At 32.2% G+C, this 72089-nt stretch overlaps 1 protein-coding gene and 2 long non-coding RNA genes across 4 annotated transcripts; all 3 read right to left on the bottom strand.

The window, feature by feature from the left end:
- Window positions 1–1053: 1053 nt before the first annotated feature.
- On the bottom strand, window positions 1054–2303 carry LOC127710954 (uncharacterized). Its single transcript, XR_007986418.1, has 2 exons — window positions 2230–2303; window positions 1054–1626 (listed from the first exon to the last, which is right to left on the bottom strand). It is a non-coding gene; the product is annotated as an uncharacterized LOC127710954 (long non-coding RNA).
- Window positions 2304–25854: 23551 nt separating this feature from the next.
- On the bottom strand, window positions 25855–31939 carry LOC127710956 (uncharacterized). The gene is made up of 6 exons (XR_007986420.1): window positions 31817–31939; window positions 31181–31251; window positions 30329–30478; window positions 29289–29394; window positions 27936–28046; window positions 25855–26606 (listed from the first exon to the last, which is right to left on the bottom strand). It is a non-coding gene; the product is annotated as an uncharacterized LOC127710956 (long non-coding RNA).
- Window positions 31940–33941: 2002 nt separating this feature from the next.
- Window positions 33942–42749, bottom strand: LOC127710939 (protein draper-like). Of its 2 annotated transcripts, XM_052216895.1 has the most exons (6): window positions 42618–42749; window positions 40650–40735; window positions 37992–38141; window positions 37294–37422; window positions 36523–36648; window positions 33942–35052 (listed from the first exon to the last, which is right to left on the bottom strand). In XM_052216895.1, exons 1-6 carry the CDS (start codon window positions 42737–42739, stop codon window positions 33983–33985), a joined length of 1683 nt encoding a protein of 560 aa, XP_052072855.1. In that variant the 5' UTR covers window positions 42740–42749; the 3' UTR covers window positions 33942–33982. The 2 variants fall into 2 exon arrangements, with proteins under 2 accessions (XP_052072855.1, XP_052072856.1); XM_052216896.1 differs by lacking the exon at window positions 33942–35052 and having other exon boundaries at window positions 35059–36648.
- Window positions 42750–72089: the final 29340 nt, after the last annotated feature.

Below are 72089 nucleotides of genomic sequence, written 5' to 3' on the forward strand. Positions count from 1 at the left end.
GCTTATTAAATAAAACCAAAAGCAAATCAACAAAGCCTTTTTTCTCTCGTATGAATTTAATAAATTGATATATAACTTTAAGTGTATGTTCATTGTTGTTCAGACGTTTGACAAACAACCCGAATTCTGACATGAACTGCAACGGCAAATCAACTTATTGGATGAACCTTTCCGGAAATTATTAACCAACAGTTATAATATTAAAGACAAGAAAGGAATTCACAAGTGAAAGCGAATAGTCAGACCAAATAGTAGGTAAGGGACAATTTTGTCCCTTCCCCTCAAGAATCCTTTAACGTCTTTGTTTTTTTTTATGGCAAAATACGAATAGCTGAAGGAACTAAAAATATGTTAATAGTTTGTTTTAAACCTGAAGCAATACAAATTATAGGTATATCATAAATATATACATGTATATAATAACAGAACATTTTAAATACAATCGGAGGCAAGACTACAAAGTATAAATCATTCAAAGGATTGTCCTGACAATTTTACATCTGTTGCGTATTTTAAATATTTTCTTATAGTAGACAATTCCTTTACATTCTTTAATGTAAATCAAAGAATTTAGCACTACAAGTATTTAGTTTAAGCTCACAAACTGACTGATGCTCACAGAGAATAAAAGAATCTAACCTAATATTAGTTTTGCTCCAATAAAGACAACCTTGGCGACATGATATGGGTAGCTTGTTAGGCATACATGTTTCTGCATGATTGTATAAGGATCGTCGGCCTATTAACCCTAGAACACCTACTGCTTGTACTAACTATTTGTTGAATAGTTTAAAGGTAACGTTCGGTCCCACCCAAAAAAAGAACGGAAGAAAACTAAATGAACTATTTGGAGTTCAACGAATTTGACTTAAAACGCAATCATCCAAAGAAACAAGCAATGTAAAAGCAATTTTTGAATTTTATTCCAAAACGACTTGCTTTTCTCTCTTTTAATGGTATATGTATTTGCCATTGAACGTAAAGCGAACATCATTCAATGAATCAAGTGTTTTTTTTATACTCAAAAGGCGCATTAAATTTAACTACCATAAGTAGGTTCTACGATGTGTATATAATTTATACTACAAAGTGATTCTTTCAGATCAAGACACACGTGATATCATACAATGACATGTTGTTACTTCATTAGTATATCATCCGCCAAGACCTTATGTGTTCACACTAAATTGATTAGAAACAACATGAAATGTTAAATAGTTTGTGAACAATGAATACTTAAAAAAAATAATGTTCTCTTTATGTGTTTGTTACTTGTAGATTAGCTGGCTAAATCAAGTTTCCTTTACAGTTTGCTCCATAACTTGTCACACTCTCTATAATTTCAGATGGGAGTATTCCTGTTGAAATATTCATTATTGCAAGTTAGAGTTGAAAAAAAACCAGACACATTTCAAGTCATTAAATTTATACAGAAAGAAGTATTTTATGACGTAATGTATCCTGTGAATGTGTGTCATATAGTTGGCTTCTTCCTAGACGAGTCATTATTCCTAAGGCGTCGTACTATTATCTTCAGTATTTTACCATATATAGAAAGTACTGTAAATACCAAAGTTCCAACTGACGCCGCCACGATAAATATAATATATCCAATGTGCATTCCACCTGTAATAGAGTAGGCAATATATATCAGAATAACTATTTCAAAATGATGGAAAAGTTAATGAAATCTTCATTTCAGGTCATGTATACTTCCATGTGTAGAATTTCGTCGGGTCAACTTTTTTGTTTTATTTTAGGCATGAAAGTACCGTTTCATTAACAAATTGAGAAAACAAAGTAAATGTAGATAAAGGCATAGCACATATTTTCAGTTGATTTCAGTGTTTCCATTTATTTAAAGTTTAACAATCAATATGAGTCGGTCCTATAACATATTTCGGGTAACATGTTATTATGATATTTAAGCAATAATTATAATCGTTTGATTACTAACCACAAGCTAAAACAATAGAGTCCCTGTAGCCTGTGACTGTTGTAGCTGCACTGAGATTGATTTATCTGTGTGTGTTTTCTACCATGTTAAAAACAAGGTAGTTGGATGGATATTATTTCATTTTCAATTTTCATGGATCAGTAAAAGGTCTTCAGGCAAAAACAAATAGTAATACCGATTTTTAAGATAAACAAAGCAGTTCGCAAATTTGCTAAATTTAAAATAGACAATACTTTATAGTCCATCCATAAAATATTCTGCTTTAAACTAACCTGATGTCTCACTCTCTCCATCATGTAACATACTGTTACTGTTATTGCTGCCACCACAGTTATTCAAATTTTTATTCGAAGTTGTGCCTAAATAAATATTAAAAAAATGTGAATATATAAAGGGTTTTTACTAAGATAACCTTAAATATTTCATTTCTAGGAATTACACAGTATAAAAATAAAATAAAAAATAAAATCCGACACTGGTTTATAGTTCTAATATTGAATGAATGAATGAATGAATATTTTATTGCATTTTGAAGGACTATTAATGACTCACTTTTTAGATTCATTCTTTCATATGATATAATTGTTTTTGAAGGAGAAAAAACAACAACAAAAATAAATATAGATGATTTATCGTTATTTGATTAAAACCAATTGACAAATATGTCATGCTTATTCAGGGCGAGAGCAAATTAAATAACAAAACTATGTTGTGTAGGGGCAGAATTATTACCTTGCAATAGATCCAGTACAGACTCTAATGAGCTATTTTTAAAAAAGGCAAACAAACAGAGTGGTATAGTCTTGCAAATGACATATCAGCCTTAACGTTTTTTCCAGCCAGCTCTATAGCATACGTTCCTCTGTGGGCAAGAAGAAAAGTCCACATGCCTTTGTTTTAAAGAACTAAAACAAAACAGTTGTTACACTAAATTTGTATTTTGCATTTATAACAGAAGATTCGAATTAAAAATTAGCCAAAACAATCGTACATAGTCTACCGTAAACTCACCAGGTGGACATATAGTTGAGGTATTGGAGGAATAAGAGGTACAGTTTCCTGTGACTGGACCACATTTATCCAGAGTTTGACACGTGCATTTGTTTTTACATCCTGGTCCATAATATCCATGTTTACATGCTAAATGAAATAAAATATTTGAATATAATGCTATTCAAATATCAACTAGGTTTGAAATTGTCATGTCAATAAGAAAATCGATTTAAGAATATAAATAGAATTATTTTTAAAAAAGGACACAAACGAATTACATTTGCATAAAATATTGTTTTTACAAATTGTGATATGTTTAAGTGTTCTTTGGACTGTTGTGTGGCTGTTTTTATACGTTTTTCTAACACTACAGGACGCACATGGATTAAAACTAATCTTGACAATCAAGTTCAGTGCTATATACTTCGATCAAAGTTATAAGTTTGTTTGTAAGGTCAAGAAATGTCATAACTACTATTCATTGACTCTAGCTTATGTAAGATTTGTAACGGATGACTGGTGCCATTGATATTGTTATATCAAATGCTATCAAATTGGTTATCGTATTTTGTATTCGGCAGTATTATTGCTTAAAGGTAAACTTTTTTGTTTCTGTCACTAGAAGTTTTATCCTCTTAATCAGCATTAACATGGGTTTTCATTATCAAATTCATTTACAGTAAGGTTTTGTTTTCTGTTAACTAAGTTTTGCAGAAATCTTTGTATTGTTAAAACAAACGTATTTAATCTTACTTTCATTGCAGAAAACTCCATGGAAGCCAGGTTCACAAAGGCAGCAATACAGTCTATCACAATAAGCATTTTGAGGACAATCGCACATCTCTATACAAGTATCACCGCAATAATTCTCAGGACATCTCATATAGGTACAATCTGGACAATCTGTACAGCAAAAGAAATATGACGTAATAGAATCATTTATATTTTGGAAACCTCGGTAGATTTTAAATGATTGTAGGGTAGTTGAATCTTCCGATGGTAACCGATTGTTTACATATGTATGTTGTTAATTCTTACATTTGCGATGCTTTAGTTAGTGCAAATATTGTATTGGGATAGATGTCGTAAACATACAAACTGGTATTTTAAATGTTGGTATCATTATTTGTATACAGCATTTCCTGAATTCGTTATAAATTGATAGCACATGTTTTATAAATACATTTCAAGTCAAATGTTACAAACTTACAATATTATTGCCTTCATATGACTCTTGAATCATGATTTTGCCCACTCGATCAATGCATAACGTCATTAAATACCTACTAGAGCATGGTCATCACCTGTGTAAAATCTAATTTCTTTTGATTTGTTTGTGATCCCTCACTACAGAATCTTAAAAATTAAATGTTTACTTTGAAAACAAAGGAATGGTATATTCCCATGGGTCGCTTATGCGGGCTTAAAAAAAGCCTGGGTTAAGGGTAGATATTGCATTTTAGATATATATATGATATAGACAATTGTAAAGTCAGTGTTCGGTTACTGTTCTGGTACATACGATTATTAGAATGTGTTGACCTTTTCACCAGTTGTTAAGAATTGCAAACATTTGTTTGGCCTGAAACTGATGCCCAATGATGTTGAACACTACAATGTAGCTTCAAACTAGAAACTTGTTTTGAGCAGATGCTACAAATACAACTTTACAGTTTAAAATGGACAGACAGACGAGGAAAACAGTTTATTTTCTTCGATAAAAGGAACAAAAGTACAATTTAACCAATCGTTGAATATTTGATGTGTCTGAATTCGTATTAGTACATATCTCATTTGAGGATGATTTTTTGTACATTATGTGATATATAACGATTCGTCTTGCAAATATTCCTTTTATATTCTGTATATTCTAGGTTGTTTCATTTATGACGACTATGTTAGTGTCATACATAGCCTATGATACACCACTTACCAACACACATGCCATTTTTTTCTGTGTAGCCTTCACAACAAAAAATTGTCTCCTGTTGGCTGCTTCTGTTCCTGTAATCAGTTCATTACTTATTGAATAATTCTACTTTCGATTTAAGTATTGTTCATAATTACATGCTTACATTGTACGAATTAAAAGGAATGTTAATATTGGTTGACTGTTATGGAATATCCGTTTCACAGATGACAGCGGATATGTTCCAATTGACGTAACTACAATCCTGTTCCCTTTTCCCCGAATGTCACCTACTGAATTAGACTTATTACCGGGTTTGTACTAACATGAGCAACACGACGGGTGCCACATCTGGAGCAGGGTCTGCTTTTCTTTCCGGAGTTTCTACGATATCTCCCAGTTTTTGGTGGGGTTCGTGTTGCTCAGTCTTTAGTTTTCTATGTTATATGTTGTGTACTGTTGTTTGTCTGATTGTCTTTTTCTATTTAGCCATGGCGTTGTCAGTTTATTTTTATACTTATGAGTTTGAATGTCCCTTTGGTATCTTTTGCCTCTATTTTAAATATCAGAGTTAAGAGAATTCCAAAAATTTCTGGGAACAAACAAAATACAATAAAAAATTAATAATGCCTTACACTTTTAATGTTGTTTTTTTTTTAAATTATAATTGAAAAGGTATTAAATTTTTTTGTACTTTAAAAATTGTCAATGTCTTTATCATTTGTCATCAGTGCTTATTCGGAAATACTTTGTGATAACACTATTTAGAAATGTATATATCATATTTACTTTAGATTTAAAATTAAAACGTTTTCTGCTTGAACTTTATTGAATCTTGTCCATCCTTTCTCGTTTCTTACATTGACGAACGCGATTTATGATTAACGAGATCTTTGACATAATGTACCATGGGTTTGACGGGTTTCATGTTGCTAAATATGTACTTCTGTGGGCTGTAGTTTGTCTTTTAGAGTTTTTAAACGTTTGTCATGTTGTTGTCTTTCTTTGATATGTGGCACTTTTCTGACATCAACCGTCTAATTTCCTTTACAAAAGTTGAAGTGACTGTATCCTGAATTGGTAATTATTAGCATTTGCCTATCAATGTCATTGTGTTCAAACAGACAATATAAGGACAACATTTGGTCCAAATCTTAAATTAATCATATATGTACCTGGTTACGGATTGAAGCAAAAATGACTTTCAAAGGTAAAACATTGTTATGAAATATATATGAGTAACCAACAAACAATGACACATTGTGGTTCGTTTTATTTATCTGGGTTTCCTATCTTTTTTATTGGTGAAGCAATTTCATATTTAATAATTATGTAAATAGTTGTAAGAAATCTTATCTATGATTAATCTGTTGTTTATTGCATACCTTTGCATGATGTTTCTACTACATAGAAACAGACGGAAATATGCATACAGTCAGATTGGATCATGGATTATTCAGTGAACTACATGTTTGTACATACAATGTCATAGCATCACAAATAATGTTTTACTTGTTTCTTCTTCTTTATTACACGCATTGATTATTTGCCTTATATTATGTGCATCTTAAAATATAGGGAAACAGTTGTACTAAGGGAACAATGACAAGTGTCTGTGAAGTAAGACAAGTTCTTAACTATAAGTAGATGAAAGCCAGACATCATCATTGGAAAAAAGTACGACGAATAGACAGTCCACAAAACACTATACACAAAACTAACAAAATGAGCCACACCAAGCTCATTTACTCAAAACTTCACTGAATAGCGCTAAATACGGACATGAGTGACCCTTCTTTTTTTTGCGCAAGATTGCGATAACACATAGGCTTTCGATTATATGCAAAGCGTAATATGCTTTTTCTCGTATTATTATTTCGTACAGTATAATGACATTTCAAAAAAAAGATTCCCATTACCAAACAGCTATTCTAAAATTATAGGTTCCTCGTAGTGTTTTAATATTGTTTTAAATATTTCAATTTCACCTGTTTGTTTAATTTCAGTTATTGTAACAAACCTCATCATGCATGTCAGTATAATTTTGTTTTTCTTTTTAGTTTAAACCCTTATTCGTATATGTGGCTTTCATTTCGAGCGTCATTGTAAAATCTTTCTTACAAAAACTCGTGATTTGTGAACGTAAAGAGGTTTCACGTTTTGTAACAATATCTTTGAATATAGAAAGGTTATCATACTTACGCTTTGAACATTTGATCTTTTTTGCAAACACCGGGACCATCTGTTAAATGACATACTGCATTTGTAAACAATACGACAGAAACTGCAACAAAACTTATCATTCCAAATCTAGTGATTTTGTTACATTTATGAAAATATCATCATGGTTCTTCATTTTAATACAAAATAGAATATTGATACAAAATTTAAAGTGACATCAAATGACATACAAACTTTAAGAATAGGGAAATTTTTTCCAATTGACAGGAAATAATCATACTAAAATGTATTGTACAATTTCCTTCCTACAAAACGTGTTTATAGAATATCCGTCATCATATACGCTGGAGACAGTTTGGAAAGTAACCGATTAAAAATGCATTCGTTCGAAAGCACAAAAACAAAAGGTCCGAAACGGTACAGCAAAAACAAAAATACGATCATCATTACCTTGCAATCTTAATTAGGTATGTACCCCAAACAGCAACAAATAATTAAGATGTATTGGGTTCACAATTTGTCAACAGAAAGCCAAAACGTAACTCACCTTGATTAAAAACTTACAAACTGCGATCCCGTGAAAAAAGCTCCACAAAAATAGTGTTAGAAGTTTGTACATTTCTGAGAGACGAAATGTAGTGACAAGCAAGTGTAAATTTACAAAAATTGTCTGGTCCAGCTGAAGGAAGCGACGAAGGTATTTTAAAACAAATGTTATGTTTTAAACATTATTGGAGCTTTGGTGCTTACTTTTTTTTTTATATAAAAGACAATTTTACTTTTAAGAATTGAATACTTCTTTTTATGATTTTATTGGGGTATAAAATGGTTTTTGTATGAACGTCATATACAAAATCCGCGCACGATCAACGCTTTAACAATATGTGTTTCAATGCATTATTTTAACATTGTCATGGATAGCACGTGCAGTGGTAGCTGTTGTATTATATATAGAAATAATATATGATATAAAAAGTAAGATAACAAAAATACCGAACTCCAAGGAAAATTCAAAACAAAAAGTCCCTTACCAAATGGAAAATTCAAAAGCTCAAACACATCAAACGAATGGATTATAGCTATATAAGTATTGCATCAATGAAAACAAAAATTATCCACACAAACCAGCTTTTTAAAAGCACTATTAACCAGAAAAGAAGATATGCACTCACATGTATTGTACGCTATGTGAATATGTTTTTTACAACAGAATCATGATGACAATTAAATTGGTTTAGAATAAATGTTTTCAAACAAATGATATAACCATTTAAAAGAAAGAAACATAGCACATTATTCCTATGGTGCTGATGGCGGATAATTGGTTGTCAAATTCGGAAGATACCAAGGGGACAATCAAAACTCAAGATAAAACAAACTGACAACGCCATGGCAAAGATTGAAAGACAAACAAGTCAACAAAATTATATAAAGAAAATTCAACACTGCGCAACACAAAACTAATGATAAAAGAACTGAGGAATAGCAGGCGCTTTAGAAGGGAGAACACATCTTGAACTACCAGTGGCATCCCTCATGTTACTCAATTCAATTTAAGTATAAATTTGATAATGAGTCTAACTCGTTGATATCACAATCGAGAAAAAGATGACGCAGTTGTGGTAACGGCAACTGGAACATGTCATGTTGTCATCTGTTAGTAATTTACTGTCTGTTTTTTTACTTGTGGTGGAAGGTAGTTAAATTCAAGAAATTGTAATATTTTGCACCTGCTTTAAATCATTTCTATATGTGTTTCAGAAACAAACTGCTACACGTGTCATTGAATTGATAATTTACTCTTTCTGTTACTCATAGTGAAGTTACTTGATACAGATTTCAAAGGTCCACAGAAATATAACTTTTAATTTTGAAGAAAAGAATTCATCAAATGAAATTGCTTACCAAAGTTTAACAATATGTCTTTTCACGTTTTCCTTAGATAATTTGCTGCTTACAGTTTGAAATGAACACACCATAGTATTCTAGAACTAATTTCGTTTGTTTTTACGTAGACATTTGCCACATATAATTTTACTTCCTGTAATTGGTCTATTGTTTTTTGAACTTTTTTATTTCTAGCTCTTTAGACCGTCGAAAAAGTATTTAAAAGAGGGACAAAAGATACAAGAGGGACAGTCAAACCCATAGATCGAAAACAAACTGACAACGCCATGGCCAAAAAGACAAACAGATAAATAATAGTACAAATGACACAACATAGAAAACACATAGAAAACTAAAGACTAAGCAACACGAACCCCACAAAAAACTGGGGGTGATCTCAGATGCTCCGGAAGGGTAAGCAGATCCTGCTCCACATGTGGCACCCGTCGTGTTATTACAAATCCGGTAAATAGTCTAATTCGGTAAGTCACATTCGTGAAAAGGGAAGGGTATTGTAGTTACGACATCAGGAACATATCCGACATCATCTGTGAAACGGTTATTCCATAACGGTCAACCAACTCGTGATGGCGTCCGTAAAATTTATGAAGGGATGATTTCAACTTCACCATTTGGAACTCTTGGCTTAAAAGCTTCCTTGTGAGCAGCAATCCTCTATCAAGGAAATCATGATAGGAAACACAAGCCCGGGAATATCGTATCAATTGGGAGATATATACTCCGTATGCAGGCGCTGCTGGAATGTTGCTACATAGAAATGGAAAGTTCACAATTGGGAAGCTGAAATCATCTCTTTTGTCGTAAAGTTTTGTTTTCAACCGACCCTCATTGTCAATTTCTAGATGTAAGTCAAGATATGAGGCAGACTTAACTATATCTGTAGTATCCTTTATCTCTAGTTCGATGGGATAGATTCGTTCAACATAGTCACCAAATTTTGTATTATTTAGTGAGAGAACATCATCTATATAGCGGAACGTAGAGGTAAAGGATATTGCTAACTTCTTAATACTCTTTCTTCCTAAGAAGTTCCTGTACGAAGTCAGCCTCATAATAATAAAGAAACAAGTCGGCAAGAAGAGGGGCACAATTGGTTCCCATTGGAATTCCGACAGTCTGTTGAAAAACACGTCCTTAAAACGTAACAAATATGTTGTCAACCAAGAAATCAAGCATCTTGATTATGTCAGTTTCAGAGAATTTTTTGTTTGAATCAGAGTGATTCTTTACAAAGTAGGATTTATCCCTCCCCAAGACAAGATACTTGTATCAATGAAACAAAGTAATACCAACTCTTTCAATTTGTCTTTTAGTTTGGAATTGGGAATACTTGTGTAAAGTGTAAAAAGTCAAATGTTTTAATACTATTGCAAGATGAGAGAGTCTTAGATTGTATGTACTCTAAAAGATCTTTGGAATTTTTTAGTATCCACATCTGATTCACGCCACCTCTAGAATAGGCAGTTTCACAATAACTTTGGAGCCCGGCTTTGATTGCTGATAAAATAGATGTTAATAATTTAGAAAGAGGTTTTGTGGAGCACTTGGAAGACCCAGCAATATACCGTTGTTTGTAAGGACACTTATGTAGTTTAGATATCCAATACAGTGATGGAATATCCAGTTCTTCATCTTTGGTTGAAATTCCAAAGGAACATAGAATAGACCTATGATTATCCAGGATTTCCTCTTTGGTAAATGTCGTGAAGGTATATGTTGAGTTTCCAAGTGAATTGTCAATACCTAATTCATTTATCAAGCAGTTTATGCAATGATATTTACACACAAAAACGATGTTGTTTGGGGCTTTATCTGCGGAGACAACAACATATTTGTCATGGAGGTAGGACAAGTGTTTTGCAACATTTGGGTCTTTAAGCGTTCTTTATAATTGTGAACCGCCATGACATTTCCAGGCTTATAGTGTTAAACGTCATGATGAGAAAATGTTGACGTAAAGTCACGTTTCGTAATCGGGGGACCTGTTATTGAATGTCTAATTATATCATACAGTAAAATAAAGTTTTATGTTTTCTTGACAAGTAGATTGTTTGCGAATTAGTAATATCCTGTTTAGAATCGCGTATTGATTTCACGCAATTTGTCTTTTCTCCTGCATGGTTTATATGTTTTTGATTGTTTAAATTATATCACCATTGTTAAACTAACAAAAATGGCCTTAATTCAGTTATTTAGCAAAATTTAGCACAATAACTTGTCAGGGTGTTTTTAATCTATGTATACTTCATAAAAATGCAATGTTACTCATTTTGACCCCTGTACCTCCATAAGCTTGAAAATTTCATGGCTAGTCACACATATCCCTTATAAGTGTTGCCTTCAGCGTTTGAAAAGGGACAAGGTAATAACGCACTGCTAGTACGAATGCCTACACTTTAAGGCACCCTTAGCCTGGAACAATACATTTTAAGGCACCTTTAAAAGAAATACAAAGGCATTGTTCTGGATAATGATTTAAACAAATATACCATTATTGTGAAATGTTTAATGTTTAATATTACAAAAGTTAAGAAATATATATCAGATTACTAAATTCGTTTCTGTTTTATAATTAGTTTTTCTAGTCTAAGCTCACATATAGAGTATCCATCCATGACACAAAATCAATACATGCACAGCAAGAAACACACAAACAGCAGCGCTTTTATTCAACAAGTCTTCGTAATCACTTGAGATATTTAAAAAAAGACTAAAGATGCATTTATTCAAAGTTGTTTCTGTGGATCGCTTATAGCATGTATAGTATGGACCTGGATCTGTGTTTGATTGTGTTTGGCTGATGTTGATTTGCTATAATAATATTTTTACTTTTTGATTTGATTTATTGTGTCTCTGTATTTTTGGATTATTTTATTATGAGTCCTTGTCTTTCGGTAACATATTTTATAAATACTAAATATTAGCATTCAGCAATTTCGAAAGATAAGTCTGTTTATATGTTTTAGTTTAGATAATATTTTTTTTTGATTTTTACTAATTCATTGATAATTTTTTTAATCAATTTTGTTATCAAATTTGATCAAGTTTGTGGAGTCTTAAATTTTTATATTTGATTTGATTTTGTATGCTTTTAAATGTACTGTTTAATTTGCAGTTTCATGTTTGTACGTATAGTTGGAGCGGAATTCTTTGCAAAATTAATTTGGATAGACTTTGTTAGATGTAACACCCCCAAATCGGGCCCGGTCAAAAAAGAACATACTGGAAAATAATAGATTTAAAACAAAATAGTTTCTACGCATAGCTGTAAATATAAAACTATGTAGGACATATTTTAGTAATTAAAGTATCAGATGAAAGGTGAAGGACTGGTGATCCTTGTATAACACATATTGACTGATAATTTTAAATAAAACAAAAATGTATGAATGAATCCTATAACTGAGGGCATATATTGCCTGTGATTCAGACTTGAAGTACCTTGTTTGGTGTATCCAAAATTCCGGTAACCAGTACGGTCTGATGTATAAATAACGGTATATTGATTCCGCCCCATACAATGTTAGGAAGTGAAAAATTTAACTTTGATAGAAATAAGGACTAAGAATAGGTGATGTTTGTCTTATTCAAATTTTAGTTAACAAACTGGCCTGAAATTGAGAGAATGATGTGGCACACATAAGGGAAGTTATCTCAAGAATTAATACAACATAACCTTACAAATACAGAAGAGCATACATATCAAGCACGGGGAAACTTTCTACGGCCTTCACACAGCACGAGGGACAAACTCCGTTGATATAATAGAAAAAAACAAAGGATACGGAGTATCCATCCATGACAAAAACATCAGTACATGCACATCAAACAATTCACAAAAAAATAAAGGAACAGCGGTTTTATACTTTTATTTTCTCAGTCACAGTGAGGCCTTCAACATGGAGCAAACAAAACAACTCTCACCTCACTGCAAGTTTATGACGGCCCCTAGCACCTGCTTGAGCGGAATTCTCCAGTTAACTTTGTTTAACCCCATTTAAGTTTTAGTATATGGAAATCAGAGCTACATTTGCCAACATGTATTTTTTATTTTATTGAAACTGTTCATTGTGGTACTATAAACATAATTTGTTAGCGACTAATTCTCTTTCAGGATAGGTGTTCTAGTGTTGCCCTGATTAAGGCATTTTTGTCAGAGAGTAACAATCTGATGGTTGATCATGAGTCGTAAATACAATTAAAACTGTCAGGTGTTCTTTATTTTCGTTATAATTCATATAAGAACAAGAAGAAAGTCGTAATATAACTTCAAAATTTATTTTAATTGATAAAAAGATGATATCGAAAAATGTAGTAATGTGTAAAAGAGAATGTTCTGAAGTGGAGTCCTGCCAAAAAAAACCAAAAATGTTCTGAAGTGGAGTCCTGCCAAAAAACAAAAAAAAAATGCACATAATATTCCATATCTTCTGTTTTACACTCGGTTTATATGACTTAACACTAGAGAAAAGATGGATGGTGTTAAATGTTTGCTGAAGAAATAGATGTATATCAGGATGAGAATATGTTCATATAATGCTAAATTTAAAACAAACCCTGGTTTGTACCCTTATGGTTATACGTACATTAAAAAAAGTGAAAAATAAAAAAAGTAATTGACTTCTTTTGTAATGTTATTTTTTTTTTCAACAATTTGTTTCCTATTGAACATGTTACTAAAACACATTTTTCAATTCATAAATAATGTTATCATATTTGACACATACAATCTTCTAATGCAAGACGAACTTAACGAACCAGAGACTTAACAGATTATTGGACTATCTATCTGACAATAATATGGAGCTCTTCGGGGAAACTTGAAGAATTAATATATTGAACAAAATTCTTCAAATGTTAAAGCATTCTAAGCGTAGGTTTCGATATATTTTATCAAACTACGAATAATGAAATCCCATTTAATCAGATGAGCCCAGTTTTGTTGAAATATAGAAAGTACTTTAAATTGTAGCAACCAATCAACGTATCTTCTACTCGGGTAGCAGACAGCATGCATTCCAAGGAATGAGCATCGAGCAACTCTTTATACCGTCTTCGGTGAGACGGTAATAACTTCGATAGCATTAGACAAAGAAATTATCAGACACACAAATCCATTAAACAAATTTACTCTACTTAATTCTTTTGATTTTTTTTTTTTTTTTTTTGCTATCCTTGATTTGTTTTTTTTTTTTTGCCATCTAAAGTAAATATTATTGCTGATAAATAGATGATTCATGTAAATGCATTTGTAATTAACAAGTAAAGTAAGTAGTTTATTTGTATTACTGGCTAGTCAAACATCTCTTAACTTATACTATTTATTCCTTTATCGGTTGTCTTCAGAAGTGTAGTATATGGATTAAGATAATCACTTCCAATCACTCCTGATCTTAGTAAACTGCAATAAGGATTAAGGTAGTCATTCTCAGTTATAGAGAGGGAAATATGTGTCAATTGATCACAACTTTGAGATTTTAGATTTTTTACAGCGTTATTTCGGGCTTCATGTTTGCTCTTGTTGCTAAGGATTGGCAAGGAAAAATATTTGTGAATTTTACAAGCTCCATCTAGATGTGACATCGTACTTGCATCAGTAAAATTCGTGGCCTTGCTAATAGCATTGCACTGTACTAATTGTGGCCTGTGACTAACATTGTTGGCATTTGATGGTGGTGAAAGGAATGGTTCCTGCAGGCGTTCAAGCTCTTCTTGACTCATTTCATCGTTTGGATTTATTTCCACATAATGACCAACCGTTTCTGTATTTAGCCCATCACGAACGATGTATTGCTCAATCCGATCCCTTGACCAAGATATTTTACATACTATATTTACTATTATGATGATCATCACGCCTCCTATCATTACAGCAATAACGATGAATTTGAAAACTTCAGTCACTTGTGGTTGATTTCCTACAATTGTATTCAATATTTAAGGTTACATTCATATAAGATAATCAAATAGTCTCTTTTCAATTTTCAAAGTATGTGAACAAGTCAAAGTATAAGTTCTCAGGTGAACTTAATTTACATGTGTAAAATGTGATATAATTGCATTTCCTGTGGATGAATAACATTGACATATTTATATATATAACTAACCAAACATATGCAAAAACACATATTTTCTTCGTTTATCAGACCGTTTCTAAAAGCATTGGCCATCGTATGTTCAACTATCATTTTTTACAAAGGGATTAACCATACTTTGTTTAATTAAAAAAAAAAAACAGGTACATCAACATGAACAGATCCGGACAATAGTCCACTTCACAAGTTAGTTCGGCCATATTGAATAGTGGGCAGATTTTTTGGATAGATGTGGAAATAGTATGATAGTACGGGAATCCTATGCATGTTTCCAAGCAACTGTCTTTTTTTAATGATGTTTTCCCGTATTTTGCAAACCATTTTTACTTCCATTATAAAAATCTGCTCCCTATTCAACATGGCTGCACTAACCGTGACGGGTCCTATTTGTCATTCCTTTTCTCCTCTTTCTTTCTTTTTTTTTTCTTTTTTTTTACTTATGACACCTTGTATCCTTTAATGTATTATATTTATTATTCATAACAAAATACCGCTTTAAACAAAATTGAACATTACAAATAATGTATACAGTCAAGATGTTTAAAAACTAATTTCAGAGCTTCCGTGTGTACAGAGGTTAGCCCATATTTTGCCTTTTTCTTCATTGTGCACTATAACAGAGGTTGTGTTATATGAAATTATGATATTTTTTTTTACACTTTTAACGATTGACATATAATTAACATTCATAAGGCAGAGAAAATTAACTCCAACACTAAAGTTCCAGTTGCCAGGTACTGTTTTATTTCTTCAACTGTGAAATAGTGCTTTAAACCAATTTTAAAGTCTAATGCTGGAAACGAACTTTGTGTCTTTTTATTGCATGTTTATCTAATGGTAACTAAACTCATCATGGATACCTGACTTTAATTTTGTTTGTCTTACGCGCGTTTAGTCTACAAAATATTATTCATCAGTGACGCTCGAATCAACGTCAGAGAAAGTGTTTATTAATATATGCCAAAATAGCAACTAATGCTGCTTATATTTAAGGTTAACAAAGCAATATTGAATAGTTTTGATTAAAATAAAGTATTTAAACATTCTATGTACAAATCAGTATGATTTAAACTTGCCTGGTGTATCACCCATTCCATCCAATGACAAATTGATACTTTTGATGCTAACAGCATTATTCAAATTGTTAATCATGTTAATAGAAGTTGTGTCTAAAAGAACAAAAATGTATAAAAACATGTTTCTATACAATATGCATTTACAAGAACTTTAAGTTGAATAATGCATGTCTAGTAGTTTAAAGTAAAAATATGAATTATTTTTTAAAAGTAATCTGGAATTCGTAATGGAATATAGATCAGATAGTGGATGACTTAAGTGATACAAAGGATTGATTTATTCCATATAATGCTAGAACGTGTATGAATGGAAATAAATATTAATGATAATTGGTCGACCAACTTCATTCAGAAAAAAATCAAATATTTTCGGGGCAAGAACAAATTAGATAGCAAACCAATGAGTAAGCTTCTGTAAAGTGGATCGACTGATAAAAAACATATGTTGGAAATTTGCAAAAAAAGGTAAGCATGTAGATAGGGGTAGAACGTCTGCCTTGATTTAGATCCAATATAGACACCCGTATAAAATAATTGCTAATAGTTTCAAGCAAACAGCGGGGCATTATCTTACCACGACTTATTAGTTGTAACAGAGAGGCGAAAGATACCAAAGGGACATTCAAACTCATAAGCGATGGCCACAAACGAATATTCCGTTTTGAAAAAAGAAAGGCGAAAGATACCAAAGCGACATTCAAACTCATAAGTCAAAAATAAACTGACAACGCAATGGCTAAAGGAGAAAAAGACCAACAGTCAAACAACAATAAACAAGATACAACATAGAAAACTAGAGACTGAGCAACACAAACCTTACCAAACACTGGGGTGATCTCAGGTGCTCCGGAAGGGTAAGCAGACCCGGCTCCACATGTGGCACCCGTCGTGTTGCTTATGTGAGTATAAACCCGATGATAACTCTAAGTTGGTTGGTCACATTCGAGGAAAAGTGGACGGGATTGTAATAACGACGATTGAACATATCCATCGTCACCTGTGAACAGATATTTCATAACGGTCAACAAACTCGTGATGGCGTCCGTAACATTTACGAAGGGATGATTTCAACTTCACCGCTTGGAACTCTTGGTTTAATAAGCCTCCTTGTAAGCAGCAACCTTATACCAAGGAAATCATGATTGGAAATGCAAGCCCTTGAATATCGTATCAACTGGGAGATATATACTCCGTAAAGTAATCGAAAGTTCAAAATTGGGAAGCTGAAATCATCTTTTTTGTAACATTCTTATTCCGGTCTGCCATAGCTGCGTGTCATACATCCCGTTCAAACATACGAATATTTATATAGCTATCTTTGTCGAGCAGCAATGGTCCATGTGCCTATACGTATATCCACTCCCTACCCTAAGGTCTAAAAAGGTGTATACACATTATCATAAGTTTATTTTTTTTTAAAGTTTTTTGTTTAAGTAAAAAATATGATTCTTACACAAAATTTCAAATCAGAAATATTAACAGAAAAAGTTTTGATTTTAAGATATCTGGATCAAACACCTTCTTGTACCTAGAACTTCCAAATTTCGTACCCTGACAGTGTTTGTAACGCTATTTCAACCTTCAACGTTTAACCTATTACTAACATTTGTTTTGATTATTGATGTTGTCCGAACGATAATACGACAGGTATCTTGTCTATCGGAAACTTACTAGGTGGACATATAGTTGAAGTTATAGAGGTACAAGTGCCTGTAACTGGGTCACATTTTTCCAACCTTTGACAGTTGCATTTGTTTTTACATCCTGGTCCATAAAATCCATGTGTACATGCTAAAGACAATACAATACGTTACTAATAGTGAAATTGAAACTTCAACTTATGTTCTGTTAGTTTGACCCTGTCTTTCAATAAAATAATAGATAATCAAATACACATACAATCTTAAAAAGAACATGCTACCATTAACTTAATTTTTTTTATACAATAATAGAAAAAAAATTGAAATAAGACTCTGCTTGTTTAAGTGTTTTAAGGATTGTCCTATGTCGGATCTTTTATTTTTTCATTACGTTTTCCTGTAAAAATCACTTCATACCGTAAATAATAGCAAGTATGTCTTCAACGTGATGAACATGGATTAAAACATTATTACAAAAAATCATAATCTTGTTAACCTAGTACAGCACTATACATTTCAAATACAAATCATGTGCGTGTCAGACCAAGAAAGATCCTTGGTAATATTCATTGACTGTAGATTATGTAAGATGCGTGACAAGTGCCTTGATTGTGTTACTCTTTAAATCATTACAGATTCATTATCGTACTCTGGTGTATCAGTTTTGTCAGTTGTCGGCAATTTTATTGCTTTATTGCAATCTTTGATAATTGTCAGTTTGTGTCTTTTAATGTGTATCGAAATTGATGTTTCATTATCAAATTCATTTAAAATCAAGGGTTTGATTTCTGTAAGTTTATTTTGGCAAAGATATTTTCTGTTGTTAAATAAAAAGTTTTAAATCTTACTTTCATTACAAAAATATCCATGTAAGCCAGCTACACAAATGCAACAAAACAGTCTATCACAGTATGCATTTTGAGGACAATCGCACATCTCTATACATGTATCGCCACAATAATTGTCAGGACATGTCAGAGAGGTACACTCTGGACAATCTGTACAGCAAAAGAAATATGAATTCACAGAATCATTCGGCACACCTCGGAAGATACTTGATTGTAGGGTATTGGAATCCTCCGATATTTGTCGATTGTTTACATAATAATACTGTTAATTCAGAAGGTTTGCGATGGTTTTATCATTGCAAATGTTGTGATGAGATAGATGTCATAAAAACTGGTATTCTAAATATCGATAGCATTATTTGTATACAGCATTTCCAGAATTCATAGTAAACTGATTTCGCATGTTAAATACATAATATTCAAATGTTATAAGCATACAATACGTTTACCTCCATTTGACTCTTGGACCAAGCTTTTGATGAATCGATACATACATTACGTATGAAAAGTGATAAAAGGTTCAAAAGTGAAATTAAACCAGATGCTTGAAGATTTGATATGTCTGACTCCCTGTGAGTTAAAACCTAACTGAGGATTATTTGCACATTGTGTGATTTGTAATGGTTCGTCGTTACTCATATTTCTGTTAAATTCCAGGTTGCGTTAGATAGGCCGACTCTGCAGAGTATTGTACATACAGTACTTACCAACACACATACCGTTTACTTCTTTATAGCCTTCACAACAAAATTTTTTCACGTTTTGCCTGTATCTGTTTCTGAAATAAGTAAGTTACTCTTTAAATGCTTTATACTTTTGACTTGAAGTAACTTTCCGTCATTATTATAGGTACCTGTTTACGAATTAAACGATTTCTTTACAATTTTCGTTTATTATTAGAAGAGCAAATCTTTGCTTAAACAAATGTCAATGAACGTCGTTTGCATTTTCGTCGCTTTTCATGAAGTTGTCAAATCCAAAGTATGGAAAAGGCATTTTATTTGTCTTACTCGAAACATGTCATGGTCTTTTTTAATTATCTTCAGTGCATATTTGCAAGTAGTTTTTCATCATCCTATTTAGGAACTGTGCCTGTTCACTGTAGATTCAAGGTTAACATTCGCATGAACATGTATGAAATATTTGCCACTGGACTTTAAGGATGTACACCTCTGAGGGGCCAAAAATTTCTAGAGTTAAACTTTTTTTCTCTACCTGGTTTTTGGGATATTATGACTGTAAGAAAGTAATTGATGCAGAAAAAATCATATGGTGGTGCACTTGTTTTTTTTTTTTATTTTTTATTTTTTGCTGCTGCCATTTGATTTAAAGAATTTCCAATTTTTCATCAATTTTTACCCCTTTTTTGGGCTATTATCATTATCACAATTAAACTTTTTTTCATACTTTCGCTAAAGATTGAGTGGACCAATCTGAATAAATTTAACTTAAAAAAAACTATAGGTTGGTGTTAATATTAGAAAGATTTATAAAAATGTGTTGCTTTTTCGTGTCAAATTGACCATGCTGTCAATTTTTTAAATTTGGGATTTTTCTCTTTTTTTAAACAAGAAGCATATTATTTCTACTTCTTTGCTATAAATGATTGCAAACATACATATCTAAGAATTTTGAAAAGAAATAATTGATATGGGATGTACATATTTTTGGTAAAATCATTTCTTTGTACCCCTCACCCATTTTGTATGACCAAATGATGATTATTGTTGCGAGCAGTTGTTTGTCTCTTAGTTTAGTACTATCTGCATTGGTAATTATCATTAATTGACTATCAATGTTAAAGTTTAAAAGGAGTACAATATTTAGTTCACAACTGAGTGCACATTTAAAATTAACCATACATGTACCTATTAAAGGATTGGAATAAACATGACCTTTAAAGGTCAAAAATTGTTCAGAAATATATATGAGTAACCATTGCAACAAAAATGACTCGTTTAAAATATTCAGGTTTTCTTTGATTTATAAAGTGTGCCACAACCAGGAAACAATTTCATATTTGACAATTATGTGAGTAGCTGTTAGAAATTTAATCCATAATCATGCTTTTGTTTCTTGCATGGCTGTGCATGATTCCCACCACATAAATATAGACGTAAATGTGTATAAATCAGCAAGTTGGATTAGTTCATAAACGAAATGAATATAATGACGTCATAAAATCACAAATAATTTCTTAATCGTTTACATAATTTTCTTTATCATGCATTGTTAATTTTCCTTATATTATGTTTATCTTTAATAGAGGAAAACGATACTTGTTCCAATGATACAATCACAAGCGTCTGCGAAATTAGTCAAACTCTAAACTATAAGTCGAAGAAAACTAGACGCATGTACAAACAGAATAACGTACACATAAACAGTCCACAAAACACTACTCACAAAACTAACCAATTGAGTAACACGAAACTCAAGTGCTCGAAAAGTTCATTTTTCAAATCTAAAAATGGACCTATACTTTTATATTGTAAGATAGAGATAGACGTACTGAGGTTTACGATAATATGCAAATTAATGTTTTTTTCCTGGTATTGTTGTTTCGTTCAGTATAATACATAATTTTGCATATTACCAATCGTCTAAAATATTTTGTTTTGATTTTGATATAAAGTAGTACATTTGTATGAAGTGAAACTAAATTTCAGGTTTATTCCACCATTTTCTTCATAAGGAAACACCTGGACCAAGTCAGTAATATGACAGTTGTTTTCCATTCGTTGGATGTGTTTGAGCTTTTGATTTTGTCATTTCATAAGGGACTTTCCGTTTTGAATTTTCCTTAAGGTTCGGTATTTTTTGTTATTTTACTTTTACATGTAGTCTAAAACTATACCCAACAGCAAAAAAGGCAAATAAAAAAAAAATTCTAGGTTCTTCGTCATGTTCGTAGTATTTAATATGTTTTTTATTAAATTTCACGTTGGTTTACAATATTTTGGGAGATAGAAAAGTTATTACACTTACGTTCTGGCCAATGCCTCCGTTTTGCAAATACCAGGACCATCCTCTAAATAACATACTGCATTTGTAAAGAGTATGACAGAAACTGCAGAAAAAGTTATCATTCCAAATCAAATGTTCTCGTTACCTTTGTTATTTATTTAACCATGGTTCTTAATTTTAATACCGAATACAATAATTATAAACAATGTCAAGTGACGTAAAACAACATACAAAACTTCTAAAACAAGGAAATTTGTTTTCAATTGACAGGAAACAATCATTTAAATGTAGAGTATGATTTCCGTTGTACATCACGTGTTTAAAGAATATCTTACTTTATATGGAGACCAAACTTTAGGAAAGCGAACGATTTAAAATGCGTCCGTTGAAAAGCACAAAAATTTAAGGCCCTACACTGCACAACAACACAGTTCACTATTCTTTGGGAAATGCAACCTTAACCTTAGTTGTTAAACGTTAGATGTAATGTGGCGTTCACACAGTGCCGGTTATGGCTCCCGTTTGAGATCAGACAGCGCTAAGACACGAAAAGTGAAAAAGTCTGATTACTATCCTCAAAGATCTGGAATGTCCTATCATTGTCTGAACGAAGTCGTATACGTCCGTAACAGATTCCTACGGATCGGAAATTGTCGTGACTATGTCTTGACAGATTCTGCTGTATCGGATCAAAATCGTAACAATGTTCTGTGTTCTGTGTTTTCTGGACGGTGTCCTGTTGAACGGGCATGATCTGAAGAAATTTGTCATTGATGTTTTTTTTTGCCGATTGAGTCCAGATTGCATCCAGATCTTGCCGAATGCGAACCATCTTTGCCGAAACTGTTCCGGAACAGTGCCGTTATTAATACGAAATTCGGCAATAATACCAATGTCAGAGTCCCGACAATTACAGAACACGATACGACTGAGTCCAGACAAAACCGTTTGCAATGCGGTACAGCAGACTGTGATAGGATTGCGTTCCGACAGTACCTGATCGTCCCGAATATGGCGACAGTTTTCTAACGGATATCTTCCTTCAGCGTCGGTTCACTGTCTGGTCACTGTATGATCTCTGTCGGACCGCATTCGGCAGAATCGGGAAGCTGTCGGGATAGATTAGGTCGTTTTTTTGCGAAAGATACAAATCGGATTAGAATCGGATTGAGAACGGGATAATCGGGACATATTCGGATGGAAACGGCTAAATTGTGACGCTTCCTGAACAATATCTGATTGTTATTATGATTAAATAAATGTTTTAACAAATTTTAATTAAAGTTTGAATTTTCAGCCACGATTCATATGATCTTGATCAGACTTTTAACAAATTTTAATCGGGAATGGTCTTATCAAGGACAGCAGTAAAAATCGTGAATGTGTGACCCCGGTTTACTGGGGTATGCGATTAAGTGCCATTATCTGGTTCCTGAAAAAAGGTCAATTTATTCGGCCGATATCAATTTGCGACAAAAATGAAATCATTGGCGCCACAACATTTTTGCGCCAATGCTGCTTCTGCGCCTCTTCATTTTGAAAACTATATAACTTCCATTAGCGCCAATAAACCTCTCAAACAATTGTGCAAATTTTATCAATTTGTTTATTTTTCCTTAATATATTAACATCTACTAAATGATTGACAAAAAATGTGCTGAATTAAAATGTTCACTCATATATACAAAGTTAAAACTATAATATGTCTCTGTTCAATATTAAACCAAAGGCAGGTATTTGTAACTTAAAATAGAAACATATTCCTTTCTACTCACTTCTCCTCTCACTAGTTTTTGGTACTTTTATCGAGCAAAATTTTCTTTTTCCGAGTCGTGTCGACTTCTCTCAGCCTCTGAGTCAGCACTTTAGATTTTAATGTATGTCGTGGCCTGACCCTTTGTGAGAGTATCTTCAACACAAACATTGACGGATGTGAAGCATACAATTTTTTTGTTGCAATGAGAGTGGAAAGCGGTACATCTCCATCTAATTTCTCCAATTTTCTTAATACATGCCTGACGGACATGGTGATCTTTTACACAATGATAGGTTTCCCTCTTTTAGACTCTATTTTCTTGAATAATATATCAGACATCTTTACATCTGAAAAACTATTTTATTACTGAATAATTTATCTATTGGTGAGTGTTTTTAATTTTGATGAGTGTTCAGTTTAATCTAGGGTCAATATGTTAATTATAGCACGTGCACGTGTGTCGTGTATAATATAGGTAGAACAATATACAGGTAAATGTGGCGCACTTTTGATACCATTTATTGTCGCAATTAATACCACCAGAAAAATAGAGATTGGCACAATTGATACCTTTACAAATCTTTCAAATCTTTAATTGGCGCAAATCGATTCTGGCCATTTATTCAAGCCTTTCAAAATAATAGCAATTATGTTATTGATAAATGAACAGGTTAATATAATCTTTACATTATATTGCATATAGTTCAATGTTGGTGTCATTGTGATGTCATATACACTCTGAAGTTGACATATTTGACATAAAATGGCAAAGCTACGTGTAGTTTTTAGACAAAATACACATGAACCAATGTCCTTCCCAAACAATATTTTAACACCCTTACATCTTTGCAATCTAGCAGCAAAATATATTTGAGGAGTAAAGCATTGGCCCAATTCTAAACATTAATAATAGAATCTCAAAATGTGGCTACTTTTTTTAAAGGTTTGAACAAAATTCAAGAAGTTTGAATCCTTAATGCAAATTGTTAAGACACAATTCCAAATTTTAAAACGAATTTCTGACAGAGTAATATTTTTGTGAACATCTGAAGGATGGTATTTTTCTCATCATGCTTACTCGTTTGCCAGCAGCAAATCGAATCGCAACTCTTCTGGATGGAAAATACAAAACAAAATTCCAGTGGACATAGGCTTTATCTAAAAGCACGACAAACTAAGTGCTACATCTTTTTTATATTTGTAAAGGACGGATTAAGTGACCAGCAAGTATTCATTTACATATCCCAGTCCCTCTTAAGGCATAGACGAAGGTCATTTAAAATTAGTTTTATGCATAATACATTATTATTTTTTTTTAGTAATTGTAAACTTCACAGTATTTAATTTGTGTTAAACAAAAATAAAAAAAAATAAATATAGCTGTGTTAACGCCAGCAGAAGGGAGGATCTACACTTCATGTTTATCGTATATGTCACTATATATATATCCATATTTGTTTTTCACAGCAATTAAATCAGAATATTTAGGAATAAATTTGTTAATATATCCAAATAAATGGACGAGAAATAGCAGTTTTTATGTGGTGTAGAATGGAGATCTTTGTCGCTATTAAGTTGTTTAATATCTGTCTAGACTTTTAGAGCTTGACTTACTAACAGACAGTGGTGAATTTGTGAATACCCTATTGGTATATTCTCCCTCCTTTTGTCTTCGATTGTGTGTGGAATGCTTCATATTGGCTTTTTCATATTTTCGGGTTTGTTTTTTTTTTTTGTTGCTTCGATGGGTTAAACGTGGTCTGTTTACATACATATACGAAATGAATGGGGGAGGATATCAAAGGGACGTTCAAACTCATAAGTTGGGGACAAACTGGCAATGACATGGCAAAAAAGGACAAAAAGACAAACAACTGTCCAATAAACACAAAATAGAAAACTAAAGACTGCGGAGCACGAACATCACCATTGGTGACTTCAGATGGTCCAGAAGGGTAAACAAAATATGGTTACCTTTACTTAAATATAAATTATCCTTCATGCCTCATTACATCCATTTATTTTTGAGCGAATGATAGTAGTGAAATTTTCGAACAATGAACCGGAACATCCTCTTCAATCAAAAGATATTTTTAAAATCACTGTTGAGTAAGCTGTTAATTAACACCAGAAGTGTCTAGTTATCTCCTTCAATTTATAAAGAAAAACTAGAGGGGAAAGATACCAAAGGGATAATCAAAAGTCCATAACAAACAGACAAGGTCATGGTTAAATACTAAATACGACCAAACGACAAACAACAGTATACAGAACACAATAATAAAAACTAAAATTTGGCAAGGCGAACCCCACCAAAAACCGGTGGTGATCTCAGGTGCTCTGGTGTGATAAACAGATCCTGCTCCACAGGTGACACTAAACTATATATTTTTTGAATAACTGTAAGCTAATCTATCTTCTGACACAATTTTTTTATTATTAAATACAAAATAAACTAATGTGCATCTTTGTTTTAGAAAAATGGAAAGACATTCAATTGTTCGCTGAACAATCGATCTTTAATTTCCCATTCTTAATCGTTTTTTGTAGGCAATATTTTTAAGATTTATAATATGATAGATAGATATTTTTGATGAATTGATGATTTGCTGACTTTCATTTTCGTAAATGCTATAAACAGACTAGGTTATATAATAGCTAGTCTACCGGCTCCTTTTCTTTAATTTTCATAGATATTTCCTTCGTCGGTTGTCGTTAGAAGTGTAGTATATGGATTAAGATAATCACTCCCACTAACTTCTGATCGTAGTAAACTACAATAAGGATTAAGGTAATCACTTTCAGTTATATAGAGAGTTTGCCGTGTTAATTGATCACAACTACTTGTGTTGAACCTTTTCAGCTTGTTATCTTGTTCAAGTGATCTGTGCATGCTGCTAAGGATTGGCAAGGACCTATACTTGTGGATTTTACAACCTCTATCTGGATGAGATCTCGCATGAGCATCAGTGATATTCGTTGTCTCCATTATGCCATTGCGCTCTGTTGATTGTCGCGGGCGCATAACACCGTTAGCATATGATGGCGTGGAATATAACGGTTCTTGCTGTGTTTCAAACTCTTCAAGACTAATTTCATCATGAGGATTTATTTCACCAAAGTAGCCCACTGGTTCTGTTGTTCTGTATTTCTCTTTGCAATTCCTCAAAATAGTTATTACTACTGATATTCATGCTGAAATTATAATCACGATGGCCACTAGTATTACAGTAATTACGATTAATTTGAATACTTCTGTCTTTTGAGGTTGGTTTCCTACAATGTATTAAAGTATTTAAGATCAAATTGATATTACACGATCGAAATAGCCTTCTTGTTTTCTAAAAGGCTTTTTCAATTAGTTAGAAAGTGATTCAGAACTTTTTATAACTATTTCATCAACAGTTTCACAGTTTTTTCATTGTGATCATATTATTTTGCATTTTACAGATTAAGCAAAACATGTTCTACTGACACCATAATTAGATTTAATATAAATCTGAAAATCACCTATTTTTCACAAAGGTGTTTATGATATTCTCAGTATACAATGTTGTTTACTGAAAGTAATAGTCTGTATGTTTAAAACAGTACGAGCAATGGTTCCAAAAATACCTAAATAGTAGTTGTACTTAAACAATCTTCCGTTAGGCAAAAAAAGCTCAACATTTTGTGAACCCAAATTAGATGCTTAGCGAATGTTCTAAGGTGTTGTTTTACAAACCCAATTCCATAGAAAGTTATGAAATCGAAATTTAACATAGTCGAATATGAATATACGTTAACATTCCTGCTCCTCGAGGCAAAATTTCCCTTATTTGGTTAATGTTATTCGTTTAAAGTTCTTTCTGTTCATAAAGCTTCTCCAGTTTTTTTACGTGCTATCCTGACACTGTTGCTTAATTTATAATTACAAAATATATTGAAATCAAAGATTGCTTAAAAATAATTAATAAAGCCATAGTTAGGTATAAAGGTAGTAATAAGCTTTATTTTCAAACGAATTATGTTTCATTTGGAAACAAAAAAATCACAAACGAAAAACGTGTATGTTGCATCAAACACAATTGTTTTGGCAAATTCCAACATATTTTAGGCCATAGACTAGGATATGACTTACATGCAGAAAGAGACGGAAAAAAAAACAGTCGACAATACACTAAACAGATCAGCGCGTACCTAAATAAGATAAATGGTATGCAATGAACGGAGTCGTAATTTCTGCTCCGTCGATGACATCCGTAGCTTATCCCATGTTAAAATCTTGTATTGCTTAGTCGCTGATAAGTCTTTATATAGGGACGGTTTGAAAGATATCCCTTGTCTAATTTCAAGACTTATATTATTTAATATATAACCGAACAGTACATAAACATTATGTAAATGTAAAACATGACCGAATGAGAACTATAAAATATGAAGTGTTGACATGACATGATTATCAATCAGATTTCATTTAGAATATCCAATTTTTACACAAAATAAAATACCAGCAAAACATAATTGCATGGTTTGGCCTCAATGTGACATTACTCAAAAATTTATATTGATAACCATTTATTGTTCAGAAATAATGCATTACAGTCTGGTCAACCAGAGGCTTACCAGGTTTGTACACATTTGAAGTACAGTTGCCTGTGACTTGATCACACTGCTGCTCCCTCTGACACATACATTTGTTGCTACATTCTTGTCCATAATATCCATCTTCACATGCTAAGAAAATGAATAAATGTATTCAACAATAGTATTGTTAAATTTTCAGCAACACATTTATACTTTTAACGAAAATATTTGTTTTTCAAAGTATAATTTTGACGCGTGATTCAAATAATAGGAGTTTAGGAGATCCCTATGTATCTGAATAAATGAAGACTTGGTGTCTACATTAAATGGTCACCGTTTAAGCACCAAATAAAATATAAGGGCAATGGTTTATGAAAAAAAAAGTGTTTTCACCAAATGTCAAACTTGTATTTCCCTATGCATGGAAATGCCGCTAAAAATTTAAAAGTAGAATAAAGGTTGATAACATCAAAATTCACTTTAAAAATAAAAAAAATGAAATTGACTACCTAAATACAAACAGTAACTTGTATTGTGTTAAACTGGTGTTGTGAGTATTCATTACTTCTCATTGTTTACCTTCGTTATTCTATTGTTTAGAGCCACACGTTCAATTAAAGGCATTTTCGATTTCTAATAAATCAACGCAATGATTTTTGATATCAATGACTATTAGTACTACGATGCCTGCGATGTTAAAGCCGACTATACAATAAACAGATTCAATGATAATACTTCAGTATACAATTCTTTAAAAATATGAAATCTTTTACGAGTTTAAGGTAGTTTCTATTTTTCATCTTGACTTGTATCTTCTTAATGGATTTATGAGATTTGAACATCAGTACACTGTTGGTGCCTCTAATTTATGTAACTCTGTAGTGTGTGTACACATGTAAATTATGGAAGTTTTTCTGATTTTATTTTTATTTTGTTCCATGGGGAAAATAGAATGTACAAACAGGGTCCTCTTATTGTGTTTTCCGTGATGGAAAAGAGCTATTATATTTGATAGAAATTACAAAAGTGGCTGAAATAAATACCAAAAGAACAAGATTTACAAAAGCATCTCTCATATTTGTTTCCCTCGTTCAAATTGAAAACTGATAGAGCTTTTACATTTTCTTATTTATTGTGTTTCCTCTATGATATTGTTAAACGCAGATTTATGAACCTAGTATGATTTTTTGTTATATTAACCAATCTGTTGAAAATTGTATAATTGCTGAACAAATGGCAAACACTGTGTTGATATAAACTGGTAAGCGCGTGCAATACAAAACAGAATTATGGTTATGATAAAACTTTTCATTCAACTTAAGTTTCATTGCAAGCAAAAACATTTAGACATTCAAATCCGGGCTACCACAACTTAAACTGATTAGTATTTACCTCTACTGTTCGGGGTACAGCTACCTGTTACCGGGTCACACATCTGCTGGCTTTGGCAGATGCATTTTTTTTCTACATCCAGGACCATAAGATCCAGTAAAACATGCTAAATCAAATACAAAATTAATTCATCAAAGTACTATTTTTCTCTTCAAATACAAGTTATGACTCTAGCAAGTTAATAATGAAGAACAACTGCATTTATAACGGCAGACATCTGTGGTAACCGTTTTAAATAGCTTTTGGTAGTGTCTCTGGTGATCAACTTGCTTTTTAATTCATTTCACATCAGTTTCAATTCCATGGTCTAATGTCAAATTTGTTTACTACCAGTTTGCACATTATATAATTCGGTACTTTTCTATTTGCTTCTATGTAAAATTTTGGAATACTTGATGTACTCGAGGCTATAGATTGTGATCTGGTAATCGCACATGGGATTCAAAGACAGAGTGGTTGTTTAGGCATGATTTAAATAATATTTCTTTCTGAAGAGGTAGGGCCAATTTACCCTGAATTTTCCTCAAACTAGGATTGTTTTAAATTTTTGCTTAAATTCACAGTTGCATAGCCGCATGTGTGTACGTATACCTTGGGAAACAAATATTTTTATGGCTTATTCCTAACAGATAACCAACTTTAAACGCCTGTAAAAGATGGTGGCTAAAAACCGCAATATGTTGGTAAATATTGAGTACTTATTAAAAATGTGTAAGAAGGACATTCTTAACCAAAACCAAACTTATTTTGAAATTGAGCTACATATGGTCTATTGGATACATATTATTTCATTTTGGCTAAAGAAGTCTTTTGGTACAAATTAAACAAAACCATGTTCAATTTGCAATAATGTATCAACATGCTATCAATGGCATCATATAGCACTGGATAAAGTTTCTTTAATGCAGTACGTTTCAATTATATGATAAAAACGCTTTAATATGCAAGTTCCAAAAAGAAAGTAAAAAGAAATCCATTAGATTGAAATAGAATAAGTCTGTAGATAAACATATTTTCAAATTTGTAAAAAAAATACATACTTTTATTACAGAAAAATCCAATGAAACCAGGTTTACAAACACAGCAATAAAGGCTATCACAGTATGCATTTTCGGGACAATCACACATCTCTATACATGTATCACCACAAAAATTCTGCGGGCACCTCATAGATGAACACTCAGGACAATCTGCAGAAAAAAAGACACGTCAAGTAAATTAAGGATAGCACATTGTCAGGCTTAACGATGAGTCAGCATACTATTATAATGTCTCTAACTATGTGACACTTAATGTCCTTATGTTTTCACTTGACAATTGTATTCATGAGTTTCTTTCTTACAAAACAGATTGTTTACCATAAAAAGCAAGACAAATGCTCCATATTGTAATGAAAACAAACGACAATTTTAGATATTTTAAAATGAAGGATATTATCTTTCAGGAAAACTATGTAAAATTCTAATTGATTTCATCACTAGAGTTAAACTTTATGAGTATCCTTCATTTAAGTAACCCCATGCTCCTATTTAGTTTTATTATATTTGCGCACCTTTCGGATGTTTTAGTCTTCAGTGCTGTCAAACTGTGTACTTGACTTTGCTTTCCAGCTAATCAGATTTGACCACCACTGATGTATAGACAAAACACGCGTCTGGTGAATCAATTAAACTCATCATAGATACCAGGATTACCAGAGTCAAGTTTCGTCTACAAAAGACTCATCAGTGATGCTCGAATCAAAAAATGTAAAAAAAAAACAAATAAAGTACGAAGTTGAAGAGCATTGAGGATCCAAAATTCCAAAAGGTTTTGCCACATACAGCTGAGGTAATCTATTGCTGGGGTAGCAATTATAAGCCTGGTATCTTTGGTTAGTTTTTAATACTTACCAACACAGGTGTCATTTACTTCTTTATAACCACCACAGCAGAAAAATGTCTCATTTTGCACTGTATTTGTCCTGAAATCAGTCAGTGACACGTCAAGAATAGTTTATCATCGTCTTTGTTCTGTCTAGTTTTTTAAAACATAGTTAAAAAAGTCGATACGAACCGCCTTTGTGATTAGATTATGTAATTTATGTGTTGACATAGTTAAAACACAATGTCCTACTTAAGAACATAACAGATTTTTTACATTATTTTTACTGTACAAAAATGACCTCTTAGGCGTTTTTATACTGATGCTTCAATATTCGATATGTTGAAATCTTGTTTGAAGTTTCAGCAATGAAACGGCATATACCATACTCATTTGTTGCTTTAATGTATTTAAATTATCATGATTATGTTAACTGTCAATGGAATATATGTGTCACAGTTATCATTGAAAGGTTCACTGTCATAGCCACATTTATGTCCTCTTTTCTTCAATTATGACTTTCAGTGAATGCTATTTTTTAACCTAATGATTACATACAATGAGCAGAAAGTACAAAAAAAATATCCTTATGTTAATTTTGTATTGTTACAGAGGAAAATTTAATATCTAAATTGAAAAATATGATAATACACAATAACACTTACATTTTTGACATTTGTTGTCTGATGCAAACACCTGGACCGTCCAATAATAGACATTCCACACTTAAAGAACTTAAAATTGACGCCACAAACGGTATTATTCCGCATATATGTTTCATATTTTTTAACTGTTGTTTGACATTGATAATTGTATAACTGCATTAAAAACTATTAATAAAGTATGATTCAAACTCTAGGCACAAGGGGAAGTGTATTTCCAATTTTCAGGAAACAATGAATTATGAATGCTTGTCAATATGGTTGTCTTTCTAAGATGTTTTCTATTTTTTAACTTTTGTTAAGAAACCCACTTGATTGTCATAATAAGATATATGCATGAAAATGTGTATGACACGTTGATGAATTGGTGTTTACCATTCGACGGGAGATATGAAAACACCATTTTGAACGTAAACATGACATAGCCGTATGAATATGTACCAATCGTTCAACTAGAAATACACGCTTCGAATGAAATCACATCGTCCATTTTGAACATTATCTAAATCCAAGCTGACAACATTGTTCTTAATTCTATATATCACTTGCCTTGCCGAAAAGCATTTGAAAATTAAAACGTCTTTAGTTTGAATACTTTTCCTGCTTTAAATCTCTTGTTTTGCAACTTTTTTCATTCGACTGTCACTTGCGAGTTTTATGTAGATGAATATAATATCCCTGGAATATAGGCATACATCCCCCAACCGTATTGACCATGCTACTACATTGTATGAGACTTTTGAGACAAGGGGGATCGGAAGAGATTGCACTACAACGGGACGGTCATTTGTTTTAGATTATATTTAAAATTTAGTTATTTTCTGTCGAATATATTATCCCAATGACACTTTATTCAGACCGGTTGCAGCATTAAATAGTGCATTATGTCCATGCTCTTACTATTCACATAGTGGTGATGCATGAATAACCGGAGATGTGTTGTCTATCGATGAAACCAGTCTAAGTCCTTTGGAGTTCATTCTAATCACTATGTTTTTGTTTGTTATCATAATCTGACCTAATATTAGGTTTCTGAGATTTGAACAGCAATTAACTAATGTTGCCTCTATTTAATTGCAATGATCCAGCAACACGACAGGTGCAACAAGTCAAGCAGGATCTGCTTACCCTTCCGTAGCATCTGAGATCACCCCAGTGTTTGGTGGGTTCGTGTTGCAGACTCTTTAGTTTTCTAATCAGTGTTTTGTGGACTGCTGTTTGCCTTTTCGTCGTTTTTTTTTTTTTTATAATAATATTGTGTTTTTTTTCCTACTTATATTTGCTGATTATCTCTTGATTATCGTCTACCTCATTTGTACTGGTTCAGTTTACAAACAGAAAGACTGTAATGTGCAATTTAAAAAACGAGAAGATGTGGTATGATTCCAAATGACAAAGCTAGCCCTAGAGACCAAGGCACGAGGATGTTAGCATATGATTAGAGTTATTTAGGCTAAAACGCCAAAACATGTGATTATAAAGATATAAACAACGGATCATAAAACATATAAATTATATAAAATTAAAGAATTGTTTTCATTTTGAAATAACCGAGCGGTCTGCTTCTTATACTGACTTGCATATCGGGACTGGCACTACCAATTCTTAGAGAAATGTACTATAATAGATTAATGTTATTGTTAACTGAGTGTTAATTCGCAACATCCAACGAGCACCTGCATATGAAATATATGTCTTAAACATATTAAAGTTTCTACGATATGCCGGACTCGTTTTTCCTAAGTGTTAAATAATTCCCTTGAAAGATGTTACGCCTTAACCAGTGAGTTCTTACTGCCATTGGTAATGTTAAAGGCATGTTTTCAGTTTGTTTTCGATCTATGAGTTTGACTGTCCCTCTGGTATCTTTCGACTCACTTTTAAAGCTTTATGTCAATATGTATCACAGTTGACTAAAAACCTGAGCTTTTCGAATTATCATACCACTTATTATACATATGTGCCTTCAATAAGTTTTAAGATTCCTGATGAGAAAGGTTTATTATATATATATATATATATATTACCGAAAATTGCGTACAATTTTTCAGAATGAAATGTCGGTGTCCAAGGACACCGGTTGGGTGTCACAAGAATGCATATACTAGAAAAAATTATCAAAACTGCAACAAATTAATAATATTATTTTATTTGACAATGCCCTGTATGTTAATGACTGACGTTATTGGTTTTATTGTCGTCACTGATTGGTCTTTTGACGGATTCATTCTCGTCATTGACTAGTCTTTTGACTGATTCATTATCGCCACTGACTGGTCTATTAATAGACGTATTTGATTTATTGTCGCCACTTACTAGTCTATTAACAGACGTATTCGATATATTGTAGCCACTGACTGGTCTATAAATAGAGGAAATAGATTTATTTTCTTCACTGATTGGTCTATTAACAGACGTATTTGATTTATTGTCGCCACTTACTAGTCTATTAACAGACGTATTTGATTTATTGTCGCCACTGACTGGTCTATAATTAGACGAAATAGATTTATTTTCGTCACTGATTGATCTATTAACAGACGTATTTGATTTATTTTTGCCACTGACTGGTCGTTCGACGCATGTTTTTGAATCAAAACTTGTTCCTGTGTGTTCTGTTTTCTTTTTAAGTGCAGTATAAGGATGAAGATATCCACTTCCGATGATCCCTGGTCGCAGTAAGCTATTATAGGGATGACGATAGCCACTTCCTGTAGGATAGTGTGAATGCTGTTTCAACTTGTTATAATGTCTCACTTCTTTTAACATGTTCAACTCAATGTATGGAGCCTTCATTATATCCTTGTTGCAAAGGTTTGGTAATGAAAGATATTTGTGCATTTTCGGAGATCCATTCGGATATTTATTCTCAGGTATACTGACAATGTGTGCGTCTCTTATTCTGTTAGGTTTTATGTATGGTAATGAGTGTGTTCGCTTGAGTTTGACGACATCCAATGGTGTTGAATAATAGGGTTCTCGAATGCGTTCAAGTTGTTCAACTTGTTCAAGTTGTTCAAGTTGTTCCTCTGGAATTTCGTCATAAGGATGTATTTCGTCATAATGGCCAGTCGCATCTGTAGTTGTAGCTTCAACTATTCGGAACTTCGTTCTACCATTCCTTGACATAAATATTACTACCGATATAAAAGCTAAGATGATTATCAATAAGCAAGATACGATTGTAGCAATTACGATTAAACTGAAGATTTCCGTTGCATGAGGACGAGTTTCTGTATCTGTAATTAAACAAAGGGCTACATACACATACAAGCTTCAAAGATCAGTTTCTTGAAAAAAAGGTAATATATCGTCTTTTTCTTACACATGTTACAATATATATTGTAATCAGCTAATATGCAAATACTTTTGTCTTTGTAACACGCAGTGACCTAGTTTACTTTGATTGTAATCTATATCTATGTTTATGTAACAAATCAATATCTACGAGGTTGGGGTTCGTGTTGCTTAGTCTTTGGTTTTCTATGTTGTGTCATCTGTACTATTATTTGTCTGTTTGGTTTTTTTTTATTTTTGGCCATGGCGTTGTCAGTTTGTTTTCGATCTATGAGTTTGACAGTCCCTCTGGTATCTTTCGTCCCTCTTTTGCATCACAAATTGTGGTATGTTATGCAATGTTATATATCATAGTTTCTACCACTATACTGCTTGATTCTAATAGGTTTTGCTGATTATAATAAGTTTTATTTCAAAATTTTGTTAGGCGAGTTGTGGATTATAGAATTTGCTATTTTACTATCTCTTCTTGATAAATGAAAATAACACCCACCAATTAACTTCTCGTGTCCAAAGCGCTTTTCTGAATTTACTTTCATCAGAAACACTTTGAAAACCAAGGGTGTATAATACCTAAACATGTGAAGAGCTATTTGACCAAAAGGGACCTTAAAATAGCTAAATTTATCTAAGGTCAACTTTGCGCGCAGGAGTTCGAAACTTAGTTTCTTTAACTACTTTCTTTATTTATTAACAGAAAGTATAATCATACACAGGAATAAGTTTGGGGGGGGTCTGTTTGTATAATGACTGACCGAAAAAACTCTGAGTTGAATATTCCAAATTAGACGGGATATTTAATCATTAGGCGTGTAGTTTATATGAAACGTAACTACGTAATCAGAGCTGGTTAACTTTTCTGATGCGTGAATAAGTCTGAGAGCAATTTATTAAGGTCGAACTGAAAATTTCAATTCTCAGTAATTTTTTAAATTATGTTTATCGTAATATATTCTGAATTTGAATGTCCATAAAATGAACTTGTTTTGTCATGATTGTAACATTAACATATTATTTAAGATAACCATGGCCAAGTATTAATGTGTCATGCTTTACCGTTAAGGCAATAAAAGATTAAAGATCAATAACCGAAAGACAATATCGTAAAAAAAAAACTAAAATACAAGTTATTCTATGTTGATATGAATTTACTGTGCGATTATATCAAATCGGAGAAATTGATTAAGCTGTAGCCTTTTTTCTTAAATACACTGAATTTTATCTTACACTAATAAATATATCCCTATTCATGTCTGGGAATCATCAGTGCATGTTTGCCGATGATTATTGGATAAAGTCTCACGCATTATGAATGCCAGATTTTCTGGAATTGATAAAGATTATGGATACATAATAATGTCAATAATATGTTTATATTCCATTAAAAAGAGGCCGCCTATGTACAGATATACCTGATACTGTTCCAGGCTCTGCTGTTGTTAAGTTGCCTAAATGACATTCACAATCACTTGAATTATTGGAACATCTTGTATCTCGACAATTACAGTTTTGTGAGCATGTAACATTCGAATAACCTTCTGTAAAAAAACAAAATCTACGTGTCAAGTTGCAAATATTGTAATGGTTTTCGATTATTATCGCTAACAAACTTCCAGGTAACGTGAGAAAACACTATGAACATATTTATAAGTAAAACACAATAAAAAAAATGCACATTTAAGTAATCAACAAGATGACCACATACTTGAAAAGAGAAAAAGGAGAAGACATATGTCGTGAGAATGCCGGCTTGCTATTATTGTTTTACCAAGAACGCATTGTCATTGCTGGTGATTGAATAAAAAAAAATCAACAATACAAATATACAACGAAACAAGGAAACAAAATTAAAAAAAGATCTCAGTCAGAGACAACATTCCTTTTATTTTTCATAGGTGTCATAAACTATCGCCATTAATTGAAAACGGTATTAAATAAATATCATTGAGCGTTAAAAAAAATGCATACTTGTGTATCTTGTATTTGCGGAAACTGACCGAAGGTGTTTTATCCGATAGAAATTATTTTTTATGATTTTGCATCGAATAGCGTTTTCAGTTATCTAATTTCAATATTACTATACTCTGTCTTCCATGATCTAAAAAATTCTGAATACCAAAAAGTTGAATCAGCAAATAAAACGAAAAGCCCCCAAGGCATTCAGTCATGAAACTTATAAATACCTTCTGTACACGTATCTCCTGTCCATCCATCAAAACATATACATTTTCCCGTAAACCGGTCACATGTAGAATGCTTTGAGCACAAACAAGTGTGCATACAACCCTCGCCATGAGTTCCACCCACACAAGCTGTAAACAGTCAGAAGCGTACAGAATAGAATAATTATGTTTAAAATAATATTACTATGTTACTAAATATAATTTGTCACTTGTGTCATTGGGTTGTTGCCATATCTACTTTTACCACATGTTTTTTTTTATCTTTAAGAAACGTTTGATTTTCTTTATCGCTATATTCATATTATTTGATAGTTTTAGTCACTTTTTTTCTTCGCCATTTGCAAATTTTCAGTTACATTAATAAATGTATTCATTGCAGGTTTTAGTTTGTAGTAAATAATCCTAATTCCCAAAGATGTTTAATTTGATGAGCGAATTTACATAGAATGCAAATAAAGCCTTAACCACCTCTGGCATTTTTTCTTTTTAATGCTTTTTAACTTGGCATTCGTCTTCCGACTATTTTGATTCGAGCGCCACCTATAAATTTTATGCAGACAAAGCTCGCATCGAGGGTTCTAAAGTACGTGCCTGGTATCGGTAATGCGGAGTTGTTTATTTCAAAATACAGTGAATAAGACAATTACTTGTTCTTAAAAAAATAAAACACTTAAGCAATGCATTGAAAAACAACTAACGTTTGTCACATGATTGTCCATAGAAACCTTTGTTACACACACAACATTGTTCAGGATGACAATGAGCATTTATTGTACATTCACATTGCTTCAAACATCCTTCTCCACAGAATCCTGGTGGACAGTCTATATGAGTACAGTCGCTGCATTCTGCAAAGATATTCGATATAAAGTTAGAAAAATATATGACATTTAACTTCGCTCTTTGAAAAAAATTTCAGGAATTCAGGAATTTGAGGGACGAACTCCAAAAGCTTGGCCCAACTTTAAGTATTTTCCTATAAATGTTATAACGATTTGAGCAATATCCTTTCTCAGCTTGTTACGGGGCAACAAGATATGTAAGGCAGATTCTCATATTTCTCTTCTTCATTAAACACTCTTTTTTTAATTTTTACTGATATTTTTGGCATTGCACCTGATAATTATTTCATGAAAATGAATTCAAACTTAGGTTATAATGATATGCACTAATGCTTCATTTTATTTTCATATTCATTTGACCAAAATTTAACCAGTCTTTCTGAAGGATTGTATAGATTATTTTACCATACTCAAGCTAGCGAACAATAAGCCAGCGAACAATAAGATGCATCAAGCTAGCGAACAACAAGCCAGGGTACAATAAAAAAAACGCGCCAACCTGATCATGCTTAACAACCGAAGACTTGCAATAAGATGAAGCGTCCTTTGAAATTTGATGACAATCATTTCCAGTAGGAAGACGAAATGCAATTCGTTTTCACAAAAGACAAAATTTATTAGTTATCTGTTTATTTAATACAACTTTTTTTTTAAAGCCGGGCATCTAAAATTCCTTCTCTTTTTAGTGTTCTCTGATTAGAGATGGGTTTGGCGTCTTTATAATAATGAAACAATTAATAACAATAGTTCATACTAAACTAGCGTAACGATAAGATTTAATCTTCTAGCTTATATATGCGTTTGAAAAGAAAAGAAAATCATTTGTACCTAGTGTGGACAAAAGCTTTGCCGTAGGGACTTTTTTATGAATTAAAGTTGGGAGGGGGTAGGGTCACCATACCCAAACTTTGGACCTCAGTTGTAGACATTCCGTAACTTTACCCACCTGAGTCTTTGGTTCCAGGCAAACTTAGGCATTTTCCTATCATTTGTTCCAAGTGTGGACAAAAGCTTTGCCGTAGGGACATTTTTATGAATTAAAGTTGGGAAGGGGGTATGGTCACCATACCCCAACTTTGGACATCGGTTGTAGACGATCCGTAACTTTACCCACCTCGGTCTTTAGATCCAGGAAACCTTAGGCATTTGCCTATCATTTGTACCTAGTGTGGACAAAAGCTTTGCCGTAGGGACTTTTTAATGAATTAAAGTTGGGAGGGGGTAGGGTCACCATACCCCACCTTTGAACCGTTCCCCGATTATTGTTCTAAATAAATGTTAAACTGAAATACTTCGTATTGTTGTGATTCCACCCTTTTCTTGTTAATTCGAATCAGTGCAAGGGACTTGCCTTTTTTGAAAAGCTGTAATAATCTTGGATTTGATCATTTTGTCGGTTAAATTAGCTAAAATCTTCATATCAATTCATAGTTCATGCTACTTGGGTCTCACTGTCATATAAAACACATTTCCTATTGAAATGTGATGAATAAATTGCAAGTGTTCAATCGAACCAAAACGAAAACTGTGGATATTTATTAGCTTTTACTTCAACTTATAATTCTGGATGCAAAATTCTGTACTTGACGTTAAAAAAAAACGGTATGTATCATCATGTAGATTTAATTTCATCTTTACACAAGATAAGTATGGTCTACTTGTATTATGTTTTTCATTATTATAAAGACAAGCAGTTTGTAATAAGGGGTAGTCAAAAGGGAGAGGAGTAGCTAAAATAATTTTGAAAATCCTATAAGAGATGCTCGGCTTTTAAGAAAAATTATGTTGTTTTAAATATATATATAAATAAAAAATCAATTTTGTCTTTGTGAAAATGTGTAGCATTTCGTCTTTCTACTGGAAATGATTGTCATCAGATTTCAAATGACGTTTTATGTTAATATAAGTCTTCGGTTTTTAGGCGTGATCAGTTTGTTGCGTATTTCTTATTGTTCGTTGGCTAATTGTTCGCTAGCTTGATACACCTTATTATTCGCTGTCTTGAGTCTGGTGATTATTTTGTAGCTAAACTAGGACTGTTATCATCTTTTCTACTTGTGACTTTATTAGAGAAAACATCTCAACTATAAAAGCCATAAAGAAGTATAATGAAAGATTGATTTCCTGAGTGAATCGATTTATTTTCTGTATTTCCTACATTTTTGCAGTTTATTTTTTTCATTTATAATTAAATTCTATGCGTTCGTAAACACGTTATCATTGCATGAATATATCAAGTATATTCAAATTCAATTTTATGTATTTATTCATTTGATGTATCTATATATTTGATCTATTAATTTATTGATTGATTGATTTTTTTTTTTTAATTTATTAATTTCTTAATTATTTATTATCAAAACATTTCATTTGCATGTATGGCGCATGATCTTTGATGTACTTAACAGCAATCGCTTGACGTTCAAGGAGCTTTATAGATGTCTGTTTTAAAGTAATGTTCTATCTGTATTTGTTTAGTAGACCTCAACAAAAAATAAGATACAAAATGCTTACCAACACATTTGTTATTTGCAGCTTTATATCCAGCACAACAGAAAAACTCTATGATATCTACTTTTCTATTTTTTGCATCTGTTGCCCTGAATTATAATATATATGAGACAAATAATTATACAACATTACAATGTATTACATTATATATCGTATAATCTTATTAGTTGTGCATAGTGTGCTACTGACCTAATACGATATATATGGAATTTACTGACCCCATATATATCGTATTAGGTCACTAGCACACTATGTTACGAATTTATCTTACCGACTATCTTAACATGTGGTATTTAGACTAGAGGCCTATCAAAGTGATCAAGTCTTCAATATCGTTAGTATTAAGAACCTATATTTCCACTGGTCTATACAAAAACAAATGCCAACTATAACAACTTGTTAGCTTTAAATGTGTGTTTATGAATTTATTTCAATAGTTCATCATCAATTTCTTCGTCTGTTGAAACCTTTAAGATTGTTCCTCAACACCGTGTTGTTTTAATAAAGGGACGTAACACCACTACTATAACCGTGTAATGAAATAAGCCCCGCCTACTAACCCAATATGGAATATACACGGTCTCCACGCGGTTGCTTTTAACCAATCATATTCCTAGAAATGTATAGGAGTTAAGATTATATTTCGTATTCGGTTTAGAGCAAACTGATTATATTGGCCTGTCCTAATTTTAAAGTGAGTAATTTTTAAAAATAAAATTTTAGAAATAAATCTTAAAAACAGCAATCCAACAACAACAGAAAATACAACTGGTTTTCATTGCATTACAGAAACTGGTATCTTTTTTTATCAATTATTTGGGTCACTGTGTCTTTTTTTTTTTTTTTTTTTGAGAGAAAGAGAGAGTGGGCTATAGAAGGTTTGATAAATTATATACACCGTAAGTTGAAAAACTTTAAGTTTAGTGTTTATGTGTACATAAAACCTCATCTTATTCATTAGTAGTCTAAGAGGTGAATATCCGGTATTTAAAAACAGACACGTGTCTAATCTATGAAGTATATTTAACAAATGAAAGTGTTATAGAATCTACATGTTATCACACATCTTCTTGACTCATTGGTCTACCGACTTCTTTCGTTTAGGAATCGTATACAAATAAGATGTGGTATGATTGCAATGAGACAACTATCCACCAGAGACCAGATGACGTGGATGTAAGCAGCTTTGTGTCATCGCCGCCCTTCAATAATGAACAAAACCCATACCGTAAAGCAAGATATAACAGGCCTCGACATAAAAAAAAATGGAAAACAATTTAAACTAAAATATCAACGGCCTGGTTTATGTAAAAACGAAAGACAAATATGATAGAAAGCAATGAACAACAACCACGTCAATACAATTTGCTGACTTGGGACAAGTTCTTTGAAAATATGGTGAGTTTCTCACCCTACCCCTAACTTGGGACATCGGTGTAAAAGTACAACAATAGAACAAACTGTAACAATCAGTTGGAAAAGGATTGACTCATCAGATCTGAACGAAGCACATAAAAACAACCACCACTATAAAGATAGAAAGTCAAAATTACCAATTTATGCTCATACAATAATACCAGTGCATCTATGATTTTTCAAATATGCAGGCATGTCCTATATGTTCAAGTAAAGTAATCACAGAACTTCACGTGTTTGAGAATTTAGAAACCCGATAAATAATTGTTCGGATTGGATGGTACGTGACCTAAATTTCGGACACAATCCACTTGTTTTCCGGTGCCTAAGTTATTTACCTTTTTTCTTTTTCAGCCGCACAATGACAGATATATATTGACCACACGGACCAATTCAGAATTATTCCAGTTGTAAAATAATCTATACATATACCATATTAAATAGTTGCTAACTTCTACGTAATTTGTCTCTGGAGGAGAGTTTTCTAATTTCCAATCATACCACATTGTTCTGTTTTTATACATTTGTCGATCAGTGAAATATGAAACCACTTACTCTTTAACTCTTTTACAGACATTTTGTCCTTCGAGACTTCTACAGAACGGGATCCACATCAGAAAGCACAACAAGAGATATACATTGTTAAACGATGTCATCACAGAAGGATAAAACGCCATTTTATTTCTCACGGATTTTTGGTAACCAGGCAATTTTTGAAAAATTCTATTTTCGATATAAATTTAGAACAATAGAGCATAGTGTTTTTTTTTTTTTTTTAATTTCCTTTGTTCAAGTGGATCAATTGAATATTGGATGATTTAATTCAATTGTTTCCGTTTTCACAAGTACTTGTTGTTATTAATGTCATATGTATTATATATTATAAATTTAATTTTGAATTTATATTGACTCAACAATCACTTTGTACTTTATAGGGAGTACAGGCAATGGGTGAGAATATTCCGAGCTTACGCCTGATATTGATAGACCTTGATAGACCAAGTAAAAACAGTGACTTTTGTATGATGAGTGTGATGTCGCTGTTCTATAAACCTTAATTATTACAAAATAGCAATTTTTTATTTAAGTATTTTTAGTTTTTTTATTATTTCAGTGAGTTAAAGCCTGCATAATAAGACTCAATACACTCTAAAATTAAAATTTCTTAAAATAATTCTTGCAAGTATGAAGAATAAGTCTACCATTGCAAACATCACTGTACTCCATTGAAACACGGAAAACGAAAGCATTGGGGGAAATTAACTATGTTTGGATAATACGTCACTTAGACACCTCTCTTGTAAATATCCGGCATTATTTTTACGTAGGCATGCGCCAAAATATTTTGATGAATTCAATATTTACCTTTTAACGAAATTTTCATGGATAAAACGCAAACAAACAATATTATTATAATTACTGTCTTTTGATGAGGTAAATATATATGGTTTTATTGACCTTTGAAAAACTTGTATTCACTGAGGCCAACAGCCAAAGTGAATACCATACAGATTTACCGAAGCAAAAGACAGTAATTGTTTCATTCCGTATTCCGAGAGAAAACATGACGTATGTAATGACAATTATGTACCAGAACCAATTGTACATCAAACAATTTTACCATAATTATACACGTAAATGCACGCGACGTTTTACGGGGTGTATATACTTTTTCAGCAGGTGAATATGTTGTTTAATTCAAAATCTAATTCATATAAAAATTATATACTAAAGTTCTATCAATATGGAAAAACTTCCAATATCACTGAAGTACAGCGACACGAGAATATAAAGATATAACACCAACGAATGCCATTCATTGTTCCGAAATATTTGTCTTTCAAAACGTTTATTTCATATTATTTCAGACATAATTCCTTTGTCAAAATGTAAAAGGTACCGTAATCCCCGACTTTTTCCTCTCGGTAATATTATAGACTTTTCAAATTTGTTTTCCCAGAAAATACTGTTGCTGTAGACGGAGATTCAAATTAATTCTCTCGTGGATGTTTTTTCAATTCAATTTAAGCGTATGCATCTTCAAAATATAAATTGATATAAAGCCATCGAAATAGGCAGTTTTATATATCGTAGCTTCATTCTACAATTTGTGTATAAAAACATAAGTATGAGTTTCACAAAATCTGAAATTAAAGGGACATTAGCTACGATTTAGATTAATATTAAGATATGATATATTTGGTTTCAACCATTTATAAAAGGAGGCCTATTGAAAAAATATTTCGCTTTTAGACTTTTGTAACTATGTTGAACTTATATTATGATTTTATTTAAAACTTACAAATGCAAACTGCAGAAAAATCAAAATGTAGTTTGAATTTCAAACTACAACAACTTTGCAAATATGTAATGAATCAAACATCTTATGTTTTAAATGTATCTAAGAGATCAAGATTCTTTGGCTAAAAGACGTTTAGCAAATGTCAAGTGAACTAAATTTTATCGACGGGTAGAAGAAGGAATTGTAAACCTTATATACAATATTTTAGACCCGGATGATTAAGTCTTTAGAGCTTGACATAATTGTACATGACATTTGTATGGCCTCCTTCTTATCATCAAAAAACGGTATGTTGACCTTTACCTTCTCGTTATTTGTGTCGTTGTGTTGATGTCTCATTGACGTTTATACCATATCTCATTGTATTCATATAAACCAACATCATTATTTTCTTTAGTTTATCCGAACAAAAAGAAACCCACTCCTATTTCAATATTTTTTTAAATGCTTTCTTTATATACGTGAATAAAATGTCGCGATCGATTTAAATTTGTATCTGAAAAGTATATGGAGACAATGAAAACAGCTGATGAAATATTCTACTCGGGAACAGACAACCCCATAACCCCATAACCATGATTATATATTTACACTTCTCTATTTCCTGAATCACGGTGGGTAAGGTTGTCCTGCGAGAGAACGTTCTGTGATTCGGTCCTGACTGGTGCTGGTGATCATTAGAAATATGTAAACAAAGACGAAAATGACGAATTTTGACGTTTTCTCGCATAAAAAATGGAAGGAAACAGTTGAGATGTTTTAATTTTGTTTCTTATGGGTTCATAGGCAAACAATTACAAATGTGACCCTCTAAACTGTTTCAGTAAGCGTAACACAAAAGTGCTCATTTTCAAAAAATCTAGAACTGAAAAAATAAAACAAAAATGCTCCTGGAGTCCGCTTTCTATACCCAAATCCACACGACAAAATTACTTTGTGAGAAACCTGTGCAATTTATTAAAATTGTGCATTTTCTCAGTTTAGACATTTCCTGATTCTGTGCTGGTGGGTACTGTCATTGTGCTGGTGGGTCCTGATACGGTGCTGGTGATTTTGGGTAAACAGTTGGTTATATTTGAAACAAACGTTACAGAATCAATAAAATTGGGCAGATAATTGTATTTAATCGGATTTGTGACTCCTACTTTTACTTTTGTGCATCCATTTGTCTGTTTAATAAGCGTTTTCAAATAATCGTAACTTATATTACATAAAATCGTAACTTATATTACATAAAAGGGTAAAATCTTCCGTCCAATATCAGATGAAAATATATCTAATTAGAATGGTTTTATTTAAGATATTAAATGCCCTTAAAATAAAATTGATGATTCTCTACATAATATGCTAACTAAAACAGTTTTAAAAGGTGCTTAAGGTTAAGCGACATGTATATTATAACGACAATAAACGTTTGACTGGTTTATTTCAGTTAAATATACAAGGATAGATGATCTTGCTACTGGTGCCTCTAATTTCTTCCTTAATATATACACTGTCTCCAATACATTTCGACTGGATAAAAAAAAACGACATAGACTTGCTTTTCATACATGACTGATAAAAACTTACTAGAATGGAACAAGATGTGAACAATTGCAAGTCAAAGTGTGACCTTCAACAACGAGCAAAAACCATAACGAATACTAGCTATAAAAATCACGGTAAACGATTAAAAATGAAGACCTTCGGCCTGATTTAAGATACAACTTTGAACAAAAAACAAACATGACAGATAGCAGGCATCGACAACCAATGGTTTTGGGCACTCGTGACAGGGCTTAACATGTTTGTTTGCGCTCCACACCCCACCCCACCCGTCCTCCTTTCCTCCTTCATTGGCACAGTGGTGTAACAACACAACACTAAGCACACAAAATAATAACATAAAGACACAAATTATTGAACCACGAGTACTCGCAGCTACTGAAAGCTAGTTCAACTAATAGATAAACCATGTTCTCTTAGATTAAAATCTCAATCGGTACACATCAAACAAATTTCACAAAATTTAAGTTTACATTTTTAATTTTTGTGTTTGCAAAACTTTAAAACTGTGCAGTGAATCTTGTGCTCACAACAGTTATTGTCATAAATATGTATACATCAGACATTATAAAAGCATGTGGAAGATACTAAGTAGTATTTTACAGTTCAATTTATTGATCATAAAGGGATGGAGATTGCATGGAGGTTAACATAGAATAAGAAGAAATTGATAGTATTTTTGGCGAAAGACTTAACCTTCTTTGCATTAAATTCTGAACGTTTTCTTGTTGCCGTAAATGGTAAAACCTCAACAAAATCTCAATAATTTGTTGGAATGAATAAAGGTTTAAAATCAAATTTTCATGGACTTTGATCCACTTTTTAGCTCCCACCCTGACGAGCCATGTGAGCTGTCGGTATCCTGTTGCACCTACCGCCCGTAAACTTTCACATTTCTATCTTTTTACCCAATTCATACGTGACAGGATTATTATCTTAGTAACCGGTGTTACCAATGTTTCGATACAATACTATATTCATTTTGTGTGTCTGTTTGTTTATACAAAACTGCAAAAACTTCGAATACAAGAGAATATTTTTTTTAAATGTCATTATTATCTGTCGATTTCTATCTATGCATAGTATTTATTTCAGATGACATGGATTTCACACCCTGGTAACCCTGCTTCCCTTCATATATTCATATTTATCGTCCTTCCCTACGCCTATATCACCCTGCCCAGTCGCTCCGTAATTCTCGTATCACGGCTTTGAGACGAGAGCAGGCATTATCAGCGACGTCACAATGTCTGAGGAGAAGTTATCAGCGACGTCACAATGTGAGAGGAGACGTTATCAAGCTTGCTTTCGTCAAGCGTAAAACTGTCTTAAGGAGGCGGAAAAGATCAGTTATAGAACGGTAAACAGATAATCGGGGTTTCTTCGTATAGATATCGTAAAATATCTGCCGCTCGACACAATGTGAAGCTTTTTCTCTCGTTCGCTGCGCTCACTCGCCAAAAAGGTTCACGTTGTGGCTCGCGGTTGATATTTTACGATATTAATGTGTAGAAAACCCGATAATCTATACACATATATAAATAAACAAACTAAAGGCTGCAACTGGTATTTTTGCATTTAAAATGATGCATTGCATCAAGAATATTTGTATTGAATGGAAACTGTGTGGGTCAAAATCTTGTATTGCTGATAAATTTTGCTGGACCAAGTTTCGGCATCTGATCTGAATTTTCTGAAAAGTGCAAGGTAGATAGACATTGGCCTGTTGAATATTTTTACTCGGTAAGTTTTGCTCTAACCATGCTAACTGCTTGAACTAACCATGCTAACTGCTTGAACTTTTGCGATATAAACTAAAAACACGAACATATTTTAACAAACTGTGGTCATGTTTGTTGATGAATATTGTTTTTCCTAGATTCACTCAGGAAAATTCATTTGGTAACATTTGGTCAAGCAATTTCAGAATAGATTTTTTTTAATTACGGACGCCAAGTCAATAGCTCACACGGCCCCTTGGTACAGGTGAGCTTAGAACGAAACGAGTTGATAACCAGTTGAAAATACAAAATTTGTATATTTGGATTGTTAAAAAACTGTTTTTATGGCTTTTAAAAGTTAAATGTAGATGTATAATTTAAGATTTTTTGCATCTTATATACTTGTTTATACTCAATTGGTAGTATGAAGCTACGAGATATTGTAATTTTTGCACATTTAAAAAAACAGCCGATTTCGGTAGGTGCAAATACTTCTGGGTTTTTAAGATGCATAAGCATAAATTCAACTGAAAAAAAAACATGCACGAAAAGATAAAATATTGATCTTAAAAAGCATTAATTTGCATCTCTGCCCCCGGCAACAGTATTTTCTTTTTTTTTTTTTTTTTTTTGGGGGGGGGGGTCTAAAAATGGGCAATTATCTTATCGTTAAGAGACAGTCGAGTACACATTTTACGTTCAAGGCGTGTTTGCGTTGATTGTTTTTTCCTGAAAACGTATAAAATAATATATATTGATTGAAATATCTGGCTTTAGATTCGATTTTTTTCTTTTTATTAAGGCTACATGTTAATATAATAATACTGAGAATTCACAGAAATGAAATAAATGGATGAAGTGAAATACCTTTTTAACGAGTCATTACTACAGAGAAAGTGTGTTTGAAACATAAAAATTAAAAGCTTCGTGCTATTACAAATATTTAACTAAAAGTGTATTTCTTAGTCTGGTATTATATTTTTTTTCGTTCACTCATTTTTCACTCATTTTCAATTAAAATTTAGGCATATTTTATTTTTATTCAGAAAATATATTTGAAAAAAGAAAATTAGGACACATCGTTCACTTACTCCCCCTTAATTCTTTATCAAAATTCCTTGACAACAGACTTTACTTTTGGATCTTTAAAATGCATAACTTAAACAAATCTTATTTTTGTGTGTGTTATCTAGGTTATCTAGTCTTCATTTTCTGAAAAATTCTAGTCTGCCCTTCCATGAAATATTTAAATATTTTTTTAATGTTTTATTGAACTTTCGAAAATTCCCCCTGACAACCGATCAGACAATGATTTTATGTTGACCAGAGGCTTAAAGGTACAGCAAATGATGCTTAATAGCTAATAGATACATTTTTCTTTTAAAATACAACTTTTAAATCTTACGGGAACCCCCCTTCCCTTCTTGGATTTTTTTTAATGGTAAAATTATCAACTGCAGTAATAAAATCGTTCTTGATCATCTGCATCAAATTATTTTTTATCAACAATTTTAGAATTTCAAAACTATTCCAAGCTTAATAACTTTCACCGTGACCTCCCTCTTCCTTATTCTAAAAAACAAAAACCGCAATATTATTGTCATCCTTTTAATAAACACTAAATTGTTATAAAGAAATCTGATTTTAGCTGCTGAGGACACATGATTCTTACGCGCAGAAACAAGGCTGAGATTCATTTGGTTGAATCAAAAGAAAAGTATCTACAGTATCGTACAAATTTGTCAGAGAAACAATATCCAGGATGCTTAGGCTACACTGAATGTAATATCTAAACTCATCTATGAAATGTTCAGACTCACCTGATAGTTTGCCGTGATCAACTTAGGTTGTGCTTGATTTTCATATGATGAAGACATAATCTTTCATTCAGTTTAATTGAGGTCTGCTGTAGCTGGCATGGGAGTAACTGTTAGTAGTCCCTTGTTAATTTATGTATCATTGTCATTTTGTTTAGTTTCTTTAGTTACCTATTCTGATACGGACTCGGACTTCTTCTAAACTGAGTTTTACTGTGCGTATTGCTGTGTGTTTGTTTATTCTACATTGGCTAGAGGTATAGGGGGGTTGAGATCTCACAAAGCATGTGTAACCCCGCAGCATTTTTGCGCCTGTCCCAAGTCAGGAGCCTCTTGCCTTTGTTAGTCTTGTATGTTTTTTAATTTTAGTTCATTTATATGCTATGGAGTTTAGTGTGACGTCCATTTTCATTGAAGTGGTACACATTTTATTTAGAGACCAGCTGAAGCCCGCCTCCGGGTGCGCGATTTTCTCGCTGTGTTGAAGACCCATTGGTGTCCGTCGGCTGTTTTCTGCTCTTTGGTCGGGTTGTTGTCTCTGACACATTCCCCACTTCCATTCTCAATTTTATTAGAAAAAAAGTCCTTTATACTATATTTATGCTCTCCATTTTTATGCAAAACCTTTTACATTTTGATTTTTCGGGTCATTGTTGAAGGTCGTACGGTGACGTATAGTTGTTTACACCTAGTGCATTTGGTTTCTGATGGAAATGTGTCCATTGGCAAACATACCAGATAATCTTTTTATATAAGTATTGGATATTTCACACCGTATTTTGATGGTCATGGAAAAGGATCGTAATCCCGCAAATCGTATGCATATTTTATTATCTCAAAAGGGGGCAAGAGAGGTTCAATTAACAGGTCAATATTTTTTTATTTTGCTCAAATCAGATAATAGTAAATCTAAAATATTGAAAACCGATAACAGTATTTTAAATCATCTTAAATGAGAAAACAGTGAATTCAAAAATCAAAAAACAGTAAACAGGGGTATTTTTTTTTTCATAATAACAGTTCACAACAATGTCAATTTTAAGAAAACCGATAACAGCTAATTAGTCAATAACAGTTAACAGCACATATATCTTCAAAATAACAGTTAACAAAAGTTTAAAAATGCCAAAACACCTCAACAGAAAGATCTTGCACCCCCTCTCAAAAATCAAATAAAAAAAAAACAGACTTAACTTGGCTCATATGAAATATCCACCAAATATATGCTAGGTATATTTTCTATCAATTATACAAATTTTCTACATCAATGATCTTGATTATTTGCCACTTTTAACTAAAATATAAAGGCACAGAACCAGGACATATGTGCACAGAATCGGGACCATTTGTCTAATCACCAGCACATTGTCAGGACAATTTTGTTTGGCGAATTTGCACGACTTTTTCAATAAAAGATCGTTGTAATATTCCTCGCATGGTACTTAGGAAGTACAGAGAAAAATTTAGCAACAGAACGGTTGTTTTATTGCCGTTCTGGTACAATGTAAACAAACCCACCAGCACAGAATCAAGACCCACCAGCACCAGTCAGGACCGAATCACCAGCACAGAACGTTCTCTCGCAGGACAACCTTACCCACCGTGTGAATCGATGGAGAAGTTTGAATTATATTCTCATGGTAAATTTTGTAATTCGTAAAAAATATCATCAAATATAAAATATAAAAACCGAGGCAATGGAATAAACTCTCATTCTGACAGGAAGTGAATGGGAATTTATACATCCTGTACAGCCAAACGTAAGCTCAAATTTAACTTGAATTTTGCTGTCGGTCGAAAGAAGATCAAGAGATGAATATATTCATATACCCCAGTCAACATTTGGGGTTTATCAATTGATGGCAGCAGGACCATGTGTAGAACAAATGTAAAAGTATGTGCAAGAAAAAGCAAGTAACGGTTTTCATAAGGTACCGACCAATCATCTTTCTACGGAGGATGAGGACACATAAATTTGTCGACTTACGTCAAAAACAAAAAAAAATAACAATTTCTTTTGAACATACAAGAAGAACTTTATTTCAAATGGAAACAAGTTAGTTTTTTACCTCCTCTCTGAAGCATTTTTTCTCAAGGAAGCTACACAATATTTAAAATCCTCCCCCCCCCCCCCCCCCCGCCAAAAAAAATAACACACAAACGTTTGTATGAACCCTCCTTTCACACACACAGAATATTATTTGCGTCTAACTGCTATAGAAGTTGAGAGCGAAATTTTCAATTCAATTATATGTCATGGTTATTATATTACTCCTACATGTAGTTAACCCGGGTGAACAAATCTCATATAGAGGTAATTTAAACCACTGTACATATGAGATTCAGATTCAGATTCAATATTTTATTATAGTTTCACCACATACAATTATATATATGTACACAACAAAATATTCATACATGCATAACAAAAAACTTTAAATTAACATTGTATCTGCCAATCTTTAACGATTTATGATAGACTGTACAATCAATCTTAAAAAACAATTCGATATTGTACATGTTATATATAATATATATTTGCTTAAGAATATCATTAAAATATAGCATAATCAACTATATAAAAAAAACATTTCTTCTGATTAAAATGTTATAGCAGGTTCTGGCGACACTTTCAAAAACCTAATCATTATTGAATAAAAAATCTAATTTTTCATTATTTGATAAAACGTTAAAATCCACATTAAAATTTGCAGCTTCATAAAAAAATATGTGTCTAAGATCTTAGTATAGTGGACATTTAAGTAATTCATGTAGCTCATCTTCAATATTATTATTATTACAGTAAAAACATGTTCTTTCGTGAATTTCTTTTCTTTCATATCTACACGTTTCTATTCTAAGGGGAGCAACTCCACATCTAAATTAAGCAAAAGCACTCCTAAATTTAGGTGGCAATTTACATTTTTAAGTAAGGTTCAGTACAATAATCATATTCAATTAACTCATTTGTTCTTAATTTATTACCTTGAGCATACGCAGATACTCTATTACTCTAATCTATTTTATATTTATCAAACATTATTGTTTCAAATTGTACAATAATACTCTTATTTAATACATTAGTTTCAAAGTTGCAATATCCATCGAAATTATGATTTTCAAACATTTTCATAACTCTATGGCTCCAATTCTTAATTCTATCTCTAGCTTTTTTAATTTGACCACTTGAAAACTTTAAAATTTATTCTATTATGAGTCATATTTGAACATCTTGTCCAGTGTCTAAATACACTTGTCCTTTGCTTTACAGATGGTGGTTTCCAACCCATATCTCCATGTATGGCATCATTTGGGGTATATTTACCGACACCCATAAACAATCTCATGGCTCTATTTTGGACAGCATTGATACATGAGTAATCGCGTGTACCCCAAATACACGACCCATAATCAATAACTGACCAGAGCAAAGTGTTGTATAATTAAGAATAAATATCATGTTGGAAACCACCATATGTTTTACTTTTTACAATCAATAAACCCAAAGCTCTACTGGCTGATTTGGCTACTGCCTTAGCCATTAATTGATAGTCTAAAAATTCTGTTAATAATAATCCCAGGTATTGATAGTTTAACACATTCCATTGCATTGGTACCTATTGTAAAATTACATTCAGTTCTAGGTACAGATGGATTTCTACAATGCATAATTTTGGACTTATTAATATTGACATTAAGTCCATTAATAATACACCAATTGTTAAGAATATTTAACATTTTCTGTAAATCTTTTTCATTTTCAGTCATTAATACCATATCATCAGCATATAATAAAATTGCTATTTTTTCATCATCAATTTTTATACCAATATCTAGAGCATTTATATCATCAATTAGCGTGTTTATATAAATATTAAACATAAAAGACGATAATATACGACCTTGTTTCAAACTAGTATCTACATTAAACCATTCAGTCATATTACCGTTAAGACGTACACTGCATATGAAAAGTTAATTTTTTTATTCAATAATGATAAAGTTTTTGAAAGTGTCGCCAGAACCTGCTATAGCATTTTAATCAGAAGAAATGGTTTTTTATATAATTGATTATGCTGTATTTTAATGATATTCATAAGCAAAAATATATATATCTCTCATAAATTTTTTAAGATTGGCACATACAATGTGAATTTAAAGTTTGTTGTTATACATGTATGTTTTATGTACATATGTACATGTATGAATATTTTATTGTGTAAATATATGTAATTGTATGTGGTGAGACTTTAATAAAATATTGAATCTCTTGAATATTATATTTGAATAAAGCCCTTTAAGGGCATACATAAACATTAAACTAATTCCCAAATTTTCCAATTTGTTGAACAACAATACTCTATTAATTGAATCATATGGGGTTTTTTTTAATCTATAAAGTCCACATATGTAGATAGCTTAATTTTTTTTCTTTTCTCAATAATTGAAGTTATTGTACTAACATGATCAATTGTACTTTTCCCTTTTACAAAACCATTTTGCTCATCTTTGATTACCTCCCTTTCATCTAACCAGTAAATTAATCTATCATTAAAAATATTACAATCCATTTTATATGCAAATGGAGCTAAAGTTATACCTCTATAAGATAATGGGTCTCTTGGATCTGAGGTTGAGCATTTTGGTATTGGGGTTATAATTCCTTTGTTCCACATATAAGGGACAGTGCCCTTCTTAAAACATAAATTAAAAAGTTTGTGTAATACACATATAACAATGTTATTTTTACATAATTCTGCCTGAATAAGGTCAATACCAGGGCTTTTACCATTCTTTGCCTTCATTACGACTCTAAACACCTCATTGATTGAAATTTCTTCATCAAGATGATTACATATAATTTTTTCTCTTATTTAAAAATTTTCAATCTTATTACAATTATTATCTACATTCAAAAGCACATTTTGGTTAAGTAAATTATGAAAACAGTATTTCCATTTATCTACATGTAACACTATATCTAAATTGTCTGTTATTGAACCATCATCTTGTACCACTTTATTAGGTATTTTCGATTGCCTCTCATTGCCAATGCCAATTCTGCCAATTTTTTTGCCAAAATTATTTAGAGTCAGTGTCACTCAATTTAGCTAGTTCTTCCTGGCCTCTGTGCCAATATTGTCTTTTCGACTGTTGGACGGATTTATCGAAGTTTTTGCGTTTTTCAACAAAAATTCTGCGCATTTGTTTTTTTGTCGTATTATGTTGACAATTTAAAAACTTATTTTCAGCTTCACATAGATTATTCCATTTTTCAGTCAGTTCATTATTCCACCAGGGTTTTTTTTAAATCGCCGCCTTTTATTATTAGTACCATTCAACACTTTTACCCTTGATTCTAGCTTATTGTTCATTTCATTATGCATCATATCAACAAAATTATTATATAAATCATCAGCATCTTTTTGAAAACCATTTGAACATTCAATATTGTGTATACATTCATTTATTCTATTTATTGAAACTTGATCAGACACCCAATTATTTGGAATATTTTTCACATTATATGATACTGACTTTTTCTGATTTTGATTTTTACTATTGGCACTATATGCTTTATTTTCACCATTTGAGGAAAAATTAGCCTCTAATTCCCAGCATAACATGGGATGAGAACATATTTTATGTTAAAACAGTGTTAATTACATAAAACTACTAAGTAATTGCAAATGTGAATACGACCTAAGACAACATTCAGGGAGCTGTAGGTCAGTGGTTGTCTTTGGTTCATGTCTGTCATATTTGTTTAAAACGGTGTTCTTGTAAACAAAGATCTTCGTAAAATAAATTAGTAAAAGAATGGGAAGGTGGGAGTGTGAAATTGTTGTACGTCAAACTATGTACTCAAACACATCATAAATAATTAACTGGAGTATAAAGTGAACACTAATCACTTAGTAAATTTAGAGGAAATGTCTAATAGACGTAACTAGAAAAAGTAGATGATATTTGTGCTGCGTAATTACTTGTTTTTCAAATCAAATCAAATCAAATCAAATCAAAATTTTATTTATTGTCGATACATTGTAAACAAAGTAACACAAGCTCTAGTGAGCTTTTAAAATCGACATTATAATACATTACACACAATCAAAATGACATGCAACAGAACACACATATAAAGACAAACATACATACATTACAACAAGACATAAAAACATCAAGCACATACATGAAATAAGCAAATAAAATAATACTGTTCATGCAGATAAGTTATAAAATCATAGCGAACTAAGCCAAGCTACGCTCAAATCACAAAGCACTAATTGCATGCATTACAATGGCATGAGCTGCCATTCCAGGTCTGTATTAGATTGGAAAATTGAGTAAGAGAATTTTCCTGTCTTATGTGGTTTGGCAGCTCATTCCATAATTGTACAGCACCATAACGAAATGATTTAAGCCCATATCTTGTAGTTTTTACTCTCGGTATATCAGCTGTATCCTTAAAAACGTTGAGTTTTGATATTTATTAGGTCATGAAGATAACTCGGACTTTTCCTGTGCACAATTTTAGATGTTTCAATTCCAATGGTTCTAAGTCTGCGAATTTTTAAAGAAGGAAGTTTAGAAGTCAAAAGTAAATTTTCATAGCTGCTTACATAGTCCTCATATATGAAGCGGAGAGCTCTTTCCTGATTTTTTTCATTTTTTTTTTCTACAGAAATGCCAAATTACCGGACAATAATTAAAATTTGAAAGAATGAAAGAAAAGTAAGCTGTTAGACGTCCCAACCTGTTTAGATATTTGCCAATACGTTTAAGAATGTTAAGTTGTTTTGAAGCTTTTTTACAAATTTGTGAGATATGTTTATCAAAATTTAGTTCAAAGTATATCGTTACACCAAGGAGTTCAACATCTTCATCACATGAAGTTTTATTGCCTCCTAAATCAAAAAATGAATTACAATTTTTTTTGTCTTTTTCCCAATAGCAATGGCCTGGAACTTGTCCGGATTCGCTTTCATTAAATTTTGTGAAAACCATTTTATCATTTTTTCACTGTCATTTTCAAGTGTTTTAACTAAATTATCTACATTATTGTCACAGTAAGACAGGATATTGTCATCTGCATAGTTATAAATCGTACTGTCTTGAACACAGTAGAAAATATCGTTAATAAAGACATTAAACAACACTGGTCCAAGAATCGACCCTTGGGGGACCCCCTTTATCAGTATTTCCCAGTCACTGTAAGTGTTGCCAATTTTTATACGTTGCCTTCTATTTTCCAGGTAACTTTTAAATACTTTTAACGAGCTTTCAGAAACGCCATAAGCATTTAGTTTTAATAAAAGTAAATCGTGGGGCAAACAGTCGAAGGCTTTTGATAGATCCATTAGGATGGCCGCATTATATTTATTTTCATCAAGAGCTTTTTTCCAACCTTCTATAATTTTTAATAACGCTGTTTGACAACCAAAACCAGAACGAAAAGCTGATAAAAGGGGATTAAAATGATTTTTTAGAAATTCCATTAGTTGATCGTGAATTGCTCGCTCATGAAATTTAGAAATAGCTGGCAGCACACTTACAGGACGGTAATTACCTTTTTCAAGGGTGTTGTTCTTTTTGAAAATTAGGGCCACTTGGGCAGATTTAAGTTTTTCTGGAAAGACTGAATTTTCAAAAGATTTATAATTAATTAACAATTTTATGGGGCTTGCAATAGCTGGTTGTGCTAGCTTTATGATTTTAGAAGAAATGCCATCATACCCTGTAGCCTTATTTACATTTAACTTGTTTATCTGTTTATTGACAAATTCTTCTGTTACTGGTGTAAAAACTAGTTCTTCTTTACTCATTCTGTTCTTATCAATTTGTTTAATGCTTGGATGGTTTTTGTCAATTTTTATACTACTGTCTCCAATGTTTTTGGCAACATTTACAAAAAAATTGTTAAATATTTCAGAGACTTCCTGAGGCTCACTAACTATTTTGTCATTTTCATACAGAATTATGTTGTTATTTGTTTTTATACCTTTATTTGGTAAAAATGGTTTAATGCTTGGATAAAAAGTGGTTGATTTTGGTCCACCAGCTGTCTTTCAAAAAATATGTTTTTATAGAGTTTTTCTTCATTTTTGTTATAAGATTTCTTGAATACAAGATATAATATATCTTTTATTTTGGCCGAAAATGCATATAAGACATAGACTGAACTAGTATATATATTTGTTTAGGGGCCAGCTGAAGGACGCCTCCGGGTGCGGGAATTTCTCGCTGCATTGAAGACCTGTTGGTGACCTTCTGCTGTTGTCTGTTCTATGGTCGGGTTGTTGTCTCTTTGACACATTCCCCATTTCCATTCTCGATTTTAAATTTTACAGACATAAAATGTACACATATATAAAACACAAGATGTACCTTGTAGCTACATTTACCGGGCTACAAAAACATCTTTTATCCGCCAATCAAGCCCGCAAAACAATAAAAACAATTTAGAAATATAAATAATTAAATGGAAACAAGGTACGATATGACAAAAAAAAAGAGAAAGAACAAATGATTATCATTATGATAAATACGAAAAAGACGGATAAATCCAAGGGATGTGACACTCTCTTAAAATTTCATCACCAAGCAGGAAGAATAAGACACTATGAGCGAGATCTAAGAACGAAGCAATCTTTTGAAGGTATAATCCTTATCCTATTAATTAAACAATGGAATCAAAATAGAATACAAAAGATGCGACACTCCCTTGGAAATTCTACAACATAAGGAATATATTTACTTCATTAAACGTAAGTCATTTTAATACCCTGGACACAATACATTTGGTAGTAATAATTATAAACACACACAAATAAACAGAAACCACTCATACACATACTTAATTTATATTTACATTTGATTGATTATTAAATGCTGAAAGCATCGTCGAAGTTCATACTGTCTGGCTTCAGTAAGATTAGGGCCGCTATCTTTGACGGAAAATAAGGATCTAATAGGAACACCCTTGTAAATAAATCTGTTGCAAGACCTTGTGAAATTAATATTTGTTCCTAATACAAATCTTGCTTTATCACCTCTAGAAATAAAATCAAATGGTCTTGGTAATATGGAGGAAAAGAAAATCTTAATCCTTTTAGACAAAGATTTTATCAATAAAATTAACAATAGAAATCTGCTATAATCTTATCAACAAATTAATGAACAATAACGTTAAAGTACTTTGATAAATAGATATCGTTATTCTTGATTATGTGTTTCATAGTGTAAATCCTGGCTCCGCTGACGGCAAGACGTTCCGTGTTTTATATGTCGTACAAATATTTACCGATTGAGTCTGTAAGAATCAAAATTCTCTTACTAGAGAGTCTCTAATAATCTGAAAGTAAATTGGATAGAAATTGCCATCTACCTGATCTTCCATAGAAGATTCCAAATAAATTGCATTGCTTGTCCAGTCTCTATGTAACTGAACAAGCTCGCTAGGAACACTAGCATGAAATGCAAAAGAAGCACCGCCTCTTCTAAAACTATGAGACGAATATAAATTAGAATTAAGTCCAATGTTATTAATAATGTCTTTAAGTGTACGCTGAAACTGTGAATACGTGACTGATAATCTAACGGAGCAAGATTACATTACACATACGAACATATGAATCTACTGGACAAAGAGTCAAACGGGAAAACCAATGGTCTAATCTATATAAAAACGAGAAACGAGAAACACGTATGAACTACATGCATAAACAGACGACAACACTGTACATCAGATTCCTGACTTAGGACAGGTGCAAACAAAAAAAAAGAGAAAGAACAAATGATTATCATTATGATAAATACGAAAAAGACGGATAAATCCAAGGGATGTGACACTCTCTTAAAATTTCATCACCAAGCAGGAAGAATAAGACACTATGAGCGAGATCTAAGAACGAAGCAATCTTTTGAAGGTATAATCCTTATCCTATTAATTAAACAATGGAATCAAAATAGAATACAAAAGATGCGACACTCCCTTGGAAATTCTACAACATAAGGAATATATTTACTTCATTAAACGTAAGTCATTTTAATACCCTGGACACAATACATTTGGTAGTAATAATTATAAACACACACAAATAAACAGAAACCACTCATACACATACTTAATTTATATTTACATTTGATTGATTATTAAATGCTGAAAGCATCGTCGAAGTTCATACTGTCTGGCTTCAGTAAGATTAGGGCCGCTATCTTTGACGGAAAATAAGGATCTAATAGGAACACCCTTGTAAATAAATCTGTTGCAAGACCTTGTGAAATTAATATTTGTTCCTAATACAAATCTTGCTTTATCACCTCTAGAAATAAAATCAAATGGTCTTGGTAATATGGAGGAAAAGAAAATCTTAATCCTTTTAGACAAAGATTTTATCAATAAAATTAACAATAGAAATCTGCTATAATCTTATCAACAAATTAATGAACAATAACGTTAAAGTACTTTGATAAATAGATATCGTTATTCTTGATTATGTGTTTCATAGTGTAAATCCTGGCTCCGCTGACGGCAAGACGTTCCGTGTTTTATATGTCGTACAAATATTTACCGATTGAGTCTGTAAGAATCAAAATTCTCTTACTAGAGAGTCTCTAATAATCTGAAAGTAAATTGGATAGAAATTGCCATCTACCTGATCTTCCATAGAAGATTCCAAATAAATTGCATTGCTTGTCCAGTCTCTATGTAACTGAACAAGCTCGCTAGGAACACTAGCATGAAATGCAAAAGAAGCACCGCCTCTTCTAAAACTATGAGACGAATATAAATTAGAATTAAGTCCAATGTTATTAATAATGTCTTTAAGTGTACGCTGAAACTGTGAATACGTGACTGATAATCTAACGGAGCAAGATTACATTACACATACGAACATATGAATCTACTGGACAAAGAGTCAAACGGGAAAACCAATGGTCTAATCTATATAAAAACGAGAAACGAGAAACACGTATGAACTACATGCATAAACAGACGACAACACTGTACATCAGATTCCTGACTTAGGACAGGTGCAAACAAAAAAAAAGAGAAAGAACAAATGATTATCATTATGATAAATACGAAAAAGACGGATAAATCCAAGGGATGTGACACTCTCTTAAAATTTCATCACCAAGCAGGAAGAATAAGACACTATGAGCGAGATCTAAGAACGAAGCAATCTTTTGAAGGTATAATCCTTATCCTATTAATTAAACAATGGAATCAAAATAGAATACAAAAGATGCGACACTCCCTTGGAAATTCTACAACATAAGGAATATATTTACTTCATTAAACGTAAGTCATTTTAATACCCTGGACACAATACATTTGGTAGTAATAATTATAAACACACACAAATAAACAGAAACCACTCATACACATACTTAATTTATATTTACATTTGATTGATTATTAAATGCTGAAAGCATCGTCGAAGTTCATACTGTCTGGCTTCAGTAAGATTAGGGCCGCTATCTTTGACGGAAAATAAGGATCTAATAGGAACACCCTTGTAAATAAATCTGTTGCAAGACCTTGTGAAATTAATATTTGTTCCTAATACAAATCTTGTTTTATCACCTCTAGAAATAAAATCAAATGGTCTTGGTAATATGGAGGAAAAGAAAATCTTAATCCTTTTAGACAAAGATTTTATCAATAAAATTAACAATAGAAATCTGCTATAATCTTATCAACAAATTAATGAACAATAACGTTAAAGTACTTTGATAAATAGATATCGTTATTCTTGATTATGTGTTTCATAGTGTAAATCCTGGCTCCGCTGACGGCAAGACGTTCCGTGTTTTATATGTCGTACAAATATTTACCGATTGAGTCTGTAAGAATCAAAATTCTCTTACTAGAGAGTCTCTAATAATCTGAAAGTAAATTGGATAGAAATTGCCATCTACCTGATCTTCCATAGAAGATTCCAAATAAATTGCATTGCTTGTCCAGTCTCTATGTAACTGAACAAGCTCGCTAGGAACACTAGCATGAAATGCAAAAGAAGCACCGCCTCTTCTAAAACTATGAGACGAATATAAATTAGAATTAAGTCCAATGTTATTAATAATGTCTTTAAGTGTACGCTGAAACTGTGAATACGTGACTGATAATCTAACGGAGCAAGATTACATTACACATACGAACATATGAATCTACTGGACAAAGAGTCAAACGGGAAAACCAATGGTCTAATCTATATAAAAACGAGAAACGAGAAACACGTATGAACTACATGCATAAACAGACGACAACACTGTACATCAGATTCCTGACTTAGGACAGGTGCAAACATTTGCAGCGGGATTAAACGTTTTAATGGTACCAAACCTTCTCCCTTTTCTGCAACAATAGTATAACATCACAACATAGAAAAACACACTATAAAATATCAATTGGAAGGCTTAACTCAATCAAAAAACGTAAATTAACACACAATGAACGAATAAATTTGACCTGTGACACCTGAATGCAAATACACAGTTAATAAAAAATTACAAGGGATAAATAATTAAAGTCAAAAGTAAATAAACAGGTTAGTCCATTCTTACAATACAATAGCAATGTCTTTTAAAATGAACACTTTACGTCGTGTTAATTTTTACTCATATCAAACGAATTAATAAATTCAGGTACTAAATGAGATTTTCGGGACATAAGAAAAAAGACAAACACAAATAGACACCAGAATACACAATAAGAAGTATCATTCAAATATAAAAGAGTAGCCATGTCTAACAACAATTTATGTGTAATTGGTAATGCATGACGTGGAAAATGCTGTTCCACTTTACACAATCATTAATAAGTAACTTAAATGCAAAATTATTAAAATGTGGACATGGAAAAACCAAAAACTGATGCATGATTTTTACTCCATGAATATAATTTAGAGTCTTACAGTTGCTATCATATTCCAGACGTTCTCTTGCCATCATGTATAACTATTTCCTTGATAGATTTTATAGTAGCTCATAACTCTATAGAGTGGCTCTTGTTGTTTGGCTTTCTAACTATTTTAATCAGAGCGTCACTGATGAGTCTTATGTAGACGAAACGCGCGTCTTGCGTTTAAAATTATAAGCCTGGTACCTAATTAAAGTATGCATTTATTTCAGAAAATTATGATCTACACACTTTTTTATAAAACCAGTTGCTAGTGTGATACGGGTTATATTCTTCTCATATATTTTATGATGGAATGATACAAAACCACTAACGGGAGGGATTGTGCATGTATTTTCTTTGTTTATTTATTTAACTCTAACCACGTCTTTACAAAAACAAAAAAAAATCTCTTGTAAGGGTTCTTTGTAAAATGTGACTCGATATTCGCCGGTTGCGCATCCTCGACAACTACGTGGAAGGGTGGCATAAAATGCCCGAAACATAAGCGGTAATTGACAGCAACTGTCGTGCCATTTTCAGACAAGACAAGGAGCCTCGTGTTTAAACCATTGTGGTGACGTCAGCCTATTCATTTACCGTGGATTCTTTTTCTAGAATCAACGCTTCCTAAATCTGCCGCTGAAATTGACTCACCAAATTATATTCAATTGTTTCCTTTGTGTGCCTAATTTCATTAAGTTTGAATTGGCTAATTTACTGATTTCTGTTCACTAATGGAATTAATTTAAAAACTTACCTTTAATTTTTATATGCCTTCACTGGGAATCGAACCCTTCCTCGAAATCTGTTATGTGTGACTGACATCAACACATCGACGAAACCTCTGGGCTACCAATGGGTTACAGTATAGATGTCTATTTTATATATTTAAATGAACATCTGATATACATCGGTTCATCGGACACACAGGGCTTGTACCTTTATATAGACACAATAGGCAGTCGTATAATATGAGTTGGTAGCCGCGAGGTTAGCATGGTTAAAATCAATGAGTTAAAGATATGGATTTGTCGGTTTAGGTTCGAATCCCTGTATTCTCTCTGATGTTCCAATTCGTAAGTTATGATGGGTTTTTTTTCTAATTTTGCATGTTAAAGTGGATATTTTTGTAATAATAGCGAGTTTTACCGGTTGTTTTTTTTTTTATATTAATATTGGCTATTTCACATGTTTGAAACAAAAATGATTACATTCTATTTGTCAATTTTTGTTTTATAAATATAGTATGATTTCATCTGTTTTACTACATAATTTTACACAGGTTTGTTCGCAAATTCCTATTCGAGAAAATCGTGATGTGCCTAGAGTGCTAGAAAAATTTCGATAACATACTTATTATATATACTTTATATATGCTTTTTGGTCGGGTTGTTGTCTCTTTGACACGTTTCCCATTTCCATTTTCAATTTTATTAGAAATAATTTCGAATATGTCTTATTTTGTATAAACAGATAATATTCATATGCCTGGTAATATAAAGATCTTTAAAGGTAGAAGTGTTATATTTGTATTTTGTTCACCAGTTAATTGTGATCTGAGATTTATCAATGCATCGTTTGGACACGATAACATGGTTATTTAAACTCACTTACAATACCTTCTAATTAAGAAAAGGCTTTAATTTTGAAAAGAAATTAACACAATAGTTTAAGTTATAGATACAATGGATAAGCGTAGATTCATGAAAAACAAACCATTCGCCCTCCGGGCTCATGGTTTCTTTTTCAAGAATCCACGCTTATCCATTGTATCTATATAACATAATGTTACTCCAGATACCGGCATTGCATACCTACGCAGGTTTTTGTGGACAATAAGTATCATATAAGGTTCAAACACAGTAGTTTCCTAGAACAATATGATGATGCTCTACAGTTTAGTGTACTGCCTTAAATTGACCAGGCATGACATTAGAAATCCTCGGGATTTTGTCATTGTAGGAAAAATAAAAATAACGCTTGCGTTCTCCGTTCGTTTTCCTCTATTGGCGCCATTAACTTAAACTACGTGTAGAACAAGAGCAGAAAGAATATTATGTAAAAATAAACTTGCAATTATCGTTTGGGTATCAGATATATGTGGAACATGCTATAGGGCGCTTAAACACTTTCAAAGTCGGTGGGAGCCTTTGGGGACATCCGAAAAACTAGAATGTGTCCATAGTACATGGATGCCCCCCACACACTATCATTTTCTATGTTCAGTGGACCCAGAAATTGTGGTCAAAACTCTAATTTGGCATTCAAATTAGATAAATCATATCATAGGGAACATATTAACCCCGCCACATTCTGTATGTATGTGCCTGTCCCAAGTCAGGATTGTCGTGGTTGTCAGTTGTTGATGTGTACGTTACATATTTGTTGTTTGTTCATTTTTTTTTGTACATTAATTAGGCCGTTAGTTTAATCATTTAAATAGGTTTACATTTGTGATTTCGGGGTCTTTTATAGCTGATTATGCGGTATGGGCTTTGTTTATTGTTGAAGGCCATACGGTGACATATATAGCTGTTAATTTCCGTATAATTTGGTCTCTTGTGGAGAGTTGTCTCTTTGGCAATCATGCCACATCTCCGTTTTTATATCAACTCTGCCATATTTATTTATGTGCCTGTCCTGTAGTTTAGTGGTGGTAGTTGGTTCATGTCTCGACTCATATTTGATATTTTGTAAATTGTTTTGTTATGCATAATTAGGCTGTTAGTTTTTTCGTTTGAATTATTTCACACTTTTCATTTCGAGCCTTTTATAGACGACTCTACAGCATCCGGTTTTGTCATTTGTTGAAGGCCTTATGGTTGCCTATAATTGCTTTCATCTACTTCATATTTGAACTCCGGTGGATAGTTGGCTCATAAGCAATCATATCACATCTCTTAGTTTTTATATTATATACCTGACTTTTTAACTCGTGTTTTCCTGAAAATGTATGAAGTATTTGTCACTGGGCGTTAAAAATTAGCAGCAAACAATCAATCAATTTAAATTTGTGTTAAATAAGATAAAAAACATTTGATATTTATTGATTTTTTGGGGTGGGGACAGGAGGATTTCATATATGAATATGGCTGCCTGGTAAAAGCTGAAAAATAGGCATTTACATGTACACCACTGTCCCAAGTTAGGGGAGGGTTGGGATCCCGCTAACATGTTTAACCCCGCCACATTCTGTATGTATGTGCCTGTCCCAAGTCAGGAGCCTGTAATTCAGTGGTTGTCGTCTGTTTATGTGTTACATATTTGTTTTTCGTTAATTTTTTGTACATAAATTAGGCCGTTAGTTTTCTCGTTTGAATTGTTTTACATTGTCATTTTGGGACCTATAGTTGTTAATTTCTGTGTCTTTTGGTCTCTTGTGGAGAGTTGTTTCATTGGCAATCATACCACATTTTCTTTTTTGTATGTGTACTAATTTTAAAGTTGATTGGACATTAACTTCATCAAAAACTTCCTTGACCAAAAAATTTAACCTGAATCAGGACAGACAGACGAACGGACGCACGCACGGACGGACGGACGGACGGACCTAAACCATAATGGCCCTCTGCTATCGTAGGGGGGGGGGCAAAAAAAAACCAGACTGTAGAGCTTTGTGCGGGTTTTGCAGAGATTGGTTGAATGTTGTTTGCTTTTTGTCCAGTCACAAATATTTCATACATTTTCAGGACGAGGTTCAGTAGTGGAGTGACAGTTTGATATTGTAATTGATAAAGTAAAACATCAAATTAAAGTTACCAAACTGAATTATTTCTGTATAAAGCAAAGATATCGGAAAGTTCTCAAAATCATTTTTCTCTTGTGGTCCTTGGGGAAAATCTTCTGGTCCTAACTATTATTACTATTGCAAAATTTTGATGGTTAAAACCTTCGGATTAACCACTTTTCAAAAACTTTTATTGTATATGGATGTATATGCCAGTATACAACGTATACCAGACGTTTCTCAGACTATTTTGTTCTTTATTCTAATAAACTCGTTGGTTGTTTACTGATTGATACTTAAGTCTGGGAGAACAACATTTATTTCAGAACTAATTGTAATTAGCTTTGAACAATTTTCCAGTAATTGTAAATACTATTATTTCGGTGCTTTGTGTCTATTGTCTTAATGTTAGTTTTTTTGTGTGTCTCGTACCGATCTTTTGAGTTAATCTAATTGCAACTGATGTGTGCAGGTTGTTCTTATATTTTACTGTTACACCACTGGCCCATCTTCGGGAAGGGTTTAGCGCTCACAAACACGTTGTTGTAATGTTACACCACTGTCCCAGGTTAGAGGGAGGGTTGGGATTCCGATAACATGTTTAACCCCGCCACATTATGTATGTATGTATGTGCCTGTCCCAAGTCAGGATTGTCGTGGTTGTCAGTTGTTGATGTGTACGTTACATATTTGTTGTTTGTTCATTTTTTTTGTACATTAATTAGGCCGTTAGTTTAATCATTTAAATAGGTTTACATTTGTGATTTCGGGGTCTTTTATAGCTGATTATGCGGTATGGTCTTTGTTTATTGTTGAAGGCCATACGGTGACATATATAGCTGTTAATTTCCGTATAATTTGGTCTCTTGTGGAGAGTTGTCTCTTTGGCAATCATGCCACATCTCCGTTTTTATATCAACTCTGCCATATTTATTTATGTGCCTGTCCTGTAGTTTAGTGGTGGTAGTTGGTTCATGTCTCGACTCATATTTGATATTTTGTAAATTGTTTTGTTATGCATAATTAGGCTGTTAGTTTTTTCGTTTGAATTATTTCACACTTTTCATTTCGAGCCTTTTATAGACGACTCTACAGCATCCGGTTTTGTCATTTGTTGAAGGCCTTATGAGCCTATAATTGCTTACATCTACTTCATATTTGAACTCCGGTGGATAGTTGCCTATCATATCACATCTCTTAGTTTTTATATTATATACCTGACTTTTTAACTCGTGTTTTCCTGAAAATGTATGAAGTATTTGTCACTGGGCGTTAAAAATTAGCAGCAAACAATCAATCAATTTAAATTTGTGTTAAATAAGATAAAAACCATTTGATATTTATTCATTTTTTGGGGTGGGGACAGGAGGATTTCATATATGAAAATGGCTGCCTGGTAAGATCTGAAAAATAGGCATTTACATGTACACCACTGTCCCAGGTTAGGGGAGGGTTGGGATCCCGCTAACATGTTTAACCCCGCCACATTCTGTATGTATGTGCCTGTCCCAAGTCAGGAGCCTGTAATTCAGTGGTTGTCGTTTGTTGATGTGTTACATATTTGTTTTTCTTTCATTTTTTGTACATAAATTAGGCCGTTAGTTTTCTCGTTTGAATTGTTTTACATTTGTCATTTCGGGACCTTTTAATTACGGATACAATTTATATAATATTTGTTTAAATTTGTTTTACAACAAGCACAAGTATAGTTTTACATGTTCAGCTAAAACATATATAGGTCACCGCTGGTTTAAGAAAGATATTTCACATTCTTAATCCATTTATCCATTTTTGGCGGGAAAAGATTAATAAGGAAAATATCACCTGCAATACCTTCATCCTAAAAAAATTAAGAGAACTAAATTATACAGATTTCCATTAAACTTTCTATTCTAAGAGAATTATAAGTTTAGTTCAGAAAATGAAAAAAAAAATGGGGGTCACCGATCTTTTAAGAGAGATAAATCACTAAAAGGGTGAAACCATGGCAACAACAAAAATGGCTATTTTTGATAATATTCAACTTTTTATCCCGTTTTTAGCCAAAACTATATGAAATGAAAAGCTTATTTTGGTTAACAATACCCCGTAGTGAGATGCAGGCCCACATTGAATTTAAGGTCATATGGTCAAATCGTAAGGTCAAAGGTCAAGGTCATGGCATTCATAAATTAATGTTAATTCGTAAATTTTTAAGTGTTTTTTATACGATCATTTGATTAGTAAATCAAAGTTTACAAAACTTATATACTTTAATACATTATGTAAAACAAGAAGTAGAAGGTCGAACTGAATGATTATATAATTCAATTGTCAAAGTCACCATTGTTAAAATAGTCAAACTTGGATTGTAGGGAACAATCTAGATAATTTTAAATACCAAACGTTTAGAAAAGTACCAAACTTTTATAGATTTTGACCTACTGGGGAAAATGCTCCTTATTAGATGGAATGTCAATAGGACATACAAATTAACAAGATGTACTAGTCTACTAGATGATTAGATAGATAACAAAAATTGATTTCCCCTCTTTTCCTCCAAACCTGAAACATCAATTCCTTTAAAAAAATAAAATAGTTGCATAATGGCAATGGGAATTATGATTCTCTGCAAACTTCGTGACTTATGTTACACTTTCTTGGTTTTTGTGAAAAAGTTAAAGGTTTAGATTAATATGCAGTCTGTATCTGTCCCAAGTCCGGAGCCTGTAATTCAGTAGTTGTCATATTTTTATTTGTTTTGTATTTGTACATAAATCAGGCTGTTAGTTTTCCTTTTTGAATTTCTTTACATTTGTCATTTGGTTATATGGCTTGCTATGCGGTATGGAGTTGGCTCATTGTTGAAGGCCTTAGAGTACCTATAGTTGTTATCTTCTATGTCTTCTGGTCTCTGGTGGAAAGTTTTCTCAGTGGCAATCATGCTGCGTCTCATTGGCAATCATATCCCATCTTTACATTTTAGACATAATGCTGACAAATATAACACACAGGACAGCTTCTATGTTTGTTGTATAATGAATTATTAGAAGAGCAATTTATATTTAAGTTTGACATAGACAAATTCTTCTTTCATTCCATAGTACTTGTTTATGTATATGAGATTGTTGAACATAATACACCAGCCATTTAATCTTTTTTCATGTCTTTCAATTTATTCGTTTAATCTTTTGAAATTACAAACATAAAAAAATTCAGGTTCAATAGTGTGTTAGATTGTATTAAATAGAAAATGTGTCTATAAGACACAGGATGTCCTGCCATTAAATGTAGGTCACAGTAATCAAATTGTTTATGAGCTGTATGGTACTATAAAAGAATACTGTAGGCACTAGTGAGGATATATCACTATAGGTTTCTGTGAAATGAACCTAAACGTAAGACTTAACCAAAGACAAAGCATGAAATGTAGGTCATAGTGACTCAATTAATGTGTTGTACTACTAGTATACAAGATGTTTGTGGTGAATAAATATCATTGATATATCACCATAAGTTTCTGAGAAATGGGGCTTAATGCAAAACTTATCTGGAATGGAATGTACATACTTATGGACGGACAAGGGTATATCTATAAAATCCATCCACATTTGTGGCGAGGCATAATAAAATCCAATCTAGGTATCTACTTTAAATATAAATACAAAAATGTCACAACATGCAGTATAGGTGACAGAAGTATTCATTTATGAGCATATTAAAGTTCCCATACATTACTTATCCAGATTACATAAATTCCAAAAACAATTAACAAATTAAAAAGTGTTGAAAAGCATGGTTTGATTAGCAGCAGGCCAACTTTATAGGCTTATTCTATTCATATAACCTCTTAACATTATGACTTTTCACAGTGCACCAGTTTTTTTTGTTTTATCCTGTTCTGCAAATACCTGTCACTCCCCCCCTTCCCCCTTTCCCTCCCTTGTACAAGAATTTTAAGTGCACACATGTTGTTTATGCTAAATACAGTGTTTTTGAGATTTATAAAGTTTTGAACGGTAAATTATGTTGATAAGAGTACCTATGCCATTTCATATACTACCTTTATTTTATTTGGTAGGATAGTAAGTTGACCAAGTTATGTGTAAATACGTGTTATGGTCTAAATTGACCAAACAACAATTTTCAATCATACATGGCCAAGACCATTTTATACTCGTGTGGTATGATATTTGTAAAAAAAATTTCCATTCAAGGTACATTAAATATATGTGGAAAAATTATTTAAACCAAAAACCTTAAAAATTTTAAATTGGTAGAAAAAATTACATTTTTATGTCATGTATGTAAAGCCACCTTCATTTGAAAATCTTTTTTTTCAGACACAGGCTCATATTAATTTAAATTTTGAATAATTGTAATAAATTTTGAATCCTTGATACATTGAATGATTCTTCAATTGCTTTAAATACATGCTACATTATAAATAAGGGCATTTATAAAGCAAATTTTAGCAATATTAATTTTTTCAAATCCCAAATCTTGATACATGCAGTTGAAATTGTTAAATTAAATGTAAAAGATAAACACCCTAGGTTAAATTATCAAAATGGACATATTGTCTATAATAAAGATTGTATTGGCATGAAACTTTGTCAACTCTTTTATAATTCCCTAATCGAAGATAATGCCAAGTTTAAAAAAAAAGTCTATTCAGTTTGAAAACACAATTATTTCATAGCAGAGGTGGATTTAGGGGGGAGGTACATGGTTAATGCATAGCCTTTTTACATGTCCCACTCCAAACGTAGCCTAGTTTGGGGCCCTGGGCTCCCCTTTTTTCTTTGATACATTGAATGATTATTCAATTGCTTTAAATACATGCTACATAATATATTAGGGCATTTAAATAGCAAATGTTTGCAATATTAAATTTTTTAAATCACAAATCTTGATACATGTAGTTGAAATTGTTAAATTAAATGTAAAAAATAAACATCAACAGTTAAATTATCAAAATGGACATATAGTCTATAATAAAAATGTTATTGTCATGAAATTTTGTCAACTGTTTTATAATTCCCTAATCTAAGGTTATGCCAAGTTTAAAAAAAAATGTTTATTCAGTTTGAAAACACAATTATTTCAAGGCAGAGGTGGATTTAGGGGGAGGTACATATATGGTTAATGCATAGACTTTTTACATGTCCCACTCCAAACGTTGCCTAGCTTGGGGCCCTGCCCCACCTCCCTTTTTTCAAAATCCTGGATCCACATCTGTTTAGTGCATTTCTTTTAGACAATAAATGAAAATAAAAAAAAAAATCACACTTGCACTTTCTCAATAAGATTTTTACAGTGTAATGTACTAATTCAAGGAAAAAATATATCAAAATTATAGAATAGTCTACCAGCTCTAATTCAAAATATTGCCGACATTATGTTAAGGGGGTCTGTAATTCAATTTGACAGCTCCATATAATACATGTCCTAATTTTTGCATTGTTCAACTAACCCAAATCACTACTTTACCTCAAAAAGCATGATCCTTATTTTTTTTGTTTACACGTACTTTTATCTCTCTAATAACTATTTCATGCATAAATATAGAAAAATAAATGAGGAAGGTGTATGAAAAAAATTTGCAAGTTAGACATTTGTGATCAAAGTAGTATTCCCTTGTTTGAAACCGATCATTGTAACTTGTTTTGATTCTATAAAATCCAATAAATGCAGTGTCGGAAACTTGATACAGTTGCATAATAATTTACTTACTTATAGTGGTTATAATTATGAAAATTTGAGAATACCTATATACTCTAGGTTAAATGTTTCATTTTAGAGACAACAATTAGTGTTTTATTTTGACAAAAGTATTTGTGAACTTTTGGTTGGCCAGTAGGTATTAATTTTGCTGAAAACATTCATTCCTCTTGTAAGAAAGTACGTAATCATGCTGGTGCACGACAATTTTCTAAAGATATTGATAAATATATAAAGAAGGAAGCATCATATGGTGCTATACTGGGTCCTTTCAAAAGTAATCCCTTTAAAGATGATCT

This window comes from Mytilus californianus, unplaced genomic scaffold (genome assembly GCF_021869535.1).
Source record: "Mytilus californianus isolate M0D057914Y unplaced genomic scaffold, xbMytCali1.0.p SCAF_8, whole genome shotgun sequence".
NCBI lineage: Eukaryota > Metazoa > Mollusca > Bivalvia > Mytilida > Mytilidae > Mytilus > Mytilus californianus.

Excerpts from the sequence above, each read along its gene's own strand:
- LOC127710939 (XM_052216895.1), bottom strand. The coding sequence starts at position 42,739 with ATGGCGTTTTATCCTTCTGTGATGACATCGTTTAACAATGTATATCTC. Across the intron at positions 38,142-40,649 it reads TGCAAATAACAAATGTGTTG|AATGCAGCGACTGTACTCAT; the intron begins GTAAGCATTTTG and ends ATATCTTTGCAG. Across the intron at positions 35,053-36,522 it reads AGAGCCTGGAACAGTATCAG|ATACAGAAACTCGTCCTCAT; the intron begins GTATATCTGTAC and ends GTTTAATTACAG.